Source organism: Panulirus ornatus, chromosome 32 (genome assembly GCF_036320965.1).
Source record: "Panulirus ornatus isolate Po-2019 chromosome 32, ASM3632096v1, whole genome shotgun sequence".
NCBI classification, from domain to species: domain Eukaryota; kingdom Metazoa; phylum Arthropoda; class Malacostraca; order Decapoda; family Palinuridae; genus Panulirus; species Panulirus ornatus.
The window spans coordinates 6,525,356-6,580,052 of record NC_092255.1 but is presented as its reverse complement, the minus strand read 5'-3'; the positions used below and the strand labels follow the sequence as shown (position 1 = coordinate 6,580,052).

The 54,697-nt window shown below is 40.6% G+C and overlaps 2 protein-coding genes across 3 annotated transcripts; one reads left to right on the top strand and one right to left on the bottom strand.

Annotated features, from left to right (window-relative positions):
* The first annotated feature begins 5,021 nt into the window (after window positions 1-5,021).
* LOC139759022 (uncharacterized) lies at window positions 5,022-12,945 on the top strand. The gene is made up of 2 exons (XM_071680916.1): window positions 5,022-5,482; window positions 11,808-12,945. Exon 2 carries the CDS (start codon window positions 11,816-11,818, stop codon window positions 12,701-12,703), a length of 888 nt encoding a protein of 295 aa, XP_071537017.1. The 5' UTR covers window positions 5,022-5,482; window positions 11,808-11,815; the 3' UTR covers window positions 12,704-12,945.
* A 5,618-nt stretch (window positions 12,946-18,563) lies between these two features.
* LOC139759021 (venom protease-like) lies at window positions 18,564-53,856 on the bottom strand. 2 transcript variants are annotated; one of them, XM_071680915.1, is made up of 8 exons: window positions 53,706-53,856; window positions 46,457-46,594; window positions 29,745-29,890; window positions 28,399-28,505; window positions 25,655-25,823; window positions 23,094-23,193; window positions 21,398-21,567; window positions 18,564-21,079 (listed from the first exon to the last, which is right to left on the bottom strand). In XM_071680915.1, the coding sequence occupies exons 1-8, from the start codon at window positions 53,767-53,769 to the stop codon at window positions 21,056-21,058; spliced, it is 918 nt and encodes a 305-aa protein (XP_071537016.1). In that variant the 5' UTR covers window positions 53,770-53,856; the 3' UTR covers window positions 18,564-21,055. The 2 variants fall into 2 exon arrangements, with proteins under 2 accessions (XP_071537016.1, XP_071537015.1); XM_071680914.1 differs by lacking the exon at window positions 18,564-21,079 and having other exon boundaries at window positions 21,267-21,567.
* Between the last annotated feature and the right edge of the window lie 841 nt (window positions 53,857-54,697).

Below are 54,697 nucleotides of genomic sequence, written 5' to 3'. Positions count from 1 at the left end.
AAATAGAAGCGTTTGGGCAGGGAAAGAGTGCAAATGATTGGGGAATGTATAAGAGAAAGCGGCAGGAAGTCAAGAGGAAGGTGCAGCGGTTGAAAAGGATGGGAAATAACAGTTGGGGTGAGCGATTATCAAATAACTTTTGGGAAAACGAGAAGTTTTGGAAGGAGGTAAATGATGTGTGAAAAACATGGAAAAAAGATGGGAAATTTGTTGAAGGGGACAAAAGCGGAAGTGACAATAGGTATTGATGAAGTGAGGGGGAGATGGAATGATTATATTGAGGAACTGTTGAATTGTTTAATGATACGGAGGCATATGTAGGGTATCTGGGTCGTGGTGGTATGCGAAGTGAGAAAGTCGGGAGAGTGGTTTGATAAAGAAAGAAGAGGTGGTGAAAGCCTAGCGTGAGATGAAATGTGGCAAGGCGGCTGGATGGAGGGTATTGCATTTGAATTTGTTAAGAAAGGGGGCGACTGTGTTGTTGATTGGTGACATCACACATCCCTGCCGCAGACTAACCTTCACTTGGAACCATTCACCGTTCTCTCTTACTACTTACTACTTCTTGTTGCTTCCAGCAGCTTTCCTCCTACACCGTATATTCTTAACACCTTCCATAAGGCATCTCCATCAACCCTACCACATGCTTTCTCCAAATCCACACGTCACATGGAAATCCATCTGTTTCTCTGAGCATTCCTCACATACATCTTTGAAGCAAACATCTGATCCACACATCCTCTACCACTTCTGAAATCACACTGCTCCTCCCCAGTCTGATGATCTGTGTATGCCTTCACCCCCTCAGCCAATAACCTCCCATATAGCTTTACCAGTTAGACCTGACAAACTTATGCCTCTGTAGTTTGAATACATACCTTATCCCTTTTATCTTTGTACAATGACACTATGAATGCACTCTGCCAATCCTCAGGCACCTCACCATGAACTGCACAAACGATGAAGATCCTTACCAACCAATCAGTAACACAGTCACCCATTTTCTTGATCAATTCAAATGCAATATCCAGCCGCCTAGCCACATTTCATCTTTCGCACGGCTTTCGCCACCACTTTTTCCTCACCAAACTACTCTCCACGGCTTTCTCACTTCGCATACCACCCGGACCGAAACACCCTACATCTGCCACCGTATCATCAAACATGTTCAACAGTTCCCAAAAATATTCACTCCATCTCCTTGCTTCATCAATATCCACCATCACTTTTTGTCTCCTTCACCGACTTTCCGATTTTCTTCGCTTGTTTTTCTCACAGTATTTATCTGTTTTCAAAACATCTTATTTTCCCTAAAGTTAACTGATGATCGCTCATACCAACTCTTATTTGCTCTCTTTTTCAACCGCTGCACCTTCCTCTTGACCTCCTGCCGCTTTCTCCAATACATCTCCCAATCATTTGCACTCTCTACTTGTAAGTACCGACCAAATGTCTCTCCTTTCTTCTTCACTGGCAACTTTACTTCTTCACCCAACGCTCACTATTCTTTCTAATCTGCCCACTTCCCCCTTTAAACGTGTCACATATCCTTGCACATGCCAGCACTGGTTTTATGAATACCTTCCATTCCTCACCCACTCTCCTTACTCCATTTACCCTCACCTTTTGTCATTCTACGCTCAATTTCATTATATATATATATATATATATATATATATATATATATATATATATATATATATATATATATATATATATATATATATATATATTCGCCATTTCCCGCGTTAGCGAGGTAGCGTTAAGAACAGAGGACTGGGCCTTTTTTGGAATATCCCCACCTGGCCCCCTCTGTTCCTTCTTTGGAAAATTGAAAAAAAAAAAAAAACGAGAGGGGAGGATTTCCAGCCCCCCGCTCCCTCCCCTTTTAGTCGCTTTCTACGACATGCAGGGAATACGTGAGAAGTATTCTTAATCCCCTATCCCCAGGGATACTATATATATATATATATATATATATATATATATATATATATATATATATATATATATCATTTATCTATTATACTCTGTCGCTGTCTTCCGCGTTAGCGAGGTAGCGCATGGAAATAGACGAAAGAATGGCCCAACCAACCCACATACACATGTATATACATACACGTCCACATACAGCACATATACATACCTGTACATCTCAACGTATACATATATATATACACACAGACATATACATATATACACATGTACATAATTCATACTTGTTATCCTTATTCATTCCCGTCACCACCCCGCTACACATGAAATGACAACCCCTTCCCCACCCATTTGCGCGAGGTAGCGCTAGGAAAAGACAACAGAGGCCACATTCGTTCACACTCAGTCTCTATCTATCATGTATGATGCACCGAAACCACAGCTCCCTTTCCACATCCAGGCCCCACAGAACTTTTCATGATTTACCCCATACGCTTCACATGCCCCCGTCTGTATCGTTCCAATTCACACTATTCCTTGCACGCCTTTCACCCTCCTGCATGTTCAGGCCCCGATCACTCAAAATCTTTTTCACTCCATCTTTCCACCTCCAATTTGGTCTCCCACTTCTCTTCGTTCCCTCCACCTCTGACACATATATCCTCTTGGTCAATCTTTCCTCACTCATTCTCTCCATGTGACCAAACCATTTCAAAACACCCTCTTCTGCTCTCTCAACCACACTCTTTTTTTTTATTACCACACATCTCTCTTACCCTTTCATTACTTCCTCGATCAAACCAACTCACACCACGTGTTGTTCTCAAACATCTCATTTCCAGCACATCCACCCTCCTCTGCACAAATCTATCTATAGCCCACGCCTCACAACCATATAACATTGTTGGAACCACTATTCCTTCAAACATACCCATTTTTGCTTTCCAAAATAACGTTCTCGACTTCCATACAATTTTCAACGCTCCCAGAACTTTCGCCCCCTCCCCCACCCTGTGACTCACTTCCGCTTCCATGGTTCCATCCGCTGACAAGTCCACTCCCAGATATCTAAAACACTTCACTTCCTCCAGTTTTTCTCCATTCAAACTCCAAATTGACTTGTCCCTCAACCCTACTGTACCTGATAACCTTGCTCTTATTCATGTTTACTCTCAGCTTTCTTCTTTCACACACTTTACCAAACTCAGTCACCAGCTTCTGCAGTTTCTCACCCGAATCAGCCACTAGCGCTGTATCATCAGCGAACAACAACTGACTCACTTCCCAAGCTCCCTCATCCACAACAGACTGCATACTTGCCCCTCTTTCCAAGACTCTTGCATTCACTTCCCTAACAACCCCATCCATGAACAAATTAAAGAACCATGGAGACATCACGCACCCCTGTCGCAAGCCAACACTCACAGAGAACCAATCACTTTCCTCTCTTCCCACACGTACATAGCCTTACATCCTCGATAAAAACTTTTCACTGCTTCTAACAGCTTACCTCCCACACCATATATTCTTAATACTTTTCACAGAGCATCTCTATCAACTCTATCATATGCCTTCTCCAGATCCATAAATGCTACATACAAATCCATTTGCTTTTCTAACTATTTCTCACATACATTCTTCAAAGCAAACACCTGATCCACACATCCTCTACCACTTCTGAAACCACACTGCTCTTCCCCAGTCTGATGCTCTGTACATGCCTTCACCCTCTCAATCAATACCCTCCCATATAATTTACCAGGAATACTCAAAAAACTTATGCCTCTGTAATTTGAGCACTCACTCTTATCCCCTTTGCCTTTGTACATTGGCACAATGCAAGCATTCTGCCAGTCCTCAGGCACCTCACCATGAGTCATACATGCATTAGATAACCTTACCAACAAGTCAACAATACAGTCACCCCCTTTTTTAATAAATTCCATTGCAATACCATCTAAACCCGCTGCCTTGCCGGTTTTCATCTTCCGCAAAGCTTTTACTACCTCTTGTCTGTTTACCAGATCATTCTCCCTAACCCTCTCACTCTGCACACCACCTCGACCAAAACACCCTATATCTGCCACTCTATCATCAAACACATTCAACAAACCTTCAAAATACTCACTCCATCTCCTTCTCACATTACCACTACTTGTTATCACCTCCCTATTTGCCCCCTTCGCTGATGTTCCCATTTGTTCCCTCTCTTACGCACTTTATTTACCTCCTTCCAAAACATCTTTTTATTCTCCCTAAAATTTAATGATACTCTCTCACCCCAACTGTCATTTGCCCTCTTTTTCACCTCTTGCACCTTTCTCTTGACCTCCTGCCTCTCTTTTTTATATATATATATATATATATATATATATATATATATATATATATATATATATATATATATATACATCTCCCAGTCATTTGCATCGTTTCCCTGCAAAAATCGTCCAAATACCTCTCTCTTCTCTTTCACAAATAATCTTACTTCTTCATCCCACCACTCACTACCCTTTCTAATCTGCCCACCTCCTACGCTTCTCTTGCCCAAGCATCTTTTGCACAAGCCATCACTGCTTCCCTAAATACATCCCATTCCTCTCCCACTCTCCTTACGTCCTCTGTTCTCACCTTTTTCCATTTTGTACTCAGTCTCTCCTGGTACTTCCTCACACAAGTCTCCTTACTCTCACCACTCACTTCACTTCAACATTCTCTCTTTTCTGAAAACCTCTACAAATCTTCACCTTCGCCTGAGGATAGGGGAGAAAGAATACTTCCCACGTATTCCTTGCGTGTCGTAGGAGGCGACTAAAAGGGGAGGGAGCGGGGCGCTGGAAATACCCCTCTCATTTTTTTTTTTTTTTCCAAAGGAAGGAACAGAGAAGGGGGCCAGGTGGGGATATTCCCCCAAAGGCCCAGTCCTCTGTTCTTAATGCTACCTTGCTAACGCAGGAAATGGCGAATAGTTTGAAAGATATATATATATATATATATATATATATATATATATATATATATATATATATATATATATATATATATATATATATGGAAGGTACTATATAATTATATACATTTCTAAAGCTAAACTTTTGTCCACTAACATCGTAAGTCAATAAAGTAAAAATTGGGAATCTACATGACAATATAACGCATACACAAATGTATAGTAAAATATTCACCAGTAATCAGAAAAAAAATAGCCGATGGCTATCAAAATGAGTCCTGATTAAAGGAACAATTGTTATTCCCACTCAATAACCTCCTGCATTTAGTGTTATACTTCTACACTAAACCAACTGAAGAAAAAAGGCCAATAAGTTAAGCTACCCTTGTCGTGTGGTTAGAAAAAAAAAAACTTTATCCGATTATATAATTCGTTTGGTAATATACTCTAAATTACTGTATTGTTAGCAATTATTATGATACGTAGCCCATATATAACATTTTACACCAATATCCCCTCACTTCAATGTTTACGTCTGGGCCAATGACACTGTTTACATTTGTCAGTCCTGGATAGAAAGGGAAACCGCAAATTTTGGTGTGTGGTTGATTTAGGAAAAGTTATTTTAATGATTTTTTAAGCATGTTTTGTGTTTAAGAGTGTTGGAGTGTGATTCGTAGCATTTTATTTCATTGTGTAATGTAAAATTAGGTTGTAGTAATGAATGTAAAGGAGAATGTGAGGTCACTGAAGTAAGAGTAGGTAAAACATTTATTAGAAATTTACATCACTCGTGAACAACTCACCTAATCCACCCTATCGGCTGGTTCTCTTTTCCATTCAATAGAAATCTCCAAAAAAATATGAGTTTTAGTGGCACCATTTGCAGGTTGTAACGTGATTACTATTTGTGTGTTAGGGGCAGAGAGTTTTATGTCCATGTTACCCCGTCTCAACTTTGCATATATGTACCATGTCTTTAACTACTTATGTATGCGTACTCACCCAACTATGCCAAGTACCAATTGTTTACGTTCCTGTAGGCACAGTGCTTCACATTGGCTTGCAACAGATGACTAATTTCAATGTAATTGTTACCATATTATCATTATTTGATTTTTTAATCAAATGATCATATTTCATGAGTTTTTATGGAAATGCCCAGGCAAATTTCTTAGTGAAAAAAATACATGCTTGTTTTAGTTTTGGAATATTTCTTCCACCCTAGAGGAATCGTTGGTTTGTAAAACAGGAGAAAATAAGAGTGTGGGTTTTTATTAATGCTAATATTTCTTACAACAATGTTGTATGGTTGCGAGGCGTGGGCTATGGATAGAGTTGTGCGCAGGAGGATGGATGTGCTGGAAATGAGATGTTTGAGGACAATGTGTGGTGTGAGGTGGTTTGATCGAGTAAGTAACGTAAGGGTAAGAGAGATGTGTGGAAATAAAAAGAGCGTGGTTGAGAGAGCAGAAGAGGGTGTTTTGAAATGGTTTGGGCACATGGAGAGAATGAGTGAGGAAAGATTGACCAAGAGGATATATGTGTCGGAGGTGGAGGGAACGAGGAGAAGAGGGAGACCAAATTGGAGGTGGAAAGATGGAGTGAAAAAGATTTTGTGTGATCGGGGCCTGAACATGCAGGAGGGTGAAAGGAGGGCAAGGAATAGAGTGAATTGGAGCGATGTGGTATACAGGGTTTGACGTGCTGTCAGTGGATTGAATCAAGGCATGTGAAGCGTCTGGGGTAAACCATGGAAAGCTGTGTAGGTATGTATATTTGCGTGTGTGGACGTGTGTATGTACATGTGTATGGGGGGGGGTTGGGCCATTTCTTTCGTCTGTTTCCTTGCGCTACCTCGCAAACGCGGGAGACAGCGACAAAGTATAAAAAAAAAAAAAAAAAAAAAAAAAAAAAAAAAAAATTCTTATTTTATGAGAATAAAAAATTCAGTAGTAAGGAGAGCTGTGAAGGAGAGAAAAATGTGGGGTTAAATCATAAGTACAGGTAAGGTATAGTAAAATATTAGAGAATAGCATAACCGACTTCAGAGTGCTAAACGTAAGTGCAGTCTAAAATTAGCAATCTTCCCTCATTTCAGAGGACATGATCCTTTCTTTTCATACCCAATGGATTGTTTTATGTATAATGTTGGATGGGAAACAGTGGGATAGACAATGAAATTGGCATATCCCCAAAACCCAAAAGGAGTCAATTTCCCTAACTAAGCATAGTGTGGTACCTTTCAGATAGATTCTGACATGTATTTCAAACTATTTTATTCTCTAGAATGGATTGAATACTGGTAAAAATAACTGATCGATTTAGCCCTGTTGTTTTATATATTGTTGAAATTAAACTTGATAGTGTAAATAATTCACTTTAACATGACAATGCATAACTCTAGTGCATAAAACTTGGTATGAAGGGCTGGGCTGTGAAGCAAAGGAGAAGAGTAGGGCAAAATCAACAAGAAAAGGTGTAGGATAGAACCTAACAACCTACCCTAACCTAAGCTAGCATAGCATACTGTCATTTAGCCGATAAATTGTTTAGTTAGTTTGTGATATGAAAACGTTAGTTACTAAAACTTAACCTACAATAACCCAGCCTAGATTTTGTAAGGTACCTTGCTGACCTTAAGTTAATGTAGCCAAACATGTACTTGGATAGCCTAGCCATACTTCATATAGCCCAATGAAGACAAAGATAGACCCAAAAACTATGGAAATGTACATTATTGTTATTACACCATAACAGAAGTTAGTGTACATACTAACACTTACCATATTGTATTGCACTGCATACAGTTCTGCAGCAATAGGGGGATAATGATGGAATTGGTCACCAAGGTTCTGAAATATTTTTGTAAAGTATTAAGTGAGATATCCAACAAAATATGTTTCATTCCTTATACAAGGATATCATTGCAAACATGTCCATGCTTTCTCAATTATTTGCATGTTAGCCCATTTCTGGATAGGTGATGTTATGGCTGTGGCTAAGTTTTATGAGTATATTCATACTGAGTAAGCCTGTTATCACTTATACCAGGAAGGACATCCTTCTGAATTACACTCACTTATGTTTACTCAATTCTTTCCTGCACAGGTGAATAGAAAACTATTTATGTTCAGGGGACACAAGCCACAACCCAGTTTCCAGAAATGATACATCCTCGGTTACCAAACTTCACCTCTCATTTTCCATGGTAGTCCAGACTAACCAGTTCTCTCCTTTTGATCATCACAGAAATAGACCACAGCTTCTCATCAAAAATTAAACCAATCTCTAACTGTAGTTTTAGTGATATTAAGCTCTATACCACCTCTACAAATTTTTTTGACTACAAAAAATTTGAGTTGGATAGATTTTTGTTGTAGCAAATCCTATTTTTCAATAAAAGATCCTTTTACAAAATGACATGTAGCTAACCTGTTCTTCTCTTTCCTGTTGTCTAATAACCTTACCTTAATGAAATCTTACTTCTTTCCCAGTAATTTTAACATTAGCACAGCATTTCACATATTACCAGGTTTTAAAAAATTATGTGATACCAGAAACTCACCAAGACTGTGTAGTAAAAAATCCGTCATATAAATCAAGTTTCACATAACAGGTAGCACATATGAGAGTCACCATGAAGTCAAACCGGACCAGCAGAAATGGAGAAGTGTCAGTAATGGTTTTGATTCCAACAAACATCAGAATAATAGTGGATCGACTATAGCATTGTTTTGTATAAAGAATCTCATAAGTTTCAAGAGAGTTAAACCGAATACTTTAGATGATGTAACATGTTTCCTCACAAAAACTTGTGTATATTGTCTGTGTTGAAGAAAATGAGAAACCATAAATTCATTGAAGAGGATATAAGACAAAGGATGTTTAGATAACAAAATTAAACATCAGTGGAGGGAAACCAAATATTGTAATCATTTCTTAAATGTCACATCTATATTTGTTTGAGATAAACAAGCATGATGCAGAAAATGTCCTAAAATCAGTTATAATTTGACAGTAAGGAATTGCATACAATGAAAATTCTGACGACAGATTAATACCAAATATGTATTCCTAAGTACATATTTATATTACTATTTACAGATGACATGGGGGAATGTCTGCAAGGGGAAAGTGTTAGAAATTAAATGTTTGAAGACAGTGTGTTGTGTGATGAGTATTGATTAGATAAGAAGTGTTAAGAGGTGTGTGGTAGTAATTGGAGTGTGTATAAAGCAGCTGAAGGGGATGTGCTGAAATGATTTCGGCATACGAAGAGGATGACTAAGAGGATTAGTATGTCAAGCATGGAGGGAATATGGAAAGTAGGGAAACTGAGGAGTTAGAAGGATGGAGTAAAAGATGATTTGAGATTTTAGGGCCTGAATATACATTGGTTTGGGTGAATTAGGGGCTATGTGGTATAAATGGCTTAATGTACCTACATAGGACTGAACTAGGGTATAGAGTTTTCAAAAGAAACCTCATAAATGTCTGTGGGGATTGGTTGTGGATAGAGGGATTTAGTTGGTACTGTAAATATTACAGCTAGAGACTCGATATTTTTGGTGATACCTTGCTATCTTTGGAAATAGCAAACAAGTATGAAAATACTTCACAGTTTCCTTGTCCTTCATAGCAATAACTCTTGTTGTTTGAGATGCTTTTGGTTAAGGACCAAAAAGATTTGTCAGTAGATGTCAGGTCATCACTATTTCTTTTTATGAAAGTGGGCTTGTCTCTTTGTAGAACAGCTTTACAATGATTCTGAGCAGAAATGAAAGCAGAATGGGTTTCTGAGGAACTTGAGAGCTTTATGGTCCAGACATCCTGGTCAGAGCCTAACCAATCCTTGTGCTGTACATTGAAATCCCCTTCATAGAGGATTTCAGCACTTGGATGAAAAGATAGAGATTATAGTTGGAGGTTTGATAGTGCAGAGGAGAAGCATCCTTGGACAACTGGATTTCAGAAGGAAGATCAGGGGAGGAGGTAATCAGATGGTGTTCAACAGAGGGAAGGTTAGAATTAAGACAATGAATATTGCAGAAATATATAGAAAAGAGCTAGGTCTAGGAGCTTTAGCTATGGAAGTGGGATGGATCCCAGTCACATGATGGTGGTCAAGTAAGTCCTGGGATCTGTCTAATTCCTCTCAACTGGGAGCACCACTCCAAACTAAAGTCAGAGAGTTCTGTAATGGTTGTTCTGCTGTAAATTGTACAATCTGTAAAAAAGAATAAAAATTGTGTGTGTGTGTGAGTTTTGTGTTGGGAAGTGTTGTGTATGAGAAGAAGTGTGTGTTGGATTGGGGTTGGATGCCAGCAATCTACATGTGATTTGAGGCAAGGGAAAAAGACAACGCTTTGGTTCTAAAATGGCTTACATAACAAACTCCAGAGTGTTGGCTAACTGGGCTACGGCCAGTATCCCTCCCAAAACCCAGGTGGTAGTGCCTCCCTGGTCAGTTGTTGTGTCACCCACTACTGCTACTACAGAATAGCAACAGCAGTGGGTGCTTCCTACTACTGATGACAATTAATACCCAAATGAAGGTTTGTAAAGGGACAGTCACATGAGGTAGTGCAAGGACTCCTTCTAAGTGAACATCCTCTTACTCTTTCCTGCCAATGTATTGTTGATAGACTAGTAGGGGCATAGGCCTAGTTTCCTGCCAATGTATTGTTGATAGACTAATAGGAGCATAGGATCTTAGGCCTTAGGGTATGCCTTCATCTCCCCTTTTGGTGACATACAACTTTAAGATGATCTTAACTATAGCAGAAGTTGAAAAGGTACATCAACAGTCCCTGGGGTTTTGTGTACTAAAAAAAAGTCACTGCCTGGTTGAGGTTCTACGAAAGGCATCTCTTTACAGGCTCTCTTCAACTTATTTACTATATTGTATTATTGGTATACTAGGCCTTACACCCTGAGATCCATCTTCACCTACCTGATGATATAGTGTTAGTTGCTTAACAGACTCTCCTAGTAAAAATTAAACCTTTCAGTCAGCTGAACTAGTGTCCAAACTTCTTATGACACAGGTTGAGATAATTCCCTGCCTCTAGTATGATAATCAAACCCCAAGTCCTTTTACAATATATTCAATATGAATTATGAAACAGAAGTCATATATATCATAAACTATTATATTATTATTAAAGGAAAGCATAAAAGTAGAAAAAGGAAAAATGCAAAACATTTAAAAAATAGTAGTGTGGCTGACTTACCAAACAGTTTATGGTTGCCTCTGTGTGGGGACAGTTGACATTGTTGGGGTCTCAAGGTATGCTGTTTCTCAAGATGTAACAAAATACAGTTCATTCAAGGAAAACTTCTTTCAAAACACAAATATTCCCCTCTGGTATCTCTGAAGGCCAGATGAGAATGGGTTGCTGTTTGACCTTACCTCACCTTGGCATTGTGATGACAAAGACCTGGGAAGGTTATTGTATAGTTGATGAGTCCCTATAAATGAGTATCTGAATGTCACATTTTTGTAATGATTGTAGGATGGGTGATTTCTCATAGATATGTGTGAATTAGAGGGTAAATTTTGATGTAATTCCCAATCAAGAAGTGCTTTCTCAGATGTTCAGAATGCTGTCTCATGGTGAAAGACTGCATTTTTGTTTCACTTTTGACATTCAGTTATGTTTAGCTCAAAAGGTTAGAATCTTTGGTACCTAAGCAAGACTCCTGATTGTTTTGCATAATGTTGATTTTCCAAAATGGATTAGATCTTACGGTAAAAATGATGGATTTCTAAAGCCATCAGAGATGGCAAAGTTGTAATGAAGTTTAGAAAGAGAAACAGGAATAAATTAGGATTGAGTTTCCTTAAATTTCCCAAAATTGAATTGAGTGTGTTTTTAACAAATCTCACAAGATTAATTTAGGAATCTTCATGTTTCAGGTCTAAAGATGATGGACAAAACACTTGTTGTCTCATCAAGTGTGGCTATAGTTACCACAGGTATTGCAGCATGGGCATTATACAAATGGTTTCATACAAGAGAAATTCTGAAGACTTACACAGATAAATTCAGTGACCTAAAGGAAGTTCAGAGACAACTGTTCCATCATTTTGGGGACATAAAGGAACTGCCACAGCTAAGGGAATTGATACCCAAAGAAGCCGAAAACTACCATGTACGATTAGCTCAGGTTTGCAGTGATATGTGTGACAGATATGAAGCAAAAAAGACACGTGTTTTGGATGTTGGCTGTCGGCCAGGTGGGACATCATTTAACCTCAGCACTCATTTGCAGAAAGTTGTAGGTACAGATATCAGTCTGTATTCAATGATTGTAGTTGGTCAGCAGATTAAACAGTTTGCAGAGATTGGATCATCTTTATCTAGTGAAGGTGGAAAGCACATATCACATCACTGCATGCGTGTCCCTGATAAGACTTTAAGAGAACGAGTCATATTTTGGGATGAAGATGTTTGTGCACTTTTATACACTTGTGGAAAATTTAACTGTGTTGTCGTATCAAATAGTCTTACTCACATGCATGACCCTAAGGCATTTCTGGAAAATATTGGACTTTATGTAGAAACTGGGGGGTTGTTAATTATTTCTGATGTTTATAATTGGAATAATGGTCCAGAAGAGTTCTTAGGAGGAGAAGGGGAATGTTTGACACCATCTATATTGAAAAAGCTGTTAAAACCCATTTGGACCCTTCAGGAAGAGAACAACATGTCATTTTATATTCCACGGTGTAAGCGACTTGCAGAAATTGGGAATGCTCATGTTACTGTTTGGAAGAGAGTAGAGAATCCTGAATTTCCTGGTCAAGATTAAGCAGAATACTTTGATAAAAGAAGCATATCTTGGGGAAATGGGCAGTGGTACTTATAAAACAGCTTTATTCGATCCAACAAGTATAAAATGCTAGGCTTGTCAAACAGAGATACAGCTCAATCATTGTGACTGATATCTGTCAAGACAGTCTGTGTATTGATTTTTTCTAAAAGTCTCTCCAGTAATTGTATATGCTTTATACGTTATAACATGTAAAAACTATCCTTAAACAGTATTGTTATTTTTGCTTATTTCTTCCTCCTTATTATTATGATTATTATCATTATCATTATTCGTCTGTTTCCTGGTGCTACCTCGCTGACATGGGAAACAGTGATCATATATAATAAAAAACATTATTATTAGTCTTTTTACTATAATTATAATTTTTACCATTATTAATACTTTTATTAATATGTAGCCCCAGGACCCCTTTTTTGGGCTTTTGAAGCTTCAAATCTGCACTACAATCAGTAGCAAGGAAATAATGGACTCCTTTGGAGTGAGAGGGTCTTTGAAGAAATGGTGCCTCTTTTCTTCCATTGATATTTCTTCGTTGAAGGTGATTTTCCACTTGTGGTGTAAACTCATGCAAATGAAGTCTTGGTAACACCTATTTTTCTTCTTGTGGATATCTATATATCTATCAATATCTCTAACCCCTGTTCCAACTGAAACTCCCTTAAGGGGATGGCCACAGCAATAGAGTCTCGATAACTAGAGTGACACCTCTGAATGCACTTATCTATAACAAATAAGAAACGTAAAAAAATTGAGATGAAGTTGCTAGCCTGGATTTAGCAGGAACCTTGTCATTGATATATTAAAGGGTAAGCAGTTTTCTTAATTTCTTATGAATAATTGGTAGACAATAGTTCTTACTAGAAGGTAAAAATATTGAGGATCTCATTTGCATTGTATTTTCCAAACAATTTGTTTTTCTGGTCCCAGTTAATTGTTTCATGTATGTCATATTCTTAATAGAATTACACTAGTTTTATTTTGTTTGCTTTCAGAGTGGTACATTTGCAGTTTAAGGAATTATGCTTATTTTACTAATTGTACTGAAAGGTGTGGGTTTATAACTTTCCATAGACATATTATGACCTTCAAGTTGTATGAATACACAAGAAAATAATGTTTTGCTATAAAAGCAGTAACAGACTCAGTGAGTGAGGCTTCAGTCATTTTACTTGTGGGTCAAAAGAAAGTTATTTATATGACTGAACTCTAATGGCAAGGGTAGTGATGTCATGGCATCCAGCAGAGTAACACACATTGAACTTCTTAAAAGGATCCTTGTCATGCAATTTTTGATTGTTTCACTTCATCCGTAATTTTTGCAAACTATATACTTTTTCTAACCTGACTGGCTTGGTTTAAACCCCCCAACCCTACCTCATTAATCATGCCACATAACAGCCAGGAATTGCTAAACTCCATCTGCTTGTGGTTATGCCATGAGCTAAAAGTCAAGTTCAGTGGGCTTGTATCATCAGAGTACAATCTCCTCAAAGAACTTAATAACTCCAAGGGAGTCCATCCTTTCCCTTCTATTGATTGTAGGCACAGCCTTAAAGCAGGGCGCCCCACATGAACCCCTGAGGAATGTGTTTGGTATGTGTATGCCCAGTATTCCTGCCCAGAGTGTAAGTATAGCTTAGTGCTACCGCCCAGATCTCTAGAGAGAGGTCAGATCTGCACTAGCAACTAATCTATCCAGTGTTGAGTGTTTGTGTGTGTTTAATTACCTGTTCATATTGACCCATTTGTACTGTATGGGGAGGGACTTTTGCACGTATGGAGCCCCCATCTCTTGAATATTATCTGCAGTTATACAACTTATAAAATTCATATATATACTATTTGCGTTGTGTCTTCAATTAAATGATTTCATTCATCCACCAATCATATACTATAAAAGCATTTCTTTGTATCTTTTTTTTAACAGAATTCTTGCATAGTTTCATGTTATGCACGTATGGAGCCCCCATCTCTTGAATATTATCTGCAGTTATACAACTTATGAAATTCATATATATACTGTTTGCGTTGTGTCTTCAATTAAATGATTTCATTCATCCACCAGTCGTATACCATAAAAGCATTTCTTTGTATGTTTTTTTAACAAAATTCTTGCATAATTTCATGTTATGTTCTCTGTCAGCTCTGTTCTTATATTTTAGAAAAAAATGTTCACTTTCCACGTGATTGATCAATTTTAAAAACTTAAAAGGTGATCAGGTCACTCCTTACTCTTCTTTCTTCCAAGTTTGGAAAATTTTATTCCTCTAGCCTTTCCCTGTAACTTAGCTTTCATAATTCTGGTACCATCTTTGTTGCCCTTCAGTTAACCTTCACTTTACCTGTTAGTGCTTCATTAAGTGTGATCAAACATGAGAGGCATTTTCTAGTTTTACCTTTATGGAGGATATGAACAGCATGCTATTCCGATATTTGCCAGAAGATAGTTTGTTTCGTTAATTATTCTTCAAATGTAGAACTCTGGTGACAAGTTGAATTTGATGCTGACTCCTAAGTCCTTTTGACACCTAGAATCCAGAAGCTTATTTCCTGTTAGATCATGAAATTGGTGAGGCATTTTTTTCACTCACATGCTCATTACTTTATATGTGTTTGGGTTGAATTTTATGAATCATGAATCAGACTACCTTTTGAGTCTGTTTAGGTTCCCTTGTAAATTAATGCAATCCTCCCTGCTTTTCACTTCTCACCTGATCTTGTGTCATCTGGAAACATATGCAGGTATGAGTTCATACCTTCAGGCAAGTCAGTTACATAGATCAAGAAGAGTAATGGTTCTAGAACAGAATACTGTGGCACTCCGTTGGTCACCTAAAGGCTCCTCTGAGATGCATCCTTAGTCCCCTTCCACTGAAACACTATCTATCCACTGAAGGAGTTGCCCCCTGATTCCTATCTGGTTCTTAATCAGCCTCCCACGTGGTTACAGTGTCAAATGTTTTGTGGCTGTCCATATTTAAACAGTCCAATCAGCCTTCTTTTAGGTCCAACATAGAATTCACTCTTTCACAGTAATCTGGGATTTGTTACACATGACCTCCTTTTCCTACAACCATACTGGCTTTCTCAGCTACTTCTTTGTAGAAAGTCCTATTTGCTTTCTAACTACCTTTTCCAGAACCTTATAGACTACAATAATCGGAGACAGATTCGTTGTCTGATGTCTGTCTTCTGTTTTATAGATTTTTCCCCTTGGCTCTCTGCCTCTCTCCAATGAATCTTGAACATTATTACAGGAGGTTTATGGAGGATATCTGCACACATTTTTAGCATGTGGTGAAATTTTTTCAGGACCATGAGCCTTGTATGGGTCAAGACCTTTTAGTATTTTATTTGTCTTTACCAGATACCTCGATGTTTTCAAAATCTCCCCATTCCATCTTACTGGTATTTAGGCTATAATGTCTTCCACTGTGAAAACCATTTTAAACTTGGTTTTTAGTTCTTCACATATCCTACATCATCCTCAGCAATTCTTCCCTCTGAATCTGTTACTCTTATTAGCTGCTCTTTAACTGACGACTTGATAAATTTAAGAAAAAGATTTAGATTTTCACCTGCATTGTCCAAAGTACTCTTTTCAAAGTACATTAGACTGACTGCCTTTCTAAGGATTTGAATCATGGACTTACATTGTATATCTGTCTGTATGGTTTTCTGTGTCTGCATATGACTGTTTTTGTATCAGTGAATTAGGGATGCAGAGAAGAGTAAGAAGACTAATTAAGGTTAGAATTACATTATATACTTATTCTTAAACATATATTTTGTAGAAAAATAATCTAAACACTACAATTTGCATTTCAAGGAAAAAAAAACGATTTCTTGAATGAGACTTTTTTTTTCATTCCTGAGTACCATGGTTGGTAGTAGTTAGCAGACAGCCATCAAACAGGGAGGTATATTACCAGTACTATCTGCCTGGTATTGGAAGGGTTAGTGATGGCTGCATAGTAAGCAAGCACTTCAATGGTTATCAAGTTGCTCTCCTCTGACCAAGGTAGCTGTCTTTTCTTTCTGCCTCACCCACACATGGACTGCTGGCATTCTGTCTCAATCATACAATCTCTCCTTATCACATATAACACTTGAGAACACACTTAATTCACACAACTCATTCTTTGTAACTTGAGATTTTCAGCAGTGAGTGCTGTGTGCTAGCCTTGCCTTTTGGCATACTGGTTGGAACAATAGATAGAAGCAATAGATAGTAACATGAGACAGGAGCATCAGGTAGGATTAGTAGGTTGGAACATTAGGTAGAAGTAGTCGATACTAACATTAGGTAGGAGCCTCAGAAAGCATTGTGCTTGAGTTGCTCTCTGCCAGTGGCCTGTTAAGAGTGAGGCACTAAAAGCTATGAAGCAGCACTGGATTTCACCAGTCATGAAGACTTTTGCCTTGGCCACCCCCTTAGAGGAGTCACCAAAGGGAATGGGTAGCAGAGATATAGATAGATTGCTGTAAATAAAGGTCATTTTGAAAAGTGATAGTTAATACTATGAAATCATTAGAAACGGAATGAAAATATATATAAATTCCAAGTTACATCCGTGTCATGTCATTTAAGCAACTGTCCCAGCACCTGAAGAGGTAGTAAAGATTCTGGTGGTTGGATGTAACTTGATATTGACAGCCTCAATGACTCTGACAGTTGATGGGCCTGACACCCAAACAACCATGACTGTTACAACAGCACAACTGAATCCTGCATTATGTTTCACTTTGCAAATACAGTACTTAAGATTTTTGTTTTACTGAGTATTAGTTTGAAATAAGAGGTGCTTTCCATTTTTTTAACTATATTTCTTCAGCATGAAGTTTTGGAAACTTTATCTAAACTGTTACACAGAGTTATTCAAACTTCATGAATTCTTGGAAACATTTACTAAATGTTTTCTCTACCAACATATGTTCATGTCTGTTTATTAAGATTTTTAGATATTTTCATTCTTCAGGTATTTGTGGTTTAGAAAAAAATGCTTTCCCAGAAAATCCACCAAAATGGCACGCATTTTTTGGATATACCTGCTATTAGATACCATTTAAAACAACAATTTGCTATCTGTCGATGAGCCAATTGCTAATCCATGCACATGGTTTATCCCCTATTCCATGTGATTTAAATTTAAATTTACAAAGCAGTCTCGTATTCAGTAATTGATGGAACGCCTTTTGGCGGTCTATATATATATATATATATATATATATATATATATATATATATATATATATATATATATATATATATATATATATATATGAAGTCAGAGGGTTTATTTCTGAGTTCCATTAGTCATACTTGACATTAAAAAGTTCAAGTAAATGTATTAGATGAGATAATTTGTTGTGGAAGCCATGCTGGTATGTCTGCATTATTTCATGATCTATAAATTTCACAATTTTCTTTCATTACTTTTATCATTTTACACAAAATGATGTTAGGCTCATTGAGCTGTGATGTAATGCATATATTTTATTTCCTTTTATAAACAGGATTAACATTTGCCAATTTCCAGTTTTCAGGTACCTTACCCTCCATTAGCGATTTGTTATATATCTTGTTTATTGAACTTATCATTTGGTATCTGACCTCCTTGAAGAATCTTGGGGATATGTGATCAGGGCTAGTTGATTTGTCTGGGTTTATTTGGTACTTACAAACTTTTACTTTCCATTCCTTTAATTGTTCTTCATCAGACCCCCAAAGAATTGCTTATGGCTGAGGTATGGATGATTCTTCATTGAATGTATATATATGGTTGGAGGATTCATTCAATATGAAAGCAATTTCCTTGTTCTCTGCTACTCTGCCATGCTTGTTTATTTGTGGTTATATTGTATGTTTGACATACTCTGTCTTAAATATGTGAAAAACTTCTTGTGGTTATTTTTGACACTTATGGAAGTACTTTTATTGTTTTTGAATTTACTCTTCTTATGACCTTAACTTCAGTTTCTTGAAGACTTTGTTTGTATTGAGATTTAGTTCTATTTTTCTTAAACATTCAGGTCAGACTGAAGTTTACACTGGCTCTTTTCATCACTGATACTACATCCTCTTTTGCAATAAGAAATAATTTGTTTTTAGAAATACTCAACAACTATTATACCATAAAGGTGTTTTATCCAGTACTATTGTTAACTCTTTGTGTTCTTTTCTCAGATTTGGGTCTTCTGTAATCAGGGATCAAGAATTTCTTATTGTTTATATTAAATCCTGTACTTAACTCTAGTCCAATCTTATAATAGCTGTTATTATTCAGAGCCTCACCTACCTTTTAGCTGATCAAGTCTGTCAGTGGTGAGAGCAAGACTGAGGATACTTTAACCTTAGTTGGTTTATTAGTTAGTTGGGTCTGTAACAGCATTGTCAATCAAGCTGATTAGTTTATTTATCTCTTGATCACCTGCTAACTTATCCCATTTTACATTTGAACTGTTAGTCACCAGCAGAGATAACTTTCTCACTGTTTACAACAGATTCTATTTCATTGTATAGCATTATGTTATCCCTCTTTTGATGCCAAAAGGCAAGTAATTTTTATCTGTTGGCATCATCAATGTACAGAGTATCATAAGTATCAGAATCTAACTTGCTTACTTCAACCGCTGCTAGGGTCTTTTCATCATGAATTAAGACACCATATCCTGCCTTGTGCAGATAATCATTTATGAACAGTTTGTATCCAGACATTGTTAATTTGGTGAATAAATATCTATTCTCATAGTTTAACCAAGTTTCTGGGACTATGATAATGTTTGGTTTACTTGTGATAGCATATGATATCATCTCATTTCATTTTGAAATAATGCTCCTCTCATTTGTGTATATAAAACAAATGTTGCTTTCCAATTTGCCAGGGCCTGGGGAATCAATTGTCAGAGCCCACTTCTCAGGTTTATTGTTATTATGTGTGCAGCAGTGGGAATGGCAGGTCAGTCTACCTGCAGTTGGTTTATGACCTCAGTTTGACCTATCCTTTCCTGTTCCTCCACTGAAAAGTGACAGGTTGTCCTACTCTGCAATGTTCAATACCCTCCTTGTTCTTAAGCTGTGCCTGGTGTGTAATCTTTCTGTGAATTGTCTTGCCAAGTTCCCGATCATCCTGATTCCCACTGTCAATCTTTACAAGAACTGGGTACATAATTAGCAGATTTCTATAACAAAATTGCTTGATATATTCTTCACGCTTTGCCAAAGGTAGGATTTCTCAATTCCATTCGGACTGAGGCCATTCATAGCATAGAAGCTCAAGTGATGGCCAATAAAGTCCTATGACTTGATACAAAAAACATTTTTCTCCTTACAGACAGCCTCGATTCTCCTCATCCACACCAGGCTGCATACTTGCCTCTCTCTCCAAAACTCCTGCATTCACCTCCCTAACAACCCCATCCATAAACAAATTAAACAACCATGGAGACATCACTCACCCCTGTCGCAAACCGACATTCACTGGGAACCAATCACTTTCCTCTCTTCCTACTCGTACACATGCCTTACATCCATGATAAAAACTTTTCACTGCTTCTAGCAACTTATCTCCCACACCATATACTCTCAATACCTTCCACAGAGCATCTCTATCAGCTCTACAATATGCTTTCTTCAGATCCATAAATGCTACATACAAATCCAACTGTTTTCCTTAGTATTTCTCACATACATTTTTCAAAGCAAACACCTGATCCACACATCCTCTACCACTTCTGAAACCACACTGCTCTTCCCCAATCTGATGCTCTGTACATGCCTTTACCCTCTCAGTCAATACCCTCCCATATACTTTCCCAGGAATACTCAACAAACTTATACTTCTGTAATTTGAACACTCACCTTCATCTCCTTTGCCTTTGTACAATGGCACTATGCATGCATTCCGCCAATCCTTAGGCGCTTCACCATGAACCATACATACATTGAATATCCTACCAACCAGTCAACAACACAGTTGTCCCCTCTTTTAATAAATCATGTGAATAGATTATGTGATGGATATGTAGATACTTGCTACATATGTCACATTAACAAGTAGCCATGTGACTCATCAACCCTTCTGACAAACAAAATTTTACCATATACTTTTTTGTCATCTTTTAAGTCATGTTTTTGGGAGGTAATAATGGTGAGAGGCATTATAGCCCTCAAGGAGCGAGTTAGTTACTCAAAGGCAATTTTCTTGATCCAAGAGAGGTGTGCCCTACGCCGGAGGTTGGTATGGATGCCTGGGTACTGGGCTTGACCACAGCCATAGCCCTGGGAGACTGTGCCTGCTAGCACAAAGTGACCATTGCTGTCACGATTCATGAGTGGACCTCCGAGTCGCCCTGCGGGAAAACCAACAGCCAATATCGTTTAAAGCCATCTCAATCATCTTTCCAGGGCAGTATTCACAATCTTCAAACCTTCCTCCATACCTGCCTTGATATTAATATTGCTCAGCCATTTACCAATTGCATTATTCTATTTATTTTGTCGAAACCAAAAAAGGTTACATACAAAAACACATACCATTAGTAAGATTGATATGGTGAACATGAGTGATACTTTATATAATCTTAAGAAAGACCTCACAAATTGTACATTAAAGAGAGAATGATCCCACTGAAATGGGAGCCAAAGATGTAAGCTGCAAGTTGACTGACCTGACAAGCGGACTTGCCTCCTTCCGGATGGCCCATGCAAAGGAAATTGTCGTCGATACCCGCAGGGAATTTGATTTCATAGATAAACAGCTGAAGGTAATTCTGGTCACACACCTCAGGCCGGAACACTGTCATGTTCACCTTATTTGGTACGTTGCTCCTCTTCCCACCTGCAATCCCCAACACAAACCTGATCCAATATGTTATATGATAATCAATAAAGAAAACAGACAACTGTAATATTGCCAGATCAACTGTAATTCAGGAGCAGATTCTGCTTGATAGTCTGATAGCTGTGAGCAGTTGGGCACACCTCACTTACCAGGCAACATCACCATTCAAGGTAAATCTCACCACCAAACCAATAAGAAAACCAATGTTATAACATCAGCCACTTGCAGCCTAAAATTGGGGTGATATCTGTGGCAAAGGATAACTTTTATGATAAGCATTAACACTAAGCATACTGCCATCCATGAAAATGTAAGCCTTTGGTATTATGGTTCATAGAGTGTCTCCTTGGTGTAACAGATGGATCACTGGGTTTTTCCTTGATGTAAGATATCTGATGGGTCTTTAAGTCTCTCCCTGGTGCTGTATAGTAACTGATGGGTCACTGAGTCTCTCCCTAGTGTAGTAAGGAAATTGATGGGGCACCGAGTCTCTCCCTGGTGTTGTAAGGTATTTGACAGGTCATTGAGTGTCTCTCTGGTGTTGGAGGGTAACTGATAGTCAATTATTATTCCCCTGGTGTTGTAAGGTAAGTGATGGGTCACTTAGTGTTCCCCTAGTGTTACAAGGTAACTGATGGGTCACTGAGTGTATCCTTGGTGTTGTAAGGTAACTGATGAGTCATTGAGGGTATCCTTGATGTCGTAAGGTTGCTGATGGGTTACTGTATGTTTCCCTAGTGTTGCAAGGTAACTGATGGGTTAATGAAAGTATCCTTGGTGTTGTAAGGTAACTGATGGTTCATTGAGTGTATCCTTGGTATTGTAACCAATGGGTTATTGTATGTTTCCCTGGTGTTGCAAGGTAACTGATGGGTTAATGAGTGTCTTCCAGGTGTTGTAACTGATGAGTTATTACTGTATGTTACCTTGGTGTTGTAAGGTAGCTGATGGGTTACTGAGTGTCTTTTTGGTGTTGTAAATGATGAGTTATTGTCTCCCTGTTATTGCAAGGTAATTAATGGGTCACTAAGCATCTGCCTGGTGTTGTAAGGTAACTAATGGGTTACTGTCTGACTCCTTGGTGAATTTCCCTGATGCTGTGATGTAACATGTAGGTGAGTGAGTTTTCCAGGGGTTGTAACATAACCTAATGAGTTAGTGAGTGTGCATCCAGTATTAGGGCAGGGGAGTATGTTGGAGAGACAGATAACAGATGGAAGTGGTAGGTCATTGTCCATCATGTCATGTGAGGTGGGAACTGATGAGTTCATGAATGTACGTAAGATTTTTTAGTTGTATATGGTATGAGGGTGAGGACAACCTCCCTGCTGTTGTGATGTGCAACACTGGTCCATCAGTGAGTGTTCTTCAGGTATCATGACATGTAAACAAGGGATAGGTGAAGTGCCTCATATATTATAAGGAGTAACCATTGCAACAATGATCATCTCCTAGGTGTTCTCAGGTGTAACTAGCACACTACCCACCCCTTTATTCATGAGAAAGAGATAACAAAAACTGACCATACACGGTAGCACCCCATCCAATCAGCATCAAGTCATGGCCAGTCAGGTTCCGGGCCATCTCATCTCCCCAGGGCAGACACACAGGCATGATCCCCTTCTGTGGCAGAACCAGAGGGATGAGAACAGTTGTGTTTAATGCAAGCAATTCAAAGTTTACCTGGAAGTGTCATGGCATAGGTAGACCTACCTAAACATATACACAGTTTCTCATATGGCAAGTTGCAAGCTGCCTCTCCTAAAGGAAGATAATTTTTTGAGCTTCAAAGTTCTTCAGGAGAGCATGTATCACTCTTGTTATGGACTTGGACAACCTTCACCATGAAGATCTGGTAAAAAATATTCAAGAGATGATATCCCAGGAGGCCACTCTATCCATGGTGTGCTTTGCTTCTGCTGCTCAACAGTGCGAGTTGCCTTGTGACACTCTGCACTATTTTGGGGTTACAATGAGCTATGGCTGAGGCCAGCATATCATTTTCTTATAGTTTGGATCAAGATAACAATACTGCTCAAGTTGTTATCAATTAATTTTATGTGTGCCATATTGTTGTAACTGTTTAGATATTTACATATGATGTCTGACTTATGCTGTTAGGGCAGCTGCCTGCCATATTGCATCTCTAGCATTATGAGCCTATGGGCTGATATGTTGAGTGGGCATGAGGCTTTGTGGTCATAGGTTGCACTTTTGTTTTTTCAGGGATTTTACTGCTGAGGTTTAACCCACTTGATTTAAACCTAATGTGCAAATGAACAGTCCTTGCTTTGCCTACTTTAAGTGATGTTTTCTGGCAGCATACTTAGTCATAAACTGTATTGATTTTAACATTACCACTAAGGAAAGTTGGCTCATACCATAAAGTGCATTTGGAGTACGAGTCCTTTTGTAGCCTTTATGATACACACTGATTCCTTAGTCTCTCTCTCTCTCTCTCTCTCTCTCTCTCTCTCTCTCTCTCTCTCTCTCTCTCTCTCTCTCTCTCTCTCTCTCTCTCTCTCCTGAAAAACATAGTGTCTTCCACCTGATTTCCTTTCTGGAAACAGCCCTACAGAATCATCAGTAAGCAAGAAGCAGTGTTATAACTAGTTTTGCATTCAGTTCTTCAAAAGGGTGTAACAAAGCCTTAATATGCTATCTTCGTAACTCAGCAGAACTGACGAAAGTAAGCAGCAAGATTATGTTTGTTCTGCTTGCATGTAAAGGAAGTGCATTGTTGCTGAGCAGTGATTTGTGTGTATATTTGTCTTATGTAAGTGAAAAACTGCAGAGGTTTCTGAGTGAGTTTGGAGAAAAGTGTGTGAAAGGAGAAAGTTGAGAGTAAATGTGAATAAGAGCAAGGTTATTAGGTTCAGTAGGGTTGAGGGACAAGTTAACTGGGATGTAAGTTTCAATGGAGAAGTATTGGAGGAAGTGAAGTGTTTTAGATATCTGGGAGTGGACTTAGCAGCAAATGGAACCATGGAAGTGGTAGTATCACAGGGTGGGGAAGGGGGCAAAGGTTTTGTGAGCGATGAAGAATATGTGGAAGGAGAGAACGTTATCCTGGAGAGCAAAAATGGGTATGTTTGAAGGAATAGTAGTTCCAACAACATTATATGGTTGCGAGACATGGGCTATAGATAGTGTTGTACGGAGGAGGGTGGATGTGTTGGGAATGAAATGTTTAAGACAATATGTGGTGTGAGGTGGTTCGATCAAGTAAGTAATGTACAGGTAAGAGAGATGTATGGAAATAAAAAGAGGGTGTGTTGAAATGGTATGGACATATGGAGAGAATGAGTGAGGAAAGATTGACAAAGAGGATATATGTGTCAGAGGTGGAGGGAACACGAAGTGGGAGACCAAATTGGAGGTGGAAGGATGGAGTGAAAAATATTTTGAGTGATTGGGCCTAAACATACAGGAGGGTGAGAGGTGTCTAAGGAACAGAGTGAATTAGAATGATGTGGTATACCAGAGTCGACATGCTGTCAATGGACTGAACTAGGGCATGTAAAGCTTCTAGGGTAAACATGAAAAGGTCTGTGGGGCCTGCATGTGGATAGGGAGCTGTGGTTTTGGTGCATTACACATGACAGCTAGAGAATGAATGTGAATGAATGTGACCTATTTTGTTTTCCTGGAGCTACCTCGCTGAGGCAAGGGATAGTGATGCTCTTTTCCTCTGGGGCAGGGTAGCAACAGTAATGGATGAAGGCAAGCAAGTATGAACATGTACATGTGCATGTATGTATATGCCTGCATATGTGTATGTATATATATATATGCTGATATGTATATGTTAATATGTATATGTGCATATGGGGGCATTTATGTTTATATATGTGTATATGAGTGGATGTGCCATTCTTTTTTTGTTGGTTTCCTGGCACTACCCTTGCTAATGCAGGAAACAGTGATTATGTATAATGATAAAAACATTATTTTTTTCATATATGCGTTCTTCCAAGTCACATAGTTTGTGCTCAGTGTTTATTATACTGATATGTTGGAGACATGCACTTTGCTACCCTTCACATTAAAGTTACCAACTTTTACTACTCTTTGTACAACTCACCTGAAGGGGCACCTGAGTGGACAGCTTGAGGAGAACCAGGTCATGGTAGGCTTGGGGGTAGACATAATCTGGGTGGAGGACGACCTCCGCAATATCGTAGTCCTGATGCATGGCTCCATCATTGTCGTTGTTGTAGTCAAACTCTCCAAAGCGTACCACATTCATTTCTCTGTACACAATAGATTGTTCATATATCATTTTTATAGGTTTAAGAGAAAGGAAAGATTATTTCTACTCATAAGACAGAGAAACACATTGATACATTCTATGGTTTGTAATGAGGTGTAAATCATATTATTGCAAATGCAATCAAGGGTGTCAGCTAGAAAGAATATTTGGTACTGGATGCAGGTGAGGATTCTGTTATATGTGATCGTTCAGCAGATGGGGTTGCATTTTGTACAAAGCCTCTCATACTGGAATACAGACAGGGAAAAAAGCTGGGGCTTCTAAGAAAGCCTTTTATTGTCATGTGATGGCTGGGAAGTCTCTAGAGGACAATTATTCGATATCGGTAGCTAGAACTCCTGATACAAGCAAATGTTTATCACAAATTAAAAGTTCTCGGGAAAATGAACATAACATACATTGCCTTGGTCTCCTGGAGAGGGCAAATTTATCTATTCATTCTCTTTTACAAAGTAGAATGTATCTCATTAGCTTATGCTTTCCTGAGTCTCTCTCATATAGTTTGGTAGGCAGGATATCATCTGCATGACTTTGGTAAAGCTTAATTCACTAAACCGGAATCAATTTTGGGGTATGAATCAGTAACTCAAGCGTGGGCATAATGAATAATGTCTCTTATTCAAGCAGTTAAAAGATAGATGCTGAACTTCAAAGTCTCAAAACAGACAGACTTCCAGTGGTGAAAATCATACCTCGTGGACCCCCTTATCTTGCACTTTACAGGATCCATGATGCAGCAAATGGATGCAAATCTTTCACAAGTAAACAACTTCCCATATAGTACACTGCTTATGTAAGCATGCCTTCAACTGGTTGCTTATTAAGTGCAAGTTCAATCGCACCATTGATTGGCTGAGAGAATGAAAGTGCTAATGTAAGTTAGAATACTGCAAGGTTTGATGCCATATTAGCCCTTGAAATTTAAAGTATCTTAATAAAAAGGAATGATCTAAGTGAGTTTAAGTTATTGCCAGGTTAAAGGTCCACAAAGAGTTGGTGATGTGAGTGTCCTACACACAATGAAGGGGTGCCAGTCCCCAGAGGTAAACAAAACTGGCTGATGTGGACTGTTGTTAGTTGAGCTAACTAGCAGGCAGTTCTTTTGGTGTATGACCTTCAGAGGCATTGGATCTCCTATATCGTATGATTAGCCACCTTCACTAAGGCATTGATGTCAATCAAAGCTCAGCACATCACAGGAAACATAAGAGGCCCTGTACATCACAGGGTGCATGTGAGGATCAGTACTTTGCATAATACATACAAGGCTCAGTACATCACAGGAAACATAGAAGGCTGAACACATGACAGGATACACTTGAGGCTCAGTACATCATGGGATACATATGAGGATCAGTACATCACAGGGCGCATAAGAGATTTAATACAGCACAGGATACACAGTGAGGATCAGTACAGCATAGGGTACATACAAGGCTCAGTACATCCTATAGGTACATCGAGACTCAGTGCATCAAAGGATGGTACGAGACAGTACATCACAGGATACATAAAAGGCTCAGTGCATTACAGGATACATATGAGACTCAGTACATCGCAGGATACATATGAGGCTCAGTACATCACAGGATATGTACAAGGCTCAGAACATCACAGGAAACATGAGACTCAATACATCTGGGGATACATATGAGGCTCAGGATGTCGTAGGATAAGTTCAAGGCTCAGAGCATCACAAGAAAAATATGAGGCTTGGTATTTCATGGGATACACAGGGCTCAGTACATCACAGGAAACATACAAGGCTCAGTACATCAGTGTACATAAGAGGCTAATTACATTATAGGACAAACAAATAAGTATCCTTCATAAAGGAAGTACAGGGTATGGTTGGAGGTATAAACAAGGAGGTAGTAGGGAAAATAACTGTCCAAGTAAGGAGCAACAAAGTTAGACTTGCACTTTAAGGAAGCAGCTATATTCAAGATAACATCCAGGGGAATCAGTGAAGTTAGTTATGCTACGGAGAAAAACTAAGAAGTTAGAGATAACATTGAATGAAACAGCAGGCATACCATTGAAGGAAGCCATGCAGTTAGTTGTACTGTTGGAGGAAGAAATAAAACTACATGTGGCATTGAAAGAAGCAATGAAAGTAAGCATATTGGTGGGGGAAGCCATGACATTAGTTGTGTTAGTGATGGAAGCAATGAATTAAGACTTACCATTAGAGAAACCTATTTGATATGCCACAAAAGTGAAGTTAGATTTACAGTTAAAGGAAGTTGCAAAGGTAACCTTAACATTGATGGAAGCAGTAAAGTTAGATGTACCATTGAAAATGAAAGTGAAATTAAATGTACAGGTGACCAATGGAAGCACAAAAATTTGAATCCTAACAAAGAAAGCTCTCAATTTAGATATACCAAAAGAGAAAGAACTGAAACAGATGTACTGCTAAAGGAAGCACTGAAGTTAGACACTGCTAAAGAGAGCTGTGAAATAGACATAACACTAAAGGAAGCAGTGAAGTTAGACATTCCATTGAAGGAAAGCAATGAGTTAAATTCACATGGCTGGAAGAAGTGACTTACTTTTGAAGGAAGCAGTGCAGAGCAGAGAGGACCCATTGCTTGTTGATAAGGTTCCCGCCACAGAGCCATTCGATGTGTCCCTCTGGGTCCTTCCTGCCTATAAGGCCCTGTAGTATACCAAAACACTTAGCTCAACAACACCATAATGCTTGCATCAACATCTTCACAAGACACCTTGCTTCCTCTTCCTCTGACTGCTGTGCTGTCACCAGCATGTGATAGGTGGGATAGAAAGATGGCTGGGAGTGCAAGGGAGGGGTAAGAGATTATAATAGGAGAGATGGGAATAAGAAAGGTAATAGTACAGAGGGTTATGTATGGGAAGCATGAGATCATGTATGTAAGATTTGGGGGTTGTATGTGAGAGTTAGGGTGAGAAGATTGTGGATGGCATAAGCCATATCTTAAGTTGCCATATAACTAAGCTAACTTTCTATCATTGCAGTCAGAATCTTGTGTAATCTTAGCATAACTTGCTTGACAATGTCTTGAATAGTTATAGCATAACTAAAGGTTGATCCTTTCAACATAAATGTGACTCTTCCGTACACTGGGACGCTTGATGGATATATGGAGGAGTCATTTGCTGTTAATATGTTCCTTAAAATACATCAGAAACACTCTCCTTTATTGAGTAGTATAACTAAAGAGGCTTCTTAATTATACCAAATTAAATATAAAACTAGGCAAAGAGAAAAATCAGTTCTAAACTTTTTTGAATTAAAAGAGAAATATAAGTGATTACTTTGTTTATCAATGGAATTACATCTACGTATAATCATGACCTGATTAAAATGACATAATTCTTATATACACAAAGAATTTTTACCAGAATAATGGAGACCTTATGCTTTTGAAACAGACACCGAGCTTTTCCAATAAACAAGAAAAGGTACATTTCAAACCATATCTCATATCATCCAAAAAAAGAAATTCTAGCCAAAAAAAGAAATGAGAAATAATGTAACATTCATAGGCAGTAAAGCAGAAATCACATATATTTGCGAATAATGTGGACTAAGATAGTCAGGGTAAAATGTAAGAATGTTTCAGTGGTGTAAAATGCTCCATCATTGCATTAGGATCTGGTTCCTCTGTCAGAAGATGTATTGTGCCCTTACCTGTCAAGACTGTGGGCTTTGTGCAATTTACCAGTGCAGTGAAAACATCTGCCCTTCTCCTCAGATGCAGGTGGCAAAGTTCTTCTCCCCTCTGGCCTTGTCAAATTACCTTACTAAACTTTTTTGTCAATAGACATCTTGACAAGAAGACCAGGCGTTCAATTAGTGTTACATATCAAATGGTGTTACATAATCAAAACAACCCATTTCTGAACAAATCCTTACCACCCAGGGCCATAGTGTCTCATTAGACAGTGCACTTCCTCCCACAGCTCTGCGGGTCCTGTGCGCAGTAGGCCCAGGTCCTCCTTCACTTGCAGCTTGAAAGGACGGTACATCCGTAAAAGTGTGCGACGTCGGTCTGCCACACTCTGAAAGGGACAAAAAAATTAAGATATCCTGTGTCTCCATAACTGTCATACCAGATACAATCTACATTCCTTGTGCAAATATAAATATATGCCACAGTTGAATAGTATATGCACATATGACAGTGACCATTCTGTGCAACTCCATAACCCCTATTATGTAAGGTTTCTGAAGCTTTAAGGCTATGCTCCAACTGAGGGCAAGGAAAGGTAGGCTCCCATGGGATATGATGGTCCTCAGCAACATTTTACTCTTTCTGTTCATTAAAGATGCGATACAGTCTTGCAATGTTACAGAGAAGGGGGCCAAGTTATGATTTTCCCTCCAGGGCTCAGTCCTCTGTTCTTGACGTTACCATACTGAAGTGAGGATGAGATGGAGTGAGTCTTTTGAAGGTTTGTTGAATGTATTTGATGACAGAGGGGTAGATGTAGGATGTTTTGGTTGGGTGGGTGCAAAGTGAAAGGGTTGGGGAGAATGTTTTGGTTGAGTGAACAGATAGTGAAAGCTCTTAGAAGATGAAATCTGGCAAGGCAGTGGATTTGGATGGTATTGCAGCTGAATTTACTAAGAAAAGGGGGTGACTGTGATGTCAATTGGTTATCAAGGATATTCAATGTATGTATGGATCATGGTAAAGTGCCTAAGGATTGGCAGAATGCATGCATAGTGCCACTGTACAAAGGTGAAGGGGATAAAGGTGAGTGTTTAAACTACAGAGGCAAAAGTTTCTTGAGTATTCCTGGGAAATTGTATGGGAGGTTATTGACTGAGAGGGTGAAGATATGTACAGAGCATCAGATTAGGGAAGAGCAGTGAGGTTTCAGAAGTGGTAGAGGATGTGTGGACCAGGTGTTTGCTTTAAAGAATGTGTATCAGAAACATTTAGAAAAAGACATGGATTTATATGTGGCATTTATGGATCTGGAGAAGGCATATGATACAGTTGATAGAGGTGCTTTAAGTCTTAAGGCTATATGGTGTGGGATGTAAGCTCCTAGAAGCAGTGAAAAGTTTCAATGAAGGAAGTAAGGCATGTGTACGAGTAGGAAGACAGGAGAGTGATTGGTTCCCAGTGAATGTTGGTTGGTGGCACGGGTGTTTGATGTCCCCATGGTTGTTTAATTCGTTTATGGTTGGGGTGATTAAGGAGGCAAATGAAAGTGTTGGAGAGAGCAGCGAATATGCAGTCTGTTGGGGATGAGAGAGCTTGGGAAGTGAGTCAGTTGTTGTTCACTGATGATACAGCTCTGGTGGCTGATTTGAGGGAAAAAACTGCAGAAGCTGGTGACTGAGATTGGAAAAGTGTGTGAAAGGAGAAAGGTGAGAGTAAATGTGAATAAGAGCAAAGTTATTAGGTTCAGTAGGGTTGACGGACAAGTAAATTGGGATGTAAGTTTGAATGGAGAAAAACTGGAGGGAGTGAAGTGTTTCAGATATCTGGGAGTGGACCTAGCAGCGAATGGAACCATGGAAGCAGAAGTGTCACAGGGGCAGGGAGGGGGTGAAGGTTTTGGGAGCAATGAAGAATGTGTGGAAGGAAAGAACATTAACTCAGATAGGAAAAATGGGTATGTTTGAAGGAATAGTAGTTCTAACAATATTATATGGCTGCAAGGCATGGGCTATAGATAGGGGTGTATAGAGGAGGCGGATGTGTTGGAAATGAAATGTCTGACGACAACATGTGGTGTGAGGGGGTTTGATTGAGTAGGTAATGAAAGGGTAAGAGAGATGTGTGGAAATAAAAAGTGTGGTTGAGAGAGCAGAAGAGGGTGTGTTGAAATGGTTTGGATATATGGAGAGAATGAGTGAGGAATGGTTGACAAAGAGGTTATATGTGTCAGAGGTGGAGGGAACAAGAAGTGAGAGACCAAATTGGAGGTGGAAGGATGGAGTGAGTAACATTTTGAGTGATCGGGGCCTGAAAATACAGGAGGGTGAGAGGCCTGCAAGGTATAGTGAATTGGAATGATGTGGTATACCGGGGCTGATGTGCTGTCAATGGACTAAACCAGGGCATATGAACATCTGGGGTAAACCATGGAATGCGTCTGTGAGGTCTCGATGTGGATAGGGAGCTGTGGTTTCGATGCACTACATATAACAGCAAGAGACTGAGTGTGAGTGAATGTGGTCTTATTAGTCTGTTTTTCTGGCACTATCTCGCTGAAGCAGGGAGTAGCATAGCTGTTTCCTGTGGGACAAGGTAGCGCCAGGAATGGATGAAGGCAAGCAAGTATAAATATGTACATGTCTATAAATGTATATGTCTATGTATGTGTATATACATGTATGTATATGTGTATATGTTGATATGTATATGTGCATATATAGGTGTTCATGTACATATATATGTATATGAGAGGATGGGCCATTCTTCATCTGTTTCCTGACACTACCTCACTGATGCAGAAAATGGAGATCAAGTATAGTAAATGAATGATATATTTTATTATTACTATTTCTCTTTTAATACTTTGTGGCTGTCTCCCGCTTTAGTGAAGTAGTGCAAGGAAACAGATGAAAGAATGGCCCAACCCACCCACATACACATGTATATACATACACGTCCACACAAGCACATATACATACCTATACATTTAAATGCATACATGTATATACATTCACAGACATATACATACATACACATATACATACCTATACATATATATACATACACAGACATATACATACATACACATGTACATAATTCATACTTGCTGCCTTTATTCATTCCTGTCGTCACCCCACCACACATGAAAGGACACACCCCTCCCCCCACATGCGTGCGAGGTAGCGATAGGAAAAGACAACAAAAGCCACATTCGTTCACACTCAGTCTCTAGCTGTCATGTATAATGCACTGAAACCATGGCCCCCTTTTCACATCTAGGCCCCACAAAATTTTCCATGGTCTATCCCAGGCACTTCACATGCACTGGTTCAATCCATTGACATCATGTCAACCCCGGTACACCACATCATTCCAATTCACTCTATTCCTTGTATGTAGCATTTATGGATCTGGAGAAAGCATACAATAGAGTTGATAGAGATGTTCTGTGGAAGGTATTAAGAGTATATGGTGTGGGAGGCAAGTTCATAGCATCAGTGAAAAGTCTTTATCGAGGATGTAAGGCATGTGAATGAGTAGGAAGAGAGGAAAGTGAGTGGTTCTCAGTGAATGCCAGTTTGCGGCAGGGGTGTGTGATGTCTCAATGGCTGTTTAATTTGTTTATGGATGGGGTTGTTAAGGAGGTGAATGCGAGAGTTTTAAAGAGAGGGGCAAGTATGCAGTCAGTTGTGGATGAGAGGGCTTGGGAAGTGAGTCAGTTGTTGTTCACTGATGATACAGTGCTGGGGTCTGACTTGGGTAAGAAACTGCAAAAGTTGGTGATTGAGTTTAGTAAAGTGTGTGAAAGAAGAAAGCTGAGAGTAAATGTGAAAGAATACTTCCCACGTATTCCCTGCGTGTCGTAGAAGGCGACTAAAAGGGGAGGGAGCGGGTGGCTGGAAATCCTCCCCTCTCGTTTTTTTTTAATTTTCCAAAAGAAGGAACAGAGAAGGGGGCCAGGTGAGGATTTTCCCTCTAAGGCCCAGTCCTCTGTTCTTAATGCTACCTCGCAAATGCGGGAAATGGCGAATCGTATGAAAAGTTTGAATGGAGAAAAACTGGAGGAAGTGAAATGTTTTAGATATCTGGGAGTGGATTTGACAGTGGATGGAACCATGGGGGCAGAAGTGAGTCACAGGGTGGGGGATGGGGCAAAGGTTCTGGGAGTGTTGAAGAATGTGTGGAAGGCAAAAACATTATCTTGGAAAGCAAAAATGGGTATGTTTGAAGGAATAGTGGTTCCAACAATGTTATATGATTGTGAGACATGGGTGATAGATAAGGTTGTGCGGAGGAGGGTGGATGTGTTGGAAACTAAATGTTTGAGAACAATATGTGGTGTGAGGTGGTTTGCTCGAGTAAGTAATGAAAGAATAAGAGAGATGTGTGGTAATAAAAAGAGTGTGGTTGAGAGAGCAGAAGAGGGTGTTTTGAAATGGTTTGGTCACATGGAGAGAATGAGTGAAGACAGATTGACAAAGAGGATATATGTGTCTGAGATGGAGGGAACAAGGAGAAGTGGGAGACCAAATTTGGAGGTGGAAGGAAGGAGTGAGAAAGATTTTGAGCGATCAGGGCCTGAACATACAGGAGGGTGAAAGGCGTGCAAGGAATAGAGTGAATTGGAACGATGTGGCATACTGGGGCCGACATGCTGTCAATGGATTGAACCAGGGCATGTGAAGCGTCTGAGGTATATATATATATATATATATATATATATATTTTTTTTTTTATTATACTTTGTCGCTGTCTCCCGCGTTTGCGAGGTAGCGCAAGGAAACAGACGAAAGAAATGGCCCAACCCCCCCCCATACACATGTATATACATACGTCCACACACGCAAATATACACACCTACACAGCTTTCCATGGTTTACCCCAGACGCTTCACATGCCTTGATTCAATCCACTGACAGCACGTCAACCACGGTATACCACATCGCTCCAATTTACTCTATTCCTAGCCCTCCTTTCACCCTCCTGCATGTTCAGGCCCCGATCACACAAAATCTTTTTCACTCCATCTTTCCACCTCCAATTTGGTCTCCCTCTTCTCCTCGTTCCCTCCACCTCCGACACATATATCCTCTTGGTCAATCTTTCCTCACTCATTCTCTCCATGTGCCCAAACCACTTCAAAACACCCTCTTCTGCTCTCTCAACCACGCTCTTTTTATTTCCACACATCTCTCTCACCCTTACGTTACTCACTCGATCAAACCACCTCACACCACACATTGTCCTCAAACATCTCATTTCCAGCACATCCATCCTCCTGCGCACAACTCTATCCATAGCCCACGCCTCGCAACCATACAACATTGTTGGAACCACTATTCCTTCAAACATACCCATTTTTGCTTTCCGAGATAATGTTCTCGACTTCCACACATTCTTCAAGGCCCCCAGAATTTTCGCCCCCTCCCCCACCCTATGATCCACTTCCGCTTCCATGGTTCCATCCGCTGCCAGATCCACTCCCAGATATCTAAAACACTTCACTTCCTCCAGTTTTTCTCCATTCAAACTCACCTACCAATTGACTTGACCCTCAACCCTACTATACCTAATAACCTTGCTCTTTTTCACATTTACTCCCAACCCTCTCCTTCCACACACTTTACCAAACTCAGTCACCAGCTTCTGCAGTGTGGATGTAACCAAGATGTGAAAAAAGGAGAGATAGGTAGTATGTTTGAGGAAAGGAACCTGGATGTTTTGGCTCTGAGTGAAACGAAGCTCAAGGGCAAAGGGGAAGAGTGGTTTGGGAATGTCTTGGGAGTAAAGTCAGGGGTTAGTGAGAGGACAAGAGCAAGGGAAGGAGTAGCAGTACTCCTGAAACAGGAGTTGTGGGAGTATGTGATAGAATGTAAGAAAGTAAATTCTCGATTAATATGGGTAAAACTGAAAGTTGATGGAGAGAGATGGGTGATTATTGGTGCATATGCCCTGGGCATGAGAAGAAAGATCATGAGAGGCAAGTGTTTTGGGAGCGGCTGAATGAGTGTGTTAGTGGTTTTGATGCACGAGACCGGGTTATAGTGATGGGTGATTTGAATGGAAAGGTGAGTAATGTGGCAGTTGAGGGAATAATTGGTATGCATGGGGTGTTCAGTGTTGTAAATGGAAATAGTGAAGAGCTTGTAGATTTATGTGCTGAAAAAGGACTGGTGATTGGGAATACCTGGTTTAAAAAGCGAGATATACATAAGTATATGTATGTAAGTAGGAGAGATGGCCAGAGAACGTTATTGGATTACGTGTTAATTGACAGGCGCGCGAAAGAGAGACTTTTGGATGTTAATGTGCTGAGAGGTGCAACTGGAGGGATGTCTGATCATTATCTTGTGGAGGCTAAGGTGAAGATTTGTATGGGTTTTCAGAAAAGAAGAGTGAATGTTGGGGTGAAGAGGGTGGTGAGAGTAAGTGAGCTTGGGAAGGAGACTTGTGTGAGGAAGTACCAGGAGAGACTGAGTACAGAATGGAAAAAGGTGAGAACAATGGAAGTAAGGGGAGTGGGGGAGGAATGGGATGTATTTAGGGAATCAGTGATGGATTGCGCAAAAGATGCTTGTGGCATGAGAAGAGTGGGAGGTGGGTTGATTAGAAAGGGTAGAGAGTGGTGGGATGAAGAAGTAAGAGTATTAGTGAAAGAGAAGAGAGAGGTATTTGGACGATTTTTGCAGGGAAAAAATGCAATTGAGTGGGAGATGTATAAAAGAAAGAGACAGGAGGTCAAGAGAAAGGTGCAAGAGGTGAAAAAGAGGGCAAATGAAAGTTGGGGTGAGAGAGTATCATTAAATCTTAGGGAGAATAAAAAGATGTTCTGGAAGGAGGTAAATAAAGTGCGTAAGACAAGGGAGCAAATGGGAACTTCAGTGAAGGGCGCAAATGGGGAGGTGATAACAAGTAGTGGTGATGTGAGAAGGAGATGGAGTGAGTATTTTGAAAGTTTGTTGAATGTGTTTGATGATAGAGTGGCAGATATAGGGTGTTTTGGTCGAAATGGTGTGCAAAGTGAGAGGGTTAGGGAAAATGATTTGGTAAACAGAGAAGAGGTAGTAAAAGCTTTGCGGAAGATGAAAGCCGGCAAGGCAGCAGGTTTGGATGGTATTGCAGTGGAATTTATTAAAAAAGGGGGTGACTGTATCATTGACTGGTTGGTAAGGTTATTTAATGTATGTATGACTCATGGTGAGGTGCCTGAGGATTGGCAGAATGCTTGCATAGTGCCATTGTACAAAGGCAAAGGGGATAAGAGTGAGTGCTCAAATTACAGAGGTATAAGTTTGTTGGCAGAATGCTTGCATTGTGCCATTGTACAAAGGCAAAGGGGATAAGAGTGAGTGCTCAAATTACAGAGGTATAAGTTTGTTGAGTATTCCTGGTAAATTATATGGGAGGGTATTGATTGAGAGGGTGAAGGCATGTACAGAGCATCAGATTGGGGAAGAGCAGTGTGGTTTCAGAAGTGGTAGAGGATGTGTGGATCAGGTGTTTGCTTTGAAGAATGTATGTGAGAAATACATAGAAAAGCAAATGGATTTGTATGTAGCATTTATGGATCTGGAGAAGGCATATGATAGAGTTGACAGAGATGCTCTGTGGAAGGTATTAAGAATATATGGTGTGGGAGGCAAGTTGTTAGAAGTAGTCAAAAGTTTTTATCGAGGATGTAGGGCATGTGTACGTGTAGGAAGAGAGGAAAGTGATTGGTTCTCAGTGAATGTAGGATTATGGCAGGGGTGTGTGATGTCTCCATGGTTGTTTAATTTGTTTATGGATGGGGTTGTTAGGGAGGTGAATGCAAGAGTTTTGGAAAGAGGGGCAAGTATGAAGTCTGATGGGGATGAGAGAGCTTGGGAAGTGAGTCAGTTGTTGTTCGCTGATGATACAGCGCTGGTGGCTAATTCATGTGAGAAACTGCAGAAGCTGGTGACTGAGTTTGGTAAAGTGTGTGAAAGAAGAAAGTTAAGAGTAAATGTGAATAAGAGCAAGGTTATTAGGTACAGTATGGTTGAGGGTCAAGTCAATTGGGAGGTAAGTTTGAATGGAGAAAAACTGGAGGAAGTAAAGTGTTTTAGATATCTGGGAGTGGATCTGGCAGTGGATGGAACCATGGAAGCGGAAGTGGATCATAGGGTGGGGGAGGGGGCGAAAATTCTGGGAGCCTTGAAGAATGTGTGGAAGTCGAGAACATTATCTCGGAAAGCAAAAATGGGTATGTTTGAAGGAATAGTGGTTCCAACAATGTTGTATGGTTGCGAGGCGTGGGCTATGGATAGAGTTGCGCGCAGGAGGATGGATGTGCTGGAAATGAGATGTTTGAGGACAATGTGTGGTGTGAGGTGGTTTGATCAAGTAAGTAACGTAAGGGTAAGAAAGATGTGTGGAAATAAAAAGAGCGTGGTTGAGAGAGCAGAAGAGGGTGTTTTGAAATGGTTTGGGCACATGGAGAGAATGAGTGAGGAAAGATTGACCAAGAGGATATATGTGTCGGAGGTGGAGGGAACGAGGAGAAGTGGGAGACCAAATTGGAGGTGGAAAGATGGAGTGAAAAAGATTTTGTGTGATCGGGGCCTGAACATGCAGGAGGGTGAAAGGAGGGCAAGGAATAGAGTGAATTGGATCGATGTGGTATACCGGGGTTGACGTGCTGTCAGTGGAGTGAATCAGGGCATGTGAAGCATCTGGGGTAAACCATGGAAAGCTGTGTAGGTATGTATATTTGCGTGTGTCGCTGTAGGTATGTATATTTGCGTGTGTCGCTGTAGGTATGTATATTTGCGTGTGTCGCGTTTGTCGCTGTCTCCCGCGTTAGTGAGGTACCGCAAGGAAACAGATGAAAGAATGGCCCAACCCACTCACATACACATGTATATACATACACGTCCAAACACGCACATATACATATCTATACATCTCAACGTATACATATATATACACATACAGACATATACATTTATACACATGTACATAATTCATACTGTCTGCCCTTATTCATTCCCGTCGCCACCCCGCCACACATGAAATAACAACCCCACCCCCCATGTGCGCGAGGTAGCGCTAGGGAAAGACAACAAAGGCCACATTCGTTCACACTCATTCTCTAGATGTCATGTATAATGCATCGAAACCACAGCTCCCTTTCCACATCCAGGCCCCACAAAACTTTCCATGGTTTACCCCAGACGCTTCACATGCCCTGGTTCAATCCATTGACTGCACATCGACCCCGGAATACCACATCGTTCCAATTCACTCTATTCCTTGCACGCCTTTCACCCTCCTGCATGTTCAGGCCCTGATCACTCAGAATCTTTTTCACTCCATCTTTCCACCTCCAATCTGGTCTCCCATTTCTCCTCGTTTCCTCCACCACTGACACATATATCCTCTTTGTTAAACTTTCCTCACTCATTCTCTCCATGTGACCAAACCATTTCAAAACACCCTCTTCTGCTCTCTCAACCACGCTCTTTTTTTTTTTTTTTACCACACATCTCTCTTACCCTTTCATTACTTAATCAAAGCACCTCACACCATATATATATGATATGTGTGGTTATAAAAAGAGTGTAGCTGAGAGAGAAGAGGGTGTGTTGAAATGGTCTGGGCATATGGAGAGAATGAGCAAGAAAAGGTTGACAAGAGGATATATGTGTCTGAGGTGGAAGGAAGAAGCGAGAAACCAAATTAGAGGTGGAAGGATGGATTGAAAAGATTTTGAACAATTGGGGCCTGAAAATACAGTTGGGTGAGAGATGTGCATGGAATAGAGTGAATTGGAACAATGTGGTGCACCAGGATCGATGTGCTGCCAATGGATTGAACCAGGGCATGTGAAACGTCTGGTGAAAACCATGAAAAAGTCTGTGGGTCCTGGATGTGGATAGGAATTTGTGGTTTCGGTGCATTATACATGGCAGCTAGTGACTGAGTGTGAACGAATGTGGCCTTTTTCGTCTGTTTTCCTGGTGCTGTTCTGCTGAAGCGGGGGTAGCGATGCTGTTTCCGGTGGGGTAGGGGTGGTGCCTAGAATGGATGAGGGCATACATACAAATACATATTTGCCATTTCCCGCATCAGCGAGGTAGCGTAACGAATAGAGGATTGAGTCTTAGAGGGAATATTCTCACTTGGCTCCATACTCTGTTTCTTCTTTTGGAAAAGTGAAAACTGGAGGGGAAGATTTCCAGCCCCCTCCTCCCTCCCCTTTTAGTCACCTTTTATGACGGAATACGGAGATAGAATTATTTCTCCCCTACCTCCGGGATAATATATATATCATTATTATTATTATTTTGCTTTGTCGCTATCTTCCGCGTTAGCAAGGTAGCGCAAGGAAACAGACGAAAGAATGGCCCAACCCACCCACATACACATGTATATACATACACGTCCACACACGCAAATATACATACCTATACATCTCAATGTATACATATTTATATATACACACACAGACATATACATATATACACATGTACATAATTCATACTGTCTGCCTTTATTTATTTCCATCGCCACCTCGCCACACATGGAATAACAACCCCTTCCCCTCTCATGTGTGCGAGGTAGCGCTAGGAAAAGACAACAAAGGCCCCATTCGTTCACACTCAGTCTCTAGCTGTCATGTAATAATGCACCGAAACCACAGCTCCCTTTCCACATCCAGGCCCCACACAACTTTCCATGGTTTACCCCAGATGCTTCAAATGCCCTGGTTCAATCCATTGACAGCACGTCGACCCCGGTATACCACACCGTTCCAATTCACTCTATTCCTTGCACGCCTTTCACCCTCCTGCATGTTCAGGCCCCGATCACTCAAAATCTTTTTCACTCCAACTTTCCACCTCCAATTTGGTCTCTCACTTCTCCTCGTTCCCTCCACCTCTGACACATATATCCTCTTGGTCAATCTTTCCTCACTCATTCTGTCCATGTGACCAAACCATTTCAAAACACACACTCGTTTTATTTCCACACATCTCTCTTACCCTTACATTACTTAATCGATCAAACCACCTCACACCACATATTGTCCTCAAACATCTCATTTCCAGCACATCCACCCTCCTGCGCACAACTCTATCCATAGCCCACGCCTCGCAGCCATACAACATTGTTGGAACCACTATTCCTTCAAGCATACCCATTTTTGCTTTCGGAGATAATTTTCTCGACTTCCAAACATTCTTCAAGGCTCCCAGAATTTTCGCCCCCTCCCCCACCCTATGATTCACCTTCGCTTCCATGGTTCCATCCACTACCAGTTCCACTCCTTGATATCTACAACACTTTACTTCCTCCAGTTTTTCTCCATTCAAACTTACCTCCCAATTGACTTGACCCTCAACCCTACTGTACCTAATAACCTTGCTCTTATTCACATTTACTCTCAATTTTCTTTCACACACTTTACCAACTCAGTCACCAGCTTCTGCAGTTTTTCACATGAACCAGCCACCAGCGCTGTATCATCAGCGAACAACAACTGACTCACTTCCCAAGCTCTCTCATCCACAACAGACTGCATACTTGCCCCTCTTTCCAAAACTCTTGCATTCACCTCCCTAACAACCCCATCCATAAACAAATTAAACAAACATGGAGACAACACACACCCATGCCGCAAACCTACATTCACTGAGAACCAATCACTTTCCTCTCTTCCTACACGTACACATGCCTTACATCCTCGATAAAAACTTTTCACTGCTTCTAACAACTTGCCTCCCTCACCATATACCCTTAATACCTTCCACAGAGCATCTCTATCAACTCTATCATATGCCTTCTCCATATCCATAAATGCTACATACAAATCCACTTGCTTTTCTAAGTATTTCTCACATACATTCTTCAAAGCAAACACCTGATCTACACATCCTCTACCACTTCTGAAACCACACTGCTCTTCCCCAATCTGATGCTCTGTACATGCATTCACCCTCTCAGTCAATACCCTCCCATATAATTTACCAGGAATACTCAACAAACTTATACCTCTGTAATTTAAGCACTCACTCTTATCCCCTTTGCCTTTGTACAATGGCACTACGCAAGCATTCCGCCAATCCTCAGGCACCTCACCATGAATCATACATACATTAAATAACCTTACCAACCAGTCAACAATACAGTCACCCCCTTTTTTAAATAGATTCCACTGCAATACCATCCAAACCTGCTGCCTTGCCGGCTTTCATCTTCCGCAAAGATTTTACTACCTCTTCTCTGTTTACCAAATCATTTTCCCTAACCCTCTCACTTTGCACACCACCTCGACCAAAACACCCTATATCTGCCACTCTATCATCAAACACATTCAACAAACCTTCAAAATACTCACTCCATCTCCTTCTCACATCACCACTACTTGTTATCACCTTCCCGTTAGCCCCTTCACCGAAGTTCCCATTTGCTCCCTTGTCGTACGCACTTTATTTACCTCCTTCCAAAACATCTTTTTATTTTCCCTAAAATTTAATGATACTCTCTCTCCCCAACTCTCATTTGCCCTCCTTTTTACCTCTTGCACCTTTCTCTTGACCTCCTGCCTCTTTCTTTTATACATCTCCCACTCATTTGCATTTTTTTCCCTGCAAAAATCGTCCAAATGCCTCTCTTCTCTTTCACTAATAATCTTACTTCTTCATCCCACCACTCACTACCCTTTCTAATCTGCCCACCTCCCAGGCTTCTCGTGCCACAAGAATCTTTTGCGCAAGCCATCACTGCTTCCCTAAATACATCCCATTCCTCCCCCACTCCCCTTACCTCCTTTGTTCTCACCTTTTTCCGTTCTGTACTCAGTCTCTCTTGGTACTTCTTCACACAAGTCTCCTTCCCAAACTCACTTTCACCGCTCTCTGCACCCCAACATTCTCTCTTCTTTTCTGAAAACCCCTACAAATCGTAACCTTCGCCTCCACAAGATAATGATCAGACATCCCTGCAGTTGCACCTCTCAGCACATTAACATCCAAAAGTCTCTCTTTCGCGCGCCTATCAATTAACAAGTAATCCCATAACGACTCTGGCCATCTCTCCTACTTACATACGTATAATTATGTATGTCTCGCTTTTTAAACCAGGTATTCTCAATCATCAGTCCTTTTTCAGCACATAAATCTACAAGCTCTTCACCATTTCCATTTACAACACTGAACACCCCATGTATACCAATTATTCCCTCAACTGCCACATTACTCACCTTTGCATTCAAATCACCCATCACTATAACCCGGTCTCGTGCATCAAAACCACTAACACACTCATTCAGCTGCTTCCAAAACACTTGCCTCTCATGATCTTTCTTCTCATGCCCAGGTGCATATGCACCAATAATCACCCACCTCTCTCCATCAATTTTCAGTTTTACCCATATTAATCGAGAATTTACTTTCTTACACTCTATCACATACTCCCACAACTCCTGTTTCAGGAGTATTGCTACTCCCTCCCTTGCTCTTGTCCTCTCACTAACCCCTGACTTTACTCCCCAGACATTCCCAAACCACTCTTCCCCTTTACCCTTGAGCTTCGTTTCACTCAGAGCCAAAACATCCAGGTTCCTTTCCTCAAACATACTACCTATCTCTCCTTTTTTCACATCTTGGTTACATCCACACACACTTAGGCACCCCACTCTGAGCCTTCGAGGAGGATGAGCACTCCCCGCGTGACTCCTTCTTCTGTTTCCCATTTTAGAAAGTTAATACAAGGAGGGGAGGATTTCTGGCCCCCCGCTCCCGTCCCCTCTATATATATATATATATATATATATATATATATATATATATATATATATATATATATATATATATATATATACATATATATATATGTGTGTGTGTGTGTGTGTGTGTGTTTATCATTATTATTATTATAATACTTTGTCGCTGTCTCCCGCGTTAGCAAAGTAGCGCAAGGAAACAAACGAAAGAATGGCCCAACCCACCCACATACACATGTATATACATACACGTCCACACACGCACATATACATACCTATACATTACAACGTATACATATATATACATACACAGACATATACATATATACACATGTACATAATTCATACTTGCTGCCTTTATTAATTCTCGTCGCCACCCAGCCACACATGAAATGACATCCCCCTCCTCCTGCATGCGCGCGAGGTAGTGCTAGGAAAAGACAACAAAGGCCACATTCGTTCACACTCAGTCTCTAGCTGTCATGTATAATGCACTGAAACCACAGCTCCCTTTCCACATCCAGGCCCCACAAAACTTTCCATGGTTTACCCCAAACGCTTCACATGCCCTGGTTCAATCCACTGACAGCACGTCAACCCCAGTATACCACATCGTTCCAATTCACTCTATTCCTGGCACGCCTTTCACCCTCCTGAATGTTTAGCTCCCGATCACTCAAAATCTTTTTCACTCCATCCTTCCAACTCCAATTTGGTCTCCCACTTCTCGTTCCCTCTACCTCTGACACATATATCCTCTTTGTCAATCTTTCCTCGCACATTCTCTCCATGTGACCAAACCATTTCAAAACACCCTCCTCTGCTCTCTCAATCACACTCTTTTTGTTACCACACATCTTTCTTACCCTTTCATTACTTACTCCAGCAAACCACCGCCCACCACATATTGTCCTATAACATCTCATTTCCAGCACATCTACCCTCCTCCGCACAACTCTATAGCCCACGCCTCGAAACCATATAACATTGTTGGAACTACTATTCCTTCAAACACACCAGGGTGAAGATTTGTAGAGGTTTTCAGAAATGAAGAGAGAATGTTGGGGTGAAGAGAGTGGTGAGAGTACGTGACCTTGGGAAGGGGACTTGTGTGAGGAAGTACCAAGAGAGACTGAGTACAGAATGGAAAAAGGTGAGAGCAAAGGACGTAAGGGGAGTGGGGGAGGAATGGATGTATTTAGGGAAGCAGTGATGGCTTGCGCAAAAGATGCTTGTGGCATGAGAAGCGTGGGAGGTGGGCAGATTAGAAAGGATAGTGAGTGGTGAGATGAAGAAGTAAGATTATTAGTGAAAGAGAAGAAAGAGAGGCATTTGGACGAGTTTTGCAGGGAAATAGTGCAAATGACTGGGAGATGTATAAAAGAAAGAGGCACGAGGTTAAGAGAAAGGCGCAACAGGTGAAAAAGAGGGCAAATGAGAGTTGGGGTGAGAGAGTATCATTGAATTTTAGGGAGAATAAAAAGGTGTTTTGGAAGGAGGTAAAAAAGTGCGTAAGAGAAGGGAGCAAATGGGAACTTCAGTGAAGGGGGCAAATGGGGAGGTGATAACAAGTAGTGGTGATGTGAGAAGGAGATGGAGCGAGTATTTGGAAGGTTTGTAGAGTGTGTTAGATGATAGAGTGGCAGATATAGGGTATTTTGGTCGAGGTGGTGTGCAAAGTGAGAGGGTTAGGGGGAATGATTTGGTAAACAGAGAAGAGGTAGTAAAAGCTTTGCGGAAGATGAAAGCCAGAAAGGCAGCGGGTTTGGATGGTATTGCACTGGAATTTATTTAAAAAGGGGGTGACTGTGTTGTTAACTGGTTGGTAAGGATATTTAATGTATGTATGACTCACGGTGAGGTACCTGAGGATTGGCGGAAGGCATGTATAGTGCCATTGTACAAAGGCAAAGTGGATGAAGGTGAGTGCTCAAATTACAGAAGTATAAGTATTGCTGGGAAATTATATGGCAGGGTATTGCTTGAGAGGGTGAAAGCATGTACAGAACATCAGATTGGGGAAGAGTAGTGTGGTTTCAGAAGTGGTAGAGGATGCTTGGATTAGCTGTTTGCTTTGAAGAATGTATGTGAGAAATACTTAGAAAAGCAAACAGATCTGTATGTAGCATTTATGGATCTGAAGAAGATGCTCTGTGTGGGAGGCAAGTTGTTAGAAGCAAAGAAAAGCGTCTATCGAGGATGTAAGGCATGTGTATGAGTAGGAAGAGAGGAAAGTGATTCGTTCTCAGTGAATGTCGGTTTGCGGCAGGAGTGCGTGATGTCTCCATGTTTGTTTAATTTGTTTACGGATGGGGTTGCTAGGGAGGTGAATGCAAGCGTTTTGGAGAGAGGGGCAAGCACGCTGTCTATTGTGGATGAGAGGGCTTGGGAAGTGAGTCAGTTGTTGTTTGCTGATGATACAGCCTTGGTGGCTGACTCGGGTGAGAGACTACAGAAGCTGGTGACAGTTTGGTAAAGTGTGTGAAAGAAGCTGAGAGTAAATGTGAATAAGAGCAAGGTTATTAGGTACAGTAGGGTTGAGAGACAAGTTAACTGGGAGGTAAGTTTGAATGGAGAAAAACTGGAGGAAAAGAAGTGTTTTAGGTACCTGGGAGTGGATCTGGCAGCGGATGGAACCATGGAAGCGGAAGTGAGTCACAGGGTGGGGGAGAGGGCGAAAGTTCTCAGAGTTGAAAAATGTGAGGAAGGCGAGAACATTAGCTCGGAAAGCAAAAATGGGTATATATATATATATATATATATATATATATATATATATATATATATATATATATATATATAGTCTATGCACTGTGATGTCGAATGTTCCTTGCACTTTTCATGTACTACCTACCTTAGACACCCCTGTCGTAAGACCCATGCACAGTCATGTGCTACATACATGGGATGCTCCCGTCTCATGTTCCATGCACCAGACACTTGTTGCAGTTATATAACTGGGAATCCAACCCGCCATAAAGAGGAACCCACATCTCACCCCCTTCATAACAAATAAGCAATATTCGAGTTTATGGTACTAGCACTGATAACTTTTAAAGAGATAACTTTTTCCAGGTAAGGAGACAGTATTCTTTTTTGCTGGCGTATCCCGTCTGTTGTCATCTACAGGATTACATAATGAAACCACGTTGGCCTTGCCGTGTTTTCAAATTCACACAAGTTGTAGTTACTGTCGTCACTTACCGAAGGCTGTAACTGGTGGAGCAATGAAGTCGGGCTCTCCAACAGCTCCAGGCTCTCTTCCTCCAGCACTCACAGGGCCCTCAACACTTCCAGGTTCTCCTACACCACCAGACCCACCACCAGTGACGTTCCCGGACTCTGCAATATCAAGACCACCATAGTATTCTGATGTCTCCCAACTCATCAGCGTCGTTATAACATACACATAGCTGCATCTCAGTGTGTACTATATACAAGGTGAAAGTGAAAAAAAAAAGCAAATGGGTATAGAAAATGAGATACTCTTCAAGTTCTTAAGTATCAGAACGTTCACATGAGAGAAATCTCACTTGGCTAATTGATGGCAGAAGTTTACCCGCTCCAACACACCAGGAATTGGCCGGACAGGATGGTGGGGCAAGTGAACCCCTACAGCCGCTGCAGGAACACGCTAAGCGGTTTGGCAGGGCAGGAGGATCAAGTGATATACGATCATTGTATATCATGTTTAGAAGTGTTTGAGTAAATTCGTAAATGATGAACAAATGCCACTAAAATTACATAACCTATCTTGCATGTCACTGCGACCTCTATTTCAAGTGAAGTTGCTTTGTCGCTGTCTCCCGCGTTTGCGAGGTAACGCAAGGAAACAGACGAAAGAAATGGCCCAACCCACCCACATACACATTTATATACATACACGTCCACACACGCAAATATACATACCCATACATCTCAATGTACACATATATATACACAAACAGACACATACATATATACACATACACACAATTCACACTATCTGCCTTTATTCATTCCCATCGCCACCTCGCCACACATGGAATAACATCCCCCTCCCCCCTCATGTGTGCGAGGTAGCGCTAGGAAAAGACAACAAAGGCCACATTCGTTCAAACTCAGTCTCTAGCTGTCATGCAATAATGCCCGAAACCACAGCTCCCTTTCCACATCCAGGCCCCACACAACTTTCCATGGTTTACCCCAGACGCTTCACATGCCCTGATTCAATCCACTGACAGCACGTCGACCCCGGTATACCACATCGCTCCAATTCACTCTATTCCTTGCCCGCCTTTCACCCTCCTGCATGTTTTGGCCCCGATCACTCAAAATCTTTTTCACTCCATCTTTCCACCTCCAATCTGGTCTCCAGCTTCTCCTCGTTCCCTCCACCTCCGACACATATATCCTCTTGGTCAATCTTTCCTCACTCATTCTCTCCATGTGACCAAACCATTTCAAAACACCCTCTTCTGCTCTCTCAACCACACTCTTTTTATTTCCACACATCTCTCTTACCCTTACATTACTTACTCGATCAAACCACCTCACACCACATATTGTCTTCAAACATCTCATTTCCAGCATATCCACCCTCCTGCGCACAACTCTATCCATAGCCCACGCCTCGCAACCATACAACATTGTTGGAACCACTATTCCTTCAAACATACCCATTTTTGCTTTCCGAGATAATGTTCTCGACTTCCACACATTCTCAAGGCTCCCAGGATTTTCGCCCCCTCCCCCACCCTATGATTCACTTCCGCTTCCATGGTTCCATCCGCTGCCAGATCCACTCCCAGATATCTAAAACACTTTACTTCCTCCAGTTTTTCTCCATTCAAACTTACCTCCCAATAGACTTGACCCTCAACCCTACTGTACCTAATAACCTTGCTCTTATTCACATTTACTCTTAACTTTCTTCTTTCACACACTTTACCAAACTCAGTCACCAGCTTCTGCAGTTTCTCACATGAATCAGCCACCAGCGCTGTATCATCAGCGAACAACAACTGACTCACTTCCCAAGCTCTCTCATCCCTAACAGACTTCATACTTGCCCCTCTCCAAAACTCTTGCATTCACCTCCCTAACAACCCCATCCATAAACAAATTAAACAACCATGGAGACATCACACACCCCTGCCGCAAACCTACATTCACTGAGAAGCAATCACTTTCCTCTCTTCCTACACATACATACACACACACACACACACACACACACACACACACACACACATATATATATATATATATATATATATATATATATATATATATATATATATATATATATATATATATATATATATATATTTTTTTTTTTTTTCTTTTTTTTTTGCTTTGTCGCTGTCTCCCGCGTTTGCGAGGTAGCGCAAGGAAACAGACGAAAGAAATGGCCCAACCCACCCCCATACACATGTATATACATACGTCCACACACGCAAAATATACATACCTACACAGCTTTTCATGGTTTACCCCAGACGCTTCACATGCCCCGATTCAATCCACTGACAGCACGTCAACCCCGGTATACTACATCGCTCCAATTCACTCTATTCCTTGCCCTTCTTTCACCCTCCTGCATGTTCAGGCCCCGATCACTCAAAATCTTTTTCACTCCATCATTCCACCTCCAATTTGGTCTCCCACTTCTCGTTCCCTACACCTCTGACACATACATTTTTAAACACCCTCTTCTGCTCTCTCAACCACACCTTTTACTACCACACATCTCTCTTACCCTTTCATTACTTACTCGATCAAACCACCTCACACCACATATTGTCCTCAAACATCTCATTTCCAGCACATCCACTCCTCCGCACAACTCTATCTATAGCCCACGCCTCGCAACCATATAACCACTATTCCTTCAAACATACCCATTTTTGCTTTTCAAGATAACTTTCTAGACTTCTACACATTTTCTAACGCTCCCAAAACTTTCCCCCACCCTATGATTCACTTCCGCTTCCATGGTTCCATCCGCTGCCAAATCCACTCCCAGATATCTAAAACACTTCACTTCCTCCAGTTTTTCTCTATTCAAACTTACCTCCCAACTGATTTGTCCCTCAACCCTACTGTACCTAATAACCTTGCTCTTATTCACATTTAATCTCAGCTTTCTTCTTTCACACACTCAGTCACCAGCTTCTGCAGTTTCTCACCCGAATCAGCCACCAGCGCTATATCATCAGCGAACAACAACTGACTCACTTCCCAAGTTCTCTCGTCCACAACAGACTGCATACTTGCCCCTCTTTCCAAAACTCTTGCATTCACCTCCCTAACAATCCCATCCATAAACAAATCAAAGAACCATGGAGACATCACGCACCCCTGGCGCAGACCAACATTCACTGAGAACCAATCACTTTCCTCTCTTCCTACTCGTACACATGCCTTACATCCTCGATAAAAACTTTTCACTGCTTCGAACAACTTACCTCCCACACCATATATTCCTAATACCTTCCACAGAGCATCTCTATCAACTCTATCATATGCCTTCTCCAGATCCATAAATGCTACATACAAATCCATTTACTTTTCTAAATATTTCTCGCATACATTCTCAAAGCAAACACCTGATCCACACATCCTCTACCACTTCTGAAACCACACTGTTCTTCCCCAATCTGATGCTCTATACATGCCTTCACCCTCTCAATCAATACCCTCCCATACAATTTACCAGAAATCCTCAACAAACTTATACCTCTGTAATTTGAGCACTCGCTCTTATCCCCTTTGCCTTTGTACAATGGCACTATGCAGGCATTCCGCCAATCCTCAGGCACCTCACCATGAGTCATACATACATTAAACAACCTTAACAACCAGTCGACAGTACAGTCACCCCCTTTTTTTAATAAATTCCACTGCAATACCATCCAAACCCGCTGCCTTGCTGGCTTTCATCTTCCGCAAAGCTTTTACTACCTCTTCTCTGTTTACCAAATCATTCTCCCTAACCTTCTCACTCTGCACACCACCTCGACCAAAACACCCTATATCTGCCACTCTATCATCAAACACATTCAACAAACCTTCAAAATACTCACTCCATCACGCAAATATACATACCTATACATCTCAATGTACACATATATATACACACACAGACACATACATATATACCCATGCACACAATTCACACTGTCTGCCTTTATTCATTCCCATCGCCACCTCGCCACACATGGAATACCATTCCCCTCCCCCCTCATGTGTGCGAGTAGCGTTTGGAAAAGACAATAAAGGCCCCATTCGTTCACACTCAGTTTCTAGCTGTCATGCAATAATGCCCGAAACCACAGCTCCCTTTCCACATCCAGGCCCCACACAACTTTCCATGGTTTACCCCAGACGCTTCACATGCCCTGATTCGATCCACTGACAGCACGTCAACCCCGGTATACCACATCGATCCAATTCACTCTATTCCTTGCCCGCCTTTCACCCTCCTGCATGTTCAGGCCCCGATCACTCAAAATCTTTTTCACTCCATCTTTCCACCTCCAATTTGGTCTCCCACTTCTCGTTCCCTCCACCTCCGACACATATATCCTCTTGGTCAATCTTTCCTTACTCATTCTCTCCATGTGACCAAACCATTTCAAAACACCCTCTTCTGCTCTCTCAACCACGCTCTTTTTATTTCCATACATCTCTCTTACCCTTACATTACTTACTCTATCAAACCACCTCACACCACACATTGTCCTCAAACATCTCATTTCCAGCACATCCACCCTCCTGCGCACAACTCTATCCATAGCCTACGCCTCGCAACCATACAACATTGTTGGAACCACTATTCCTTCAAACATAAGTATACATACGTATACTTATGTATATCTCGCATTTTAAACCAGGTATTCCCAATCACCAGTCCTTTTTCAGCACATAAATCTACAAGCTCTTCACCATTTCCATTTACAACACTGAACACCCCATGTACACCAATTATTCCCTCAACTGCCAAATTACTCACCTTGTGTGTGTGAGTAGTTGGACCATTCTTAGTTTGTTTCCTTGCGCTACCTCGCTGACGCGGGAAACAGCGATTAAGTGTAATAATGAATATATATATATATATATATATATATATATATATATATATATATATATATATATATATATATATATATATATATATATATTTTCATCAGCATCAGATTGGGGAAGAGCAGTGTGGTTTCAGAAGTGGTAGAGGATGTGTGGATCAGGTGTTTGCTTTGAAGAATGTATGTGAGAAATACTTAGAAAAGCAAATGGATTTGTATGTAGCATTTATGGATCTGGAGAAGGCATATGATAGAGTTGATAGAGATGTTCTGTGGAAGGTATTAAGAATATATGGTGTGGGAGGCAAGTTGTTAGAAGCAGTGAAAAGTTTTTATCGAGGATGTAAGGCATGTGTACGTGTAGGAAGAGAGGAAAGTGATTGGTTCTCAGTGAATGTAGGTTTGCGGCAGGGGTGTGTGATGTCTCCATGGTTGTTTAATTTGTTTATGGATGGGGTTGTTAGGGAGGTGAATGCAAGAGTTTTGGAAAGAGGGGCAAGTATGAAGTCTGTTGGGGATGAGAGAGCTTGGGAAGTGAGTCAGTTGTTGTTCGCTGATGATACAGCGCTGGTGGCTGATTCATGTGAGAAACTGCAGAAGCTGGTGACTGAGTTTGGTAAAGTGTGTGAAAGAAGAAAGTTAAGAGTAAATGTGAATAAGAGCAAGGTTATTAGGTACAGTAGGGTTGAGGGTCAAGTCAACTGGGAGGTGAGTTTGAATGGAGAAAAACTGGAGGAAGTGAAGTGTTTTAGATATCTGGGAGTGGATCTGGCAGCGGATGGAACCATGGAAGCGGAAGTGGATCATAGGGTGGGGGAGGGGGCGAAAATTCTGGGAGCCTTGAAGAATGTGTGGAAGTCGAGAACATTATCTCGGAAAGCAAAAATGGGTATGTTTGAAGGAATAGTGGTTCCAACAATGTTGTATGGTTGCGAGGCGTGGGCTATGGATAGAGTTGTGCGCAGGAGGATGGATGTGCTGGAAATGAGATGTTTGAGGACAATGTGTGGTGTGAGGTGGTTTGATCGAGTAAGTAACGTAAGGGTAAGAGAGATGTGTGGAAATAAAAAGAGCGTGGTTGAGAGAGCAGAAGAGGGTGTTTTGAAATGGTTTGGGCACATGGAGAGAATGAGTGAGGAAAGATTGACCAAGAGGATATATGTGTCGGAGGTGGAGGGAACGAGGAGAAGAGGGAGACCAAATTGGAGGTGGAAAGATGGAGTGAAAAAGATTTTGTGTGATCGGGGCCTGAACATGCAGGAGGGTGAAAGGAGGGCAAGGAATAGAGTGAATTGGAGCGATGTGGTATACCGGGGTTGACGTGCTGTCAGTGGATTGAATCGGGGCATGTGAAGCGTCTGGGGTAAACCATGGAAAGCTGTGTAGGTATGTATATTTGCGTGTGTGGACGTATGTATATACATGTGTATGGGGGTGGGTTGGGCCATTTCTTTCGTCTGTTTCCTTGCGCTACCTCGCAAACGCGGGAGACAGCGGCAAAAAAAAAAAAAAAAAAAAAAAAATATATATATATATATATATATATATATATATATATATATATGCGTGTGAATGTGTGTGTGTGTGTGTGTGTGTGTGTAATAGGAAAAGTTTTACACCAGTGTTGTCACGTATTTCAACCCTGTAAATATATATACTTACATACCATGTTCTTACTCCTGAAAGTGTGTAAACACACTTTCTCTCACACACACACACCGGCCTATGGAAGGAACATGTGTGTAATCTTAATAAGTAAGGCAAGGCACTGATACTCCTCGTCACACTTCCCTTAGTAGCGAGCGTTGCAACAAAGGTCTTTCCCGGAGACCTTGACACGGAATATCAAGGGTCGTTCCAGCCACACAAATTTCAACATCTCGATATAATTTCATGATAGGGTACCCCTGATGGCTGAACAATGTTATAGAAAACTCATGGAGAATGAGAAAACTCGTGTAGAGTCAAATGACTGGCGAAAAATGAATAAACATGAAATCGGGTGCTGTAAACTTACTAGTTGGTAACACAAGCTTGTGGCAACTCAGTTGAGGGAAGTAACAGTTCTAGTGCAATAATGAGGACAATTCCTAATTCTATGGCTACATTGAGGGTCGTGATGCATGTGATGAATCTAAGCGATAATACTGAGATAAATGGTATCTCGGGCGACTCTTTGGAGAGTGACTGCACAAACTTTATAAATTGACGGACATGACTTTATAGTTATACTGGCGAGAGTGACGAGTCCATATACACACTAATGGATATGACAACTGTAGAACTGCAGTGGGTAGAGTGCCAACACCTTGGCCTACACTGAGGAAGCAATGTCTCTACTGGCTACGGTCAGGGAGACCAATGAGAACACTTGCGGGGCTTACCTTGGGCGATGACCAGTATTAGCAGGAACAGCAGTGTCAAACAAGCTCCAGGGATGGCAGCCATCTCCAAGCGACTAAGGTTTAACTGAAGGACACGACAGCTTAGTAAACCCGACGAGATTGTCCGGACATGGGATTTTCCCAACTATTGGCTCTGTTGCTGCTGAGGACTTTACTAATCTTGTACGTTACTGAAGACTTTACTATTCAACTTATTGCTAGTCAATTCTGTTGTAACTGTTGCAGGAAACTTTACTACTATCAGTTATATTCCAATTAACTCCGCTAATGTGACCTGTTGTGATAATGATTCTGTTGTGCATTTTATGCTGTTTCCTTATGTTGTTGCTCCTACTCGCTGTTGTCAATGGTTCTGTTGTTGCTCATCTTTCTATTTTGTTACATCTACTGCTGCTAGTGTACACACACACACACACACACACACACATATATATATATATATATATATATATATATATATATATATATATATATATATATATATATATATTATATTGTGATAAATCACATCACATACACACGTGAAGCACTAATATGGAAGTGATCTTGCTTTTTACTATATTTCAAGCCATTTTCAAGGATCACAAGATAATGAACAAAATGAACATGAGAATATACACAAAAATAGATCTCATCACAGCTGAGGTAACAAATGTCAGTCAGTTACAATCCTTACCTGCAGATACCATCTGTACACTTTCTCTTTCTCTTACTCTAGGGATTGAACTTCCTCAAGCTACCATTAAAACTACCTTTGTTCATAGGTCCACATCTCACTTTCTTATGCTAACCATAAAGTCCAGAATTGTCTGAGATTAAACTCCCCCTTCAACTCAGGAGGAGCAGGCCCTACGCTTTAGGGCGGCCCTCCGTTGGTGGTGAGGGACCTAAGCACTGGGCTTAGGGGCTTAGGGTTGTTATCCCACCAGGCCCCCAAGAGAGCCAGGCTCCCTGTCAAAAGTCCAGAGTTT

Coding starts and splice junctions, on each gene's coding strand:
- LOC139759022 (XM_071680916.1), top strand. CDS start 11,816: ATGATGGACAAAACACTTGTTGTCTCATCAAGTGTGGCTATAGTTACC.
- LOC139759021 (XM_071680914.1), bottom strand. CDS start 53,769: ATGGCTGCCATCCCTGGAGCTTGTTTGACACTGCTGTTCCTGCTAATA. Junction 46,595..53,705: donor AATACTGGTCATCGCCCAAG/GTAAGCCCCGCA, acceptor TTGATATTGCAG/AGTCCGGGAACGTCACTGGT. Junction 21,568..23,093: donor ATGGGGTGCTACCGTGTATG/GTCAGTTTTTGT, acceptor TGGGGATTGCAG/GTGGGAAGAGGAGCAACGTA.